General features: G+C 33.7%; 1 protein-coding gene across 4 annotated transcripts; it reads left to right on the forward strand.

Moving 5' to 3' along the window:
• The first annotated feature begins 2,705 nt into the window (after positions 1–2,705).
• Positions 2,706–29,797, forward strand: LOC145671402 (uncharacterized). Of its 4 annotated transcripts, none has more exons than XM_081740547.1 (3): positions 2,706–2,802; positions 12,417–12,862; positions 27,898–29,797. In XM_081740547.1, exons 2-3 carry the CDS (start codon positions 12,486–12,488, stop codon positions 29,303–29,305), a joined length of 1,785 nt encoding a protein of 594 aa, XP_081596673.1. In that variant the 5' UTR covers positions 2,706–2,802; positions 12,417–12,485; the 3' UTR covers positions 29,306–29,797. The 4 variants fall into 4 exon arrangements, with proteins under 4 accessions (XP_081596673.1, XP_081596670.1, XP_081596671.1 ...); XM_081740544.1 differs by lacking the exon at positions 2,706–2,802 and adding an exon at positions 3,229–3,560; XM_081740545.1 differs by lacking the exon at positions 2,706–2,802 and adding an exon at positions 3,229–3,478.
• The last annotated feature ends 42,292 nt before the right edge of the window (positions 29,798–72,089 follow it).

Here is a 72,089-nt window from a genome sequence, read left to right on the forward strand (position 1 = left end):
AAAGAAAAATTAGTACTGAAATAATGATATAAGTATTTAGTACTTAAAAATATACACATTGTATCAATTACATCATGTTATTATTATGTATGTACTGATATGTATGATTGAAAAGAATATCAAACAGCATCATGGGTGGGGGCATTGCCACCAACTTTTTGACAAAAATAAAAATGCCATCTATAAGATGACTACTACGAAGACCTGTCAAAATTTGCGAGACTGTACGGTAGGTCTGCCCCCCAGGAAATAATTCCTAAATCCGTCCATGAACAGCATTTATTGAACACGACTAATGGTGAAATGATAAGTGCTATATTGTAAACTGTTCTGTTATATCAATAACATCAGGAGTCATCTACCATATATACGACTATCTTTTCTAATAACGTGAAAAACCAATAAATACATTTCACATATGTTGAATGTGCTTTACGTAGCGGGAGGATGGATTCAAAGGAAGTCGCTGAATGTTTTTTCCTTTCTTCGTAGTGACGCTAAGTAGTCAAAGAATTGTAAATTTTTTTAACCTCCAAATTCTTTAAAACCTAGAAGTAAATCATAATATATTAAAATAATGTAATTAGTCATACGGTTCTTATAATTTGGAAGATAAAGTAAAGAAATGGAAATAAATTCCTTCCCGGGAATCTATAGGCCAGGGAAAAAACCGGGAATATTCCCGTTGTTTAAATTCCTTCCAGGGCTGTCAACCGTACCATAATTATGGTACACATACCATAATTTCAAGTCCTGTACCATGTACCATAATACTTTCATTATGGTACGCAAAAGTACCATAATCCAGGAGATGGTACAGACTGTCTTTTTCCTTCACTTAAATATTGCAAAATCGGACGAATATTTTTTTTTTTGTATTTTTTTCACACACAATATAAAGTTATAAATATGACACTGGTTTCACCTCTCTTGTATTCTCTGTCTCCACCTTCTGAAGTACGGTACCATAAACATATACTATCCCTGAATGTTTTTATTGCCCTGTTTTCCAAAAGAACAACTTTGTTGCAGTTTAGAACTGACTGGGGTGGTTTTCTTTTCGGAAAACAGTTATTGTCAGATGAGGATTCTGTCTATTCTTTAATACTTCCCTCTGCGCCGCATCAGAAACTAAGAAGAGAAGAACAATGCAATTGCAAGGGGACCACTGCATTGGATTGGGTTTTTGAAAAATAACTTTTCTCATGTATTATAGACTTCCATAGTAATACGGAGAAGATTTTAGGAAACTTCTTTAGAATGTAATTTTTGTAGTGTAGATTTATCGATGTGAATATAGATTTATTTATACATTCAAGTTCTGAACATTACTAGCATGTAAGGCCTTAAGCCCATCATGTATTAGAGTTGAGTTGAGTTGATTTTGAGTTTAACGTCCCGTACAGCAGCGAGGCTATATGAGACCTGGACCTACTGATTAACGTGGAATCCGAACCACATGAGTTCCCACCGGGAAGCGAACCCGTGTCTCTCATGCCATAGGCGCGTACGATAACTGCTTGCCCATGAAGGAGCTCTCATAATGTATTAGAGATAACCAATCTCGGCGATCACACTATTCGGGCATAGGGAAGAAAGAAAGCGACCTGAGACCTATATGTTAAGTGCCATCTCGGCATTCGTGAGTTTGAATTAGGAGAAACCAGGAAAAACCTTACTCAGGACAATTGTTATGCATCCTTTGGACCGAGTGTCCCACCCAGAAATCGAATGCGGACTGCTCACACCAAAGGCGAAGACTTTAGCAATTACGTTACAAGGAACTACGTAGTGCATACATATAGAGCCATTCCATTTTGTGCGTGTTAATCTTCACCAGTCAATGTTTTTTTTTTTTTAAAGTATAGTACATGCTTGTCTCATTGCACTTTCATTCCTTATAGTACAGAGAGACGTAATGTTGAATCTGAGCAAGGTTTGGGGCTATCCCGTCTCTAAAGGTGTAGTGAAAAAAATGTCTCGTCTAGAAGAAACAATGCTGATTTATTGGAAGAGTTCTGTTCATCTTGTAATTCATCACGAAAATTCTGTCTTCCCTTGTCTCCTGAGCAATAGTAGGGACATAAACTGAATCGGGCCCCGAACAACACGAAATCCCATCGGAAATCAGATCGAGCATCTAAGGTAGTAACAGGGATCCTCTTGAAACATTGCATATATATATCACCAAGCGAGCGTAGGTAAGTGATAAGTGTGGGCTTTGCAATCGGGAGATCCTGGGTTCAAATCGCGAGGCTGACCATCGTGACAGGTTTTCCGTTGTTTCTTCACTAACCACGTGAATGCTGGAATGGTACCTTTAAATATATAGGTCCTGGCTGACTTGCTTCCAAATTTTCCTTCCCTAGTTATTGATAGTGTTTGAGTGTAAAATATTCCTTCAGTTGCTACCTATGAAACCTTGTTAATAAATAAATATTAAATGGAAGAACTATCCTAAATGAGAGACGTAAGTTTGACCAAGACGACTATGTTATTCTGTGCATGAAACAAGAACTTGAAGCGCTGAAATACATTACAAATAAAGTTGAACAAGTTTTAAATTTTACGCGAAGTTAACGTTTCAGTGCAGCCACAAAAATTCTGTGTGTACTGTAGCGTTTTCCTTTTAGCTTCCTCATAATGTAGCATGATAAAACAGATACAGTTTTGTATGTAATGAATCTAGTGTTTCTTCTTTACAAGGCGGTGCAACACTATAACTGAAACTTAGCTACAAATTTTCTTCCTTGCATTTGAACCTCGAATAAAGTGATTTGAACTATATATCGAGTTCTGTCAGTGAGTATTTTAATTATTCTAATTTTACTGCACAATGTAGTCTAGTGCGTCATAAGCATGAGATAATTTATTTCGTTCAGATGTTATTGTACCAATACGTAAAAGAAATTATTTTCATGCTACTGTCACATAATAATAATAATAATAATAATAATAATAATAATAATAATAATAATAATAATAATAATAATAATAATAATAATAATAATAATAGAGGTCGAAATAAGTAGGTTTTCCATTGACAAATAAACAAATGGGGGGGGGCAAAAATTACTGTATATCAAGCTTGATTTTTGGAGCGTACCATAATATCCTAGAAAATACCATAATTTTGATCATCATGCACAATAATTGCCAGCTACTTAGTTGGCAGCCCTGATTCCTTCCCACCGGGAATATTCCCACTGCCCATCACTAGTACAGAATGACGCCTTTTCCCCTTCCAATGCAACAAAAAGTTATAGATGTACTATTTCCAGTTTTAGTACTTTAAATGCACATAGATTGGAAGTGTAACTTAGTGTCACACTTCGGAACTTGCCCCCCCCTTTTTTTTTTTTTTTTTTTTTTAATTAAATGTTATTCTAATCTACGTTCTTTGTATTTATTTGGACAACCCTACCGGGATATCGTCGCTCGCTTGCAGTGCAGTGGAGTTGTTATATTGTGGGCAAGGGTAAATATTTTTCACGATTCTGGGTTTTCAAGCTGGTATTTCATTTTGTGGAATTACTCCTTCAAAAAGTGTCAAACAGAAGGTAATGATGCAGACAATAGTATAAATCTACTAGTTGTATACTTAATAATGGTTTAGATACGAGTTCCCGGTGCTATCGTCACTGTTAGACAATCCCGTTTTAATTAGGTATCTTAATAATATTCTCCGTTAATTCCACTTTAATAGTGCACACTGGATAATTTCCTTTTTACATTAATACTTCCCTCACATCTTCAAAGTCCACGTAAATAATTATTCGATATTATTTTTTGAAAGTAGGTTAATAAATTTTGCTCATAAATTTTTAAAATGCTTGTCACACTATGTTTCTTCCCTTGTTACTTTTGACTTTATTCTTTTATTATGGTATTTTCTTGGTGCAGTTTTACTATACGGATCCATTGATTGTAAAATGCACGGGAAAATGTGGGGAAGTCTTTAATTTCCCCATGTTATGTCGCGAACACAACCCAACGAACCCTTGCGGGGCTTCTAACTCGTTCCTACTCCTACTGCTTCCCCTACTCCTACCCCTACTTCTACTACTACTTATACTATGGATCCATATAGTAAAACTACGATTTTCTTTTGCATAATATCGCTAGCACTTTTTAAAATTTTTATCTCCTGGATACCAATTGCGGAAGTTAATCGCTTGTCATTATACTGCTTCATAAATGTAGGGCATATATATTTAACAAATAACTTCTTGCTGGAGCGTGCACTTTTAGATACATTTGGGTGGTTTGATATATTTTGGGTAAAAGAAAAAAAACTTTACAGTACACGTTGCAGTTTGTGTTCGAGCGAATCAAAAGTTTTTTTTTTTTTTTTTGATAATGTTAAATTTCGGAAATTCAGGCGCTCTCATTTGTTTTCGTACGTTGGTTAGTTATTTTGTGTTCTTGACATTAGATGGTGCTATTGTATCTTCCGTTAGATTGTTATAATATGATGACGTATAAATTCATTGTGTGATGGATGTGATATAAATTTGCATGCTTTCGTCGTATTTTTATAATAATAAGATGGAATCGCGGTAGTTTCTGGAGAGGCATATTGTAATCATATTGCAGATAGATTGCCTTAAATGTTGGTCAACTGTGAAATTCTCTGGTGCAGTTTTACTATATGGATGCAAAGATTGTAAAGTATGCAGAAAAATGTGGGCAAGCCTATAATATGCTCATTTTATGTCGAGAACAGAATGCAACCAAACCTCTGCAGGGCTTCTAACTCGTTCGTATTACTACTACTATTGCTATTCCTCCTACTACTACAGAAGTGGAGCTAGAATTTTTTTCAGTGGGGGCCAATGAAGGACCCAAGAAAATTTTGAAGGGGCTATCTTCAATGAATGGAAAATTTTATTGACACAAACAAATACACGTGTGTGTGTGTGTGTGTACAAGGTGAATGTTTTTATCTTTGTGCATGATTTTACTCTTTTACAGTGGAAATGTAAGGATTTACTACCTCAAACAACTAGGATACATTAATACAATTAATTTCTAATATAAGTAAGTAGTTATTTAATCACTGCGTTTAAAATATGTGTGGCTGATTGATTTAAGTGGAAACAGAGAAATACACTTTTTCAAGTAAAGAAAATAACTTATAATTTCATGCTTCTACTTAAAAGAAGATCTTTCTATTTTTGCGGGCAGCAGCAAACTTAACAACTTCAAGATCTAACGATTTAGCAATTTTCTTCAATAAAAGATAATCCTAAGTTTTTCAACCTGTCATCAGTCATTGAATTATATATCTTTAATCTTTTCAAATATGAGAATGGTCTTTCACATGTAGTCAGATTTGATATCTAGCTTGTAGGTTTCTAGGAATGCGTTTTTGTAGACACAAAAGTGTCAATGAAATTCATGAAGAAATCAACTTTGGTTTTCTCTCGTCTTCACATTACTTAATTATGTTTGGGAGAATTTTGTGTTCACATTTGAATATTTCCAGGTCACTTCCATAATACTGGGCCATAGGTTCCTCAATGTTGTAATTTAGAAAGTTTTCACTTTCTGGGTGTAAAGTGGTAATTACTCTAATGATTTTGTTACATGATCCAAATCGTGTTTCCGTCTCGGTGATTACCTTATCAATAGTAGGCAGATAAATGTCTCTCAGTATATTATCTTTTGAAAATTTGTTTTCTATTTCCAATGAAGAAAGAGATTGATCCAAAATGAATTTGTGATATTTCGATGGCGAATGTCTAGTTTATTTCCACGAGGAGTCCTCTATATCTGTTTCTGGCTCTAGAATTTCAAGACCATTTTCTTTGCACATCTCCAAACATTCTTGTTAAATTTGTTCGAATGTTGTTCGTTGAGAGTTACATTCTCCTGACCTCATCTTCGATAGTGTTTGAACTAGTGAATCTACAAGAATCAAACCTTCCGACATGTCAGCATCTACTTGAGATAACTCGAAGCTCAAGGTTATAGCATGGTAGCAGTTATGTCAAATTTTAGGAGTCCGAAAACATTCCCTCTTGTACAGATCGCAGTAACTGGCCGGAAGTAAATAAATATCACAAGTTCCAAATTTGGTTTAATACCGCATAATATTATAAACAGTTGTTCGGTAGATAAACTATTTTATTATTATTAATAATAATAAAGTAAAAAGTGATAGACAAGGGTAATTGTTCTTAAGGGACAGGCATCGCACAGAAACAGGAACTGTGATTTGCCGTCCAGCTCACTATAAATTTTAAGTCTTGTTCTTGAAGCTTAAGTTTCACTTGCTAATAATTATCATGTATTCTTAGTATTTTAGAAAAATGTCCCGATTTTACGCTCTAAAGATATGCTAGCCTAATCAGTGACGAAACTAAATATTTAGTGCCCAGGGCAAATTTTGTAATTAGCACCCCCTTCATCTACATGTACACCAATAAAAGCACAGGTTAGTTTGCTGGCGGCAGGGGCAACTGCCCTGTTTGTAGCATCTCTTTTTGATCTGGCCGAAGTTCAATTATTTTTTGTTACTTTTAGCTTTAAGCTCTAAAACTGAGTAATGAATTTGCCTTTACTTCATTAAAATGATGAAGTGAATACTCTTTGAAGCAAAAAGGGGAAATGTATGTTTCTTTCCCTAATATCAAACAGTGTTAGAACAGACATTTTAATCGTGACTCGTTACAGAAAAAGTAGTACTTGGCCTTTTGCTTTCTTTCATTTGTTTACCTTTTCTGGTTTTTAGAATTTGACATAGATTCCAATACACAAACACTTCATACCCACACCGAATAGCCAAAGCTCAGTGGTGTATCGGGTTCAGATTTGGAAGATGGTGTGATCCATCCCTCGTGGATAAATATTTCGACTGAGGAGTTTTCCAAGATTATTGCTTGGAGTCACTAGGGAAATTTTTATGGTCCTATTGATTCATTTCCCTCATTTCTATCTTCCGAGCCTCGAATGTTTCAGAACCTTAAAATAACTTCAAGTAGTTCAAGTAACTTAAGCTACTATCTTGTAGTCGATGCTAAATTAATATTGTTAGTTTTGAGATAAGATTTGAAGGAGGGGTACTAATTAGTATATCCTGTTGAAAATTCATGTCACCACTGATTATCTCTTCTGCATAATTCCTACAATGTAGTTTTCTCGGAAATGCATATTTTGACGAAGGATAAATATAAATCTGTGATAAAATTCGGTATTCACTGACTAAACTTACTGAATGGAATATCTGGGGACTTATCCCACAAACTCCTGATATATCTCTGATTACTAAACATCAGATAACGAGATGATTCAAACTGGTGACGGGACTATCGCTTTTACACAAAATAAAATTACTTCCACGACCAAGTTGTATCATCTCGGTATCTTACCTGATTTTTAGTAATCAGGAGATTGTAGCACTGGCTTTGTGATAACCTTCGGAATTTCTCTGGTAGTAGTAGTTTTGAGATTAAGCTACAATTTAAATCGTTTAAAGAAAATACTTCTGACCGATTTACTTATAAAGAATCACTGATTTTTCTTAGCCTCATTTCCCCAGGCTTTTGTTAGTAGTATAGGTCTACCAGGCGCTGACTCAATTTTCCTTGAAGATTGCTTGAAAACACCACAGCAGAAAGTTTCTACAGAGTTGCCAACGGCCGATAGCGTTAGGAAACTAGACATACTAGAGAGAACACCAGAAAGAAGTCGAGAAGAAGTACCAGTATCAGTAGCAAATAATAAGTGTTGGTAGTGTTCAGTATCTTAATTTTCTCGAACGAGTGGGATACGAACAACAGAGAAAATGACAAAAACAATAAAAAATTCTGCTCTTTTCTTTTACTGTACTTTAAACAAGACGGCTCGAAACCAAATTATTTAATAGAGGCTATGCATTTGTTCTATGTTGTCATAATCAATGAATATTAATTACTTATTGTACGAAGACTTCTTTTGTTCAACACAAGTGTAATGTTTTACTGCAGTACATGATATTTGTAAGTATGCATCTCTTATTTTAGTATGACTTTCAAAATCAAAGCGAATGAGAATGCTGACTGATTTTGCTTTTTTTCTTCCTCTGTCGAAAACAAAGAAGATAACCAGATAAGGGACAGAGGTTAAAGAAATGTTCTGGTAGGGAGGTCAATGCATGCACCATACAGATTTCGATGATTTAGATCTTGCTGTAGTATAAACAAAAACGAGCCTGGTGTTTTTTGCTTGGAACCAGACTACTGCAACATACGGTATTCTGCAGTTGGTAACTCTGTTGTCGAGAGATGTTTCGGTAGTAGTTTCACTTGTGGCCACTATCAACTCACCGTTTTCCGTCTATAGCAGTATCACTCTGTGTGGGGGGACCACTAAGCGGGCCAAAAATTTGAGGAAGAGGGCCTGGCCCCCAGGCCCTCCCTTGTCTTCGCTACTGTAGTTCTACTACGTATACTATGGGTCTGTATAATAAAACTGCACGAATTATCGAAAAATAGGGGACATTGTTCCTTTGTAATCATCAACGGCACTTTTCCCGTGTGCGACATCATAAATAGAAGCAAAAGCATGTGGATGGTGATGGTTTACTAGTTCATATTCATTTGATGAGAGTTATGATAGAAGAAGAAGAAAATATTTGAGTAATAAATGTGTTGTTCTTTTATTTTTGCGAAACTTAATGTCTGTGTGTTAAATAATGCTTTAATTTTTTTATTCGTTCAATGGTGGATACTTAAATACATATATATTTTTTTATCGTGTGCGCTATCGTTAAGTATGGATCACTTTGAAACTTAGTTGCAAATTGAAATTTGTAGGAGCACACACACGATCATTCGAGATACCGAACTATAGAGATCTGTCATTGTCTGAATTGTGTTAAGTCTGTATCAGGCAGGAAATTAGGGCACAACATTCTGATTGTGTAAAATGCTACCATTTAAAATGTGTTAAGTTTGTAGAATCTGATCCTAAAGCGTTAAAATCCAATGAAGAATCTTGGCGTTTTATTAAATGTGTTTAGTGATGTAGGAATAGCGGGTAATTAATTGGAGTCAAATGTTCAATCAGAATCGCCAAGACTCGTGTATATATTAAGTTTAGCCGAAGAATTATAAGAAAATGTTAAGGAAATTGCAGACAGAAGTTGAACCTGAATTGGAAAAATCTCTTGACAATTGTTTCACTCTAAATTAGGTGAAGGTTTTTATAGGAAGGTTTTGATTAAAACGAATGTTGTGTGATAATTGAAAATGACGTACTGAGGTTGAATGAATCGATATCTAATGCCTTGGCAGATTAATTCGAAAGTGTTTGTCCTTTCTTGCGTTCTACATATACAAAAATTAATACTTTAGATATGGTAGTTTCTCAATCTCTTTAATTATGTCTAATCACTCAGAATAAAATGTGACTGTTAGAACATTAAAATCCTAATCCAGCGAATGTGACGTGTTACAGTGTACATTATTAAAAGGTGTTGTTCAGTGTTAGAAGCTTCTTTATGTAATATTTAAAATATAACTTGAGAAGCAAATATTCGCAAGTGTTGGAAGATCTCCTTTGTTCAATTCACAAATCTGAGGATCTGATGGAGATAAAAAGAAATGACCGACCTGTTTCTATTATCTCTTGTCCTTGAAAAATATTTGAGTATACATTATAAAAAAAAGGGATAGTAACGTTAAAACATATGTATTCATTAACTAACACGGCCTATGTCCAGAAAAAGAATTTGTTGTAAGAAATTAGATTAATTTTGTCCATATGTTTAATTTTATTTCAATAATAGATATTCGATCGATGCAATTTACCTAGACATTTCAAAAGCTTTTAACACCCTGAATCCTTCTATTCTGCTCTATACGTATTGTAAATTTGGTCTTTCAAATACTTCCTTTGAATTGTTTTTTATTTCATATTTGGGACTGAATCGGCAACAGTTTGTAACATATAGACATACAGATTCGTATAGGTATACAGCAAATTCAGCGTGTCTCAGAGTTCGAATATTTACCTTTATTATTTTATTATTCATTAATAAATTGCCAAATCTTATCAAATATTCCAAGTGTCTATATGCAGATACACTAAAGTATATAGGAAAAAACTATCACTGACTGCAATGAAGTAAGTTCGGATCAACAAGGCACACAAATTGAATTTGGACAACAGATTGTTATTTAATGATAATAAATGCCATATTGTATCTTTCTCTAGGAAAAATAATACTGTACTATAATTACAAATTAAGCAGAAATATTTTAAAAGGATGTGAAGTAGTGAAAAGACTTAATGGGTTATTGGACAGGAAATTAACCTTTCAAGTCATGTTGCTGTTAACTTATGCAACAGTGTTATTTGAAGCAAGCTAAAATATACTAGCTTGATATTGTTTCCCAATAGCATAAGTAATACTAATAAAATTGATCAAGTGCAAAATAAATTTGTACGTTATTCTTACTATAGGAAGTATATGCAACACAAATTTTTGTAGCTTTGCGTAATTTCTACTTTTTCCACATTTACAAGAAAAAAACACATTTTTTAAAAAATGTGTTTCTCATTAAAATGAGCATCGACACAATATAACTTTTACTGTATGACCAACGCTTTCTCTGTCTTCAGCATCATGAACGACTGCATTCCGTTGGCTTTTTATTTCTATTTTTTATTCGATGTGGTACTTTTTTTGCTCCTTGATGCGTTAGAAGCTTTGACATTATTATCGAATTGCTACTTTTATTAGGAATTCTTCAACAGTAGTTATATAGTTTTTGTGTGGGCCTTCTTATTTAATATACTATCTTTTTCATAATTATTTTTTACCTTTGAGTACAATTTTCTTTTAAAGGTATATACAGGTATGTTCTAAGCATAGTAGTAATTTATTTTTGTCTTTCTCAAATATATTGGTTCTTCCGTTTGATTCACAATTTTGGAGATCAGGCGGACAGAAGTCGTTCCGAATTTTTATATTCGCAAATTTTCTTATCATTTCTAACCAAAATTTATATTTTGTCATCACAATCATAGTCGTACTTATGGAGACAAATGATAGGTAAAATTGATGTATATGGAAGAACGGGTAGAAAAGGAATTTGAAAAGAAGTTTGTGATACTAAAAAGGAAAAGAAAGAAAGATACATACAAAACTTTTTCTTCTTGCACTGGAAATGGAAATTTAGCATTCATATCAATAGTTCTATATCCATTATATGAGCTTTATTATTGACAAACCTAATTTCTTAAAATTTACATTAAGATAAAATTATTTGTTCTTTTTATATATTTACATTTTCGACCACTGAAATAAACAGAATTACTAATATTGTCACTTGTAGATCAATCTGGACAATTTGGACCCTTTCTCTAAAGATCAAATTAGCAAAATTTTTATTATTGTGAAAAATTTCTTTGTATAACTTTGTAACACACTTCGTTTGATCCTGTCTAGTTAAAATAGCCGTTTTAGCTACATGTCGTTTTTGTTTTTGTCACTTATACAAAATTAATATATTTCATTAGTCACATATCGTCACAAAAACAAAACAAAAAATGAAAAAAAAAATAGTTGACGAAGTATAAATAAGCTTAATGAAACTGCTAGCATTTAATCTGTTTTGTAAGATTTGCAAAGTACGCCTAGACTGTTGTGACGAACGATGCGATAAAGCACGTAATTTTCCATTGTTGTCCTAGTTTCGATAAACGTAACTGGTAAAGTGGCGAGCAGCTAGTGCTATAATTCTGTTCAAAAAGGCCATGTATGTTCCATCCACGTATTTCCTTTTTCACTGCGAACGCGCTGACGACACTTGAAGGGAAAAGGTCTGAGACACTCAGCAGGAGATCGAGAACGATTGTAAGTATTCAGAGTTGTACATTATACGAAAGCATTGAAAAGAGTGGAGAAATTTTAGGTATGAACGAAGGTACGCTATTGGATGTTGAGCAGTTAATTCGACCTACAACTGCAGATAAATAAAGAATGCCGTAACTTTTTATAGTTTCCTTATAAACAACTTACTCCGCTCTTCCCTTTCAGTCTAATTCTACCTTTTTTACAGTTCAAATAATGTAAAATGAGATCTGTTTCTGCGGTTGCAAATCTTGTCATGGATATTTATTTTTTAAAAAGAAAATTAATAAAGATAATGGAATAACGCGAGTATATTTGGAATGAATCGGCTGAGTACGATTAATCGTAAACTATCTTTCTTTACATATGTTTCATCATTGTATGAGTTGTCTCTATATTTTGAATTCAACAATCCATTTAAGAATCGAAGCAAAATGATATGTCAATAATGTCACACCCTAAATGTAGCAGAAGATATTTTTAAACGGTTTAGTAGTTTTGCATGAAGTTGTTAGGGGTTTCTTCTTTCAGTGCAATAGACAATGACGATTTTTTTTTATTTTTTTATTTTCAGGATTGGTCACATCTCTCAAAAATATAATAGTGAGGCTTCCCAGGTTCATAGTAAACGCTTGCTAAGTAAATGGCTTTCGATTGTTTGAATACTACTTCGATTGACCTTGAAATGAAAACAGAAACAGAGACTGTTGAAGGCGACAATTCTGAACTACATAATAGTAATCACAGTGAGTTGGAATATAAAGATGTTCTTCAAACATGTTCTTTCTCTTATTTTCAATGCATGGAACAAGCAGACGTAAGGGAGGAAGAGAATAATGACTTTAAGCTGCCCATAGAAGAAACTTCGGTGCCTGATTTAACACTATCTCTAGAAGTTGAAGATAATAATACAGTAGGAGAGTCAATCAGTAAGTTGTCCAGCATTATTAAGAATCAGACGGAAGAAGATGTTCAAGAAACTGATTTTCCTGAAATTGACAGAAATTCTCAGGAACTCAGGTATTTGTACATTATTTTTCAGCACACTCAATTCTTTGTAACTGTTTCTACACTTTCTTTAAATTAGATTAACGATATTAAAAATGGTTTGATAAAACGAACACATAACCTGATACTTTCCTTTAGGAGTTATACTGCATACTTTATGATGGCTCGTTAAACCAATGTTCAAATTTCGATAACAGCTTTTCAAATTAATCAGTGAAATGACAGGCGAATAAGAAATTTGGCAACAAATATGCTATTGAAACGTTCATTGATCTATTAATATGTTTCGAATACATAGAAGTGCTTAATTTTCAGGCCTAACGAGCATGATCGTATAAATTCATATGTTTCCCGCGGTCTATTATGATTTTATAAATTAATGATGTAATTTAACCGGAAATTTTTGTCAAGCAGACCGTGAACAAATGTGTACAGAAGATGTCCGGCAAAATACGTGCGGTACAGGACAATAAATTGGTGATATAGTTGTACCGATAATATCGAATTTATTATATCATATGAAAATCTTTGGCGAAAGAACAAAATTAAAAGGTAAAACATTTAGATTATATTTATATGTATTACATGTATTATTATATACATTTAATGCTCATGTGAGTAGCAAAAACTAGTTTGCAACTTTTCCAAGCTCTACTCAAGTTCGTACGAGAAGATCCATGAAAGAATTGAATCATCTCGCTCAGTCCAGTAGCTTCATTGTGCTTTAAATAGAAATTTCCACCGGGAGAAAGTTCAATCATATCCCAGCTTTTTGCTGTAGAGCCTGGGAATTGGTTTGGATATATTGAACTCGTTCCGTAGCGGTTTACTTCAACACAACGCTAATATTGCTTTACAGATTTTGCGATATTCGACATAGCCAGTTACTTGTCTCATTATTTGCGTTATGTTGTGAAGTCTCTTCAGACTGAAGTTCCTTCGTTGCCTAATCGTCTCTTTCAGCTTGTTCTATTACTTGCAAAACTTCCATTTACCCTATTCAAAGTAAAACGTAGGAACACTTCATACAGCAAATGAAGTTAGAAATGTACAATCGTTCTTCCGTAATAATTAATAAGTCTTAATGAAGAACAAATCATATTTATAGACTTGATAAAACGAAAATATATTGTAGAGTTTTCTCTCATTTAAAGCGTTGTATTAGCAATACTTTCATGTGAACTTCCTATCAATGTCAATAACAATTCAATACAAATCTAATTCAATTTAAAACATATATACACTTAAGACTCTACCGGATCATGGTCGTCATTGTTATTGACTGTTCGATTTTCAGTTTTAATATTCTAATTTGATTATGATATAGATATCTTTCTTTTACTATTATCTCTTGTTCTTTTATAGCGTTTATTTTCTTTCTAACAGTATATCTCTTAATTCTGCAAGTAGTTTAAAATTTTCATGAGTTACTTTTAGTTGATCATGCATTAAATCACAATGTCTTCCCATACTTATATTTTAGAAAAATCTTTCATGGTTTTTATAGAATCAAGTATAAAACCATCTATTGCATCCGTATTGAGTTTGCCTTCTTTTATTATTGCTACTGCTTTCTTCACTTTTCTTTCCCGGTAGCTTGAAAACTGCTATCAAAATTGTTTCGGTTAAAGAGAAGGCAGCAACTTCAATAGGGATACCGGTCTTCAAATAAGCCAATCTGGCTTTCTCTTATTGGAAGAAAACAGACACAAAACAATAATCAGGGTCTCCTAACCAACCTAGTCAACGAGTCGGGCACAATTGTCTTCACAGACTTACTCTCATTGAACATCGCCATTGACCAATCAAACTCCGCTCTTTCCTGGCAGCTCCTGTATAGTATAAGCTGCTGTTTTTGGTCTCTCGTACTTTATCCTAAAGATAAGAACACTGTTGACAGTTCTCAAAACTTTGGACGACGTGGAATTCACCTGACTCATTGCCCGAGAAGAACTTACCCTTCTGCTCACAACAGTTTGGACATCACTTTTGATTTGCTGTGGAACGGATTTTCCATATCCTTCCCACTCCCCTCATGACTCCAGAAGCCTACATACGGGGTAATCTGAAGGAAGCAATTTTCCGAACAGATAACTTCCTACCACTATACCGGAGTTAAGAGAAAAGATTCGGTCATTGGCTTTGTCATTCCAACTAACAGGTTCATCGATCTACAGGACCGCTATAAAGAATATGTGCGACATAATGTTCAACATTTTGAACACATGATGTACAGGAATGATTTCTTGTAAATTTACAATATGTGTTGAGTAACATTTAGTTGACATCCATTTGACAACCTTTCTTATGTTTCGTTATGTTGTACAACAAATAAATAAATGTCAACGATGTGATTTCAGTACTGTTTGTTTTGCCGCATACTGTAGTTTGAGATAGTATTTTAACCGCTTGAATAAGATTCTCTTGGGTAACCAAAATTCACTCTTTAGTCATTATAAATTTTCACTGTTACGAAGAGAGATGATTATGCTGCAAAGAAATGGGAGTTTTAGAGTCATTTACAAGAGACGCAGAGTTCAGGCCTAAATTTGTATATTAATCTTTTTTTGTTCTGTATTTTTTCTTCGAACAAGAGGCAATATTAATGAAATTGAAATAAAAAGTAACAAATGATTATTATAATTTCATTGTTTTTCGTGGAATAACTAGAACTATGCAGTTCTAGACAAAGATTTTCCACAGTATATAATGAATGGATTGGATTGAAAATCTTCAGTTATGAATTTTAAAGTTTTTTTACCTAACAGACGAACATCTAACAACTTGATTGAGCCAAGAAAAACAGAATATGATATATGTTATCGATCTGTTTGTCCATCCTCATGATGTAGATAGTTATATGAGATTTGAAATTTTAATAGTACAGGCCGAAGGAACATCTGGTGCAAATCATACGGTGAAATTTATGGATACTTTCTTTCAATTATTCGTAGAGATATAAACTAAAAAGTGTGGAAGTGTTATACATAAAATTGAATTGCCTGAATTGACTTTAATTGGAACTTGAAAATTTTCTAAATCTGTAGCTTTATATTCAAAATAACCTGATCTCAAAGTGAAAAAATGATTCGTTTGATACCCGCCATTTTAAACGATCATAAAAATCTAATGTGAAAAGGAGGATTGTGAAAACATACACTAGGGCAAATAAGAGTGATGATGTGTGTAAATGGATCAGAATAAAAACCGTGCAACTCTACTTTTTGGTGCGAAAATAACAGCTAGCAATACGGAAATAAGAATATGAGTAGTTGAATTCACACCTAATTATGAGGGGAAGTCAGAAATATTTAAAAAAAAAAATAAGTCACGTGTTCATTTAATATAACAATAAATTCAGAAAACAGTAAGAGGCTCATTCTTTGAGTTTGATGTAAATACAAAATTTAACTCAAGACAATTGGAGATGACTGGTTTTGTTATTGAAACTTTGCAAACTGATAAATGTGCAGATAAGACTAAAGGTGTAGTAAATTTGACAGTTAGAAATTGAAGAACATTTATTTGAAAAATAGTGGGAATGAGGTGTTTCCCAAAGTGAAAATTTAGACATTCCATATAATGATCGTTTTAAGATGTATGAAGTAGAAAAAGCGTATCTACAAGTGAAGGAATAAATATAAAAACTTGATTTTATCTACGCCATAGTTGATAAGACAATTTTGTTATGTCTCAAAGAACTGGAAATTTATTGAAGAATTTTAATTATGAAATTTGTGGTATGTATTGACTTTTATGATTGTATTTCATAAGTCATAAATGAAAATTCTCTACATAATAAATAATAGCATGACATTGTTTTTGTAAATAAGATAGGAAATATTGAAGAAAAACCAGTTATTTATTTTAAAAATTTGGAAATAAATAATGAATATTGAATTCAAAAGATGGAGAGTAAAAACACCAATTTCAGGAATAGCATTTTAGTTGAATGTGATAAACTGAGATGTTCCTTGTATTCCATTAACTAAATATATGAGATAAAATAAAGATGAATACTAAAGATGTGTTGTCTGTATAATATACTGAATTCCAAGATGATGATCCAATTTAAAGTTTAGTAGTAATAAAAATTAATATTTTAAAATATTTCTCAATATAATGAGCAAGTAATGATGATTAAACTAGAAAAACTATATTAAAATTTTAATAGTAGTCAATTTACAAGATACAGAGAAAGGCAAATCACATGAGATGCAAATTAATTGAAACAAAATCTGGTCAGATATTATTTGTGCATTTATAAAACTACAAAACCCTGCTACTGCAAAGCTATAGTGAACATACTGACTAATTGTTAAAACACATAAAGTCAAAGAAACTTAATACATTTTGACGGTTTAAAGGAAGTTTCTGATAGATATTGTGGGCTTCAACTCTCTTAAAGGGGAACGTATAAAAATGATTTTTTTAAACCCCCAAGAAGGAAAGCCAGTTGTTAGTATAAAATCTCAACGGATATTTATTCTTACTAATAGTTTCAATATTATTCCGAACAATGTTCAAGACAACTTACGATTAGTATTATAAATTAATTGATGTTTGTTCGCATTAAACTATAATGAATGAACTCAGTTTAAAAAAAACATGTTTGCAGTGGAGACCGAAGTTAGTAGAGGATTATGCTATCGATATAGTCATTTATATTTATCGTGTAATTAATCACGTAAAAATTTTTTATGATTTTAAAATACAAATAAACTTAAATAATTGATTTTTAATTTTATCTTTGGGCTTATGCATCCCTCATAACACTTAGTATATTGCGGTCTTAATTTTCTATATTGCTTATTTTTTAAAATTCAGTCTATAAATAGCGGAGATAAGCGAAACATTTCGAGAATTTTTTACAGAATTGACTTTGACTTTCGAAAAGATGTTATTCATTATAAAAGTATTTTTATTTTATGAACGTTATGCGAGTATTTTATTTTAGAAATTCCGTTATGAATTACAAAAATATTTGTTTCGTGATTTTATCTTTAGAGGTAGACCATCATTTGTACATTAATTAAATTGTGTGTTTAATAAGGTTTCAAAATTCGTGTTAGTGTCTGAAATACGGCATTAAATTTTCAAAATAATATGGTTGATATAATTTTAGATTTCTATGCACAATACTGCCAAAGCCTTATTTTTATTAGAGCATTACCATAATATTTATTTTTAGAGATATCACTTGAAACTTATGGAGGTAAAAATTACCATCCTAAAAACATTAGGAGTAAATATGATAAGTTTTATTGAGTGCTCTTGTAATAGTGAATACCTTAGTGTAACAGCAGCACGTAGTGACGTTTTTCATAAATGTAGTTTTACAAGGGTAAAGGAGCCTATGATATCCTACGCAAATACGAGTGAAAAAGCTGTGAGTGATTTGAGTTCGTTCTTTTTGCTAAGCAAAAGGCTTTGAATCAAAAATTTCTGCTCAGATGGTAATGTGACAGAATGGAAGGAACGAGTGTGATTTGACGGCGTGTCGAAAAATCGTTTTTCCTTTTCTTGTTTGTTCGATGTATGGAATTTATTAATCGTCAAAAAATCTCTTCCTCGTTTTTACAGTTCATACAGACAATTTATAACCTTGCCAAGAGCAACTTTTCCTTTTTTCATTTATTAGACGAAGACAGCTCTTATTCACTATCTCCCTGACAATGTATAGTAAATCTGTTTGTACGTGTGTGTGTGTATGTATTAGCTCACGCGGACGAGCATATACACGTGTAGTTTTTTTTGGGCTCTGAAAAGCTACACGCTGCTAGATATTTACATTTGATAAAAAATAATCAGAAAATCTTACGATCATTGATAGTTTAATTTGCGTCGATAATGGAAAATTTGATGTATTTTTTTCGGAAAATATGTGCATGTAATTTTCATATATAACTACTTAAAATTGGGAGTGTGCTGAAAATGGTTTTATTTGTTTTACCGATAGGAGAAAAAATAATATTCCATAAGTGTAATATTCATTTAGATGAATGTTAGGCTTAGCCCATTGAATTCCGTGAAGGATTGTTAAATTTGTTTTTGGTATTTTTGTTATTCATATGTTTGAAAAGCTTCTTCAATTATTTTATTTGCGTTACCTCAACTTTCACTGGTAAGAGCAGGGACCCACATTAAGTTCATCGTATTTTTTTGAACATTTGAAAAGATTGTATGTCAGAAAATGTGATATAGGTCCAGAACCTAGCATATAACTTTGACGGAGGTGTCTTAAATATTTATCGAACTTCTAGCATGAGCGTTTCGCTTTCAATTTGACACTTCTTATGCTTTTTGTTTTGACATGAGGTGGTGGATCATTACATTGGTGTGGTGAATATTGTGTTAGTCTAGTGCTACATATTATTTCTTATAGCGGTGCCTCTGTTGTCATCATGGCATCTAACATTTCTATGAACGGGCTTTCTGTCAGATCGCCCAATCGGAAGGTTGTCTAACTTTCTGAACGTTCACACCGTCCACAAATCCGGCTAAAAAGTCCAAGATACTGTACAAACCTCTAAATATTTAGACGGTCGGAGAAACGGCAGTATCTCGCCGTTATTTATACATGTATATATGTGGTAAAAAAGAGGTATATTTGAGAATAGAACGAAAAATACACCATCGATAGATATTCGTTTTCATACTAAAGTTGGGGGAACTTCGTCTTACAGAAATAACAAAGTTTATTTTTTAATTACGAACATGACATATCGTTACAAGTATCAATTAGGACTAAATAAAATACTTGATTTTACACAAATTGTTGTTATTAGCAAATAGCCGCAGATTGAGATCGATTCTCTGATCGATCGAGGTTCGTTTAAACTCATAATTACACGAAGCACAAGAGCTGTTACAGATTTCACTCCACATCGTTAATATTTCATTTTCCATGGTAACACAAGGATGTGCAAACATGCTTTTACAGCAGACTGACTTCTGGCCTAATGCAAGAATGATACTGTCGATGGCTGTGTTGAGATTGGTTTTAAAAAACATGCTGGAAAAAGGAAAGGTTATTAGAGAGAGTTTTATGTATTTGTTGGATTTGATTTTAGTTTAGAGTTGCTTTCAGTAACGAGACTATATGAGACGTGCACTTACTGATTTACGTGGAATCCGGAACACGTGAGCTTCTGCCAGGAATTTAACCGGTCCTCCTACGCCAAACGCACGTAAGCTAAACGCATAATCACGAGGGAGCTAAGAAAATATTGTTTAATATGTAGCCGAATGGTTAATCATCATATAACTCAAAAGTGAAGTCGATTGTACCCTTAAAATCAACAAAATGGTTTGATGAGTGTTCATTCGGTACATGTATTATTTCCTTTGAAATGCGGAACGTTTGATGTTTCGTTCGTTGTAGACAGAGAAGTAGTTTTCTCAGTAATAGGCTCTGCGCCAAATTGGATCAAGTTATAGGCATACTAAAGAACGCGAATGGTCTTTCATTGATATAAAATGAGATATTTTTACAAACAATTTTACAAATCAGATGTATACACCTTAATACTCAACGTTTTTATGGATATTAGTGTTAAATAAGGTGTTCCTTCAGAAGCAAATGAAAGGAATATTTATAGGTAATAATTAGAGACGCAGCCCTCAGTTAGTGGAACGAAGAATTTAAATATTCACACTGTATACACTTACTAAATGCTTAGTACGTGTATATGAACCTGCTTTATTTGTTTTCTCTGTTATTCCAAAGAGCTTGTGTCATGTTCTTAATTTAAATAAAGAAAATGTTATCCTAAAGAATATCCAAGCCAATGGAAACAAAGATCAAATAGCAACTCCTCGTAGTAATCTACAGGACAGTACAAACTTATGGGCTAGGAATCATAGCGCTGAATTGCCTAAATTTAATAAGATCACATATGGGTTGTTGAGCTGATTTTGAGGTTAACGTCTCGTTCAGCAGCGAGGCTATATGAGACGTGGACTTACTGTTTAACGTGGAATCCGAACCACATGAGCTCCCGCCGGAAAATGAACCCGGGTCCACCACGCCGCAGGCGCGTACGCTAACCACTTAGCCACGAAAGTGCTCTAAGACCACATATGAATGTTTAATAGAAAACCGTTTTTCAAGTAACTTTGAATAATCAATTAAAAAAGTACAGTCAAGATAATAAAAGATAGGAAACAGTTTCGGTTAAATAATGGTAACAAGGAGGGCTGGTTCAAGGATACAGCACAAAGGCACAATGTAAGCTGGCCGTGGAGAGCTTTTAGCTAATTAAATGATCTCATATATTAAAATTAATATTGTTAATAGACTTGTGAATGTGTTAGCCATGTTAGAATTGTTAGTATGGTGTCAATGTTTGCCTGTGAGTCAGAAACCAGAGTTGCCAATTTTTTAAAGATAATTAGGTACACAAAAAAATTTTTCCCAATATTATGTTAAGTAACTTCGTACACAACGCCGTTTCTTTTAGTATTGTCTCGATCCCGAAAAGGGTAATGTACACTCATGTCCAAAATGATTGTCGCATATTCATATCTGTCTTCTTGTAAGAATATAATTTGATAATGATTTTGCAGGATACTTTTGATGCTGATACTATGTGTATAATCGAAAAATGTATATTTGTGTTAAATTTCATAGGAAAAGAATTATAAATACGAAAATTCAAAGCAGTAAAACAAAATGTTGCTAAATGAACAAGAAAGTTTTATTTTCGTTTTATTGTTCTTATTTACTGCTCTTTTGATATGAAATTTGCCACATACATGTCTTTGCCGATTATGCATATACTAACATTATAAGAAATAGCGGGCGAATTCGTTATGAAATTATATTCCTACAACATATTTATAGACATGCGGCAATAATTTTGGACATGAGGGTACATTGTAGTTTTCGTACCTATATCTATGTTTTACTGTAAATTCCCTGTTCGTATAACTATATATTCTCATTATTTTAGTAGATTTTATATCCATTTTTTGTAAAATAGGCAACGTTAATGTTTATTTTTTGTATTAGGAGTAATATGTATCTTCATATTTGAATCTCATTTCCGTTGTATCAATTTGTAAATACAATATAGGTTTTATTTCAAATTAAATGTATGCTTTCAGATAAATGCACCTCGCATATAATTTGTAGTAGTTTTACCTTTTCAGCTTTAAGGTCGATACTACCGACTTTTTTGCAGATATTTTCATCCTTCGGTAACAAATCAGCATAAAAAGAACGGATTTTGATTGTACATTTCTCCACAGATTTATATTCTAGTGATTTTGCATATGCGAAAAGTTCGAGATTCACTAAAATTTTGATCTCTTTACATTCATTCACACGCAAAATTGATAGTATTCTGAACACTTAGTGTTAAATTTAGTGACAAGTATCAAGAAAATATTAGTATGTAATATTAGACAGTAAGAAATTGTATATTAACTCTTGAATATACAAATATTAAGGAATTGCAAGTGATCAAACAGTCTTTTAGAATAAGTTACTTTTAAATAGTGAATACGCTACATTTCACCAGATAAGTAAATCACTTAGTGGCCAATAAGAACTGTCTCGTAACCATTAATTGTTTAGTGATCGGATACAATACTAATTACGTAAGCGTTGAAATAGTTATAATTGGGTTGTTCCTAAATACTGTACTTTCAAAAAACGCATTGCATGAATGATTTGAACTCATAAGAACTTACAATAAAATTTCTCTCTTTGGTGGGATTTTTGTAAATTTTTGACGGTGGGTGAAAGTGATCTGTTAAGTGAATGCACAAAATTAGAATTGTTACTAACGGATTAAAGGATAAAGATATTTCGGATCTTCAGCATTAATATCTTAGATATGCTTATTTCATTCACTGTATGCAATCGCTTATTTAAATTTGCTACAAAAAGATGTCTTTTATTTGTAGCACTGCGAATATTTGTAACCCGTCCTCTCTCAGTAGCGAATGTAGAGTAACAATTTTAATTAAAAGATACGATGTCGTATTTGCGAATTAAAATGAATCTCAACAGTTTAGACGGTTCACCAATAGGTTGCATTAAGCACAACATATTAAATAAATTGTCATGGCAGATTTTATCGATACATTTGCTAAGATAATGCGGGGATTACTTACATTTCTGCAATTGATCTTCCTTTCACGTGTAGTGTATAATTATAATGTAATTGTGATATGAATCAATAAAGGAGAAAAATATGTTTGTTTAGTCCTCAAGTTTTAGGGCGATAAATGAAGAATTGGTCTAAAAGGGTTGTACGTTTTTGGGGCGTCACTGGTAATAGTATAGTAGTACGACATTTACGGTGGATAAAAGATTCTATAATTACCTCGACTCTAAACACAAGGACGAATAATAGATCGAGAGTAGCTTATCCACCTGGACTGGAAGCTAGTTAAGTTGGAACTAATGACGGTAGTATAAAAAGACTAAATGTATTAAAAGATTAAATGTATTAAAGGAATCAGCTAATATATGATCGTATTAAAGCCAGCAAATTCGTTTGTAAAGATAAATGTTGTAAAATAGGTAACTCCTTTGTGTAATTTTAAATAATGCAGTTTAGAAGAGTAAATATCATATATACTTTGGTCACAGAGTATTTTGTTAAACGTTAGAAAGTGTGCAATAATCGAGTATTATATAGAAGAGTTAAAATTACTCAGCAGTGTAATAGTAGTTCAACTAATACACAAAATTTGAAGATTCTGTGAAATAGTTGGTATCCCCAGTAAAATTTAGTTTTTAGATTATTTTCACCCAATATTTTAGTTGTTAGAATAAAATGAGAAGTCGGACAGAAATATATGCACACCTCAGTATTCAAGCGAGTATTCTTTGTTATTTCTGCCGATTTCGACAAGAATAATTTCTACATTTCAGAATAGTTTATATATAAGAACGACAAATAATGGAATGAATCTCATTACTTGTCTATGCAACATTCGAAGTACTATATGTTGCACTAGTGTTAGAGGAAAGTCAGAAAAGAGTCATATGCATATTAGAAAAACCGTCGTGCAAGATGGCGAGCCCTCAGAAATTTCATTGCAGAAATTAGCGAGTACATTTAATATCGTTACACATCGTTATTAGCTAGTGTATATTTCTCATAATCACAAATAATGTCACTGACGAAATTACTTTTTAACCAGTACTTAAGAGTATGTTTTAGGAATGAATTAACCTACGTATATTAATTCTTTGCATGTTCTAACCTGACTTAACTCAACAGAGAAAAAAGTTTCAAAATTTCCATTTGCCCACGAACCTATGGTTGAGGAGAGAAAGAAGAACACATATGCTAGTATTAATAAAGAGCTACGTAGTCACATTTGAGGCTACCTGTCCATCAGTTTGTGAGAGATTATCCAATGAAGCAATATGTAACACGAACTATTTTAAGGCATATGCACAATTTATGTACACTACTATACTAACTTAAAAATCATGTAAATTTTGTCCCAGTGAGTTTGTCTGCTTACTCCCTTCCTTTAAGAAGCAATTGATGTAATTTTTGTGCCTGAGCTATGATGTAAGGTCACGGTAACTGTGACAATAAGTTTTATTTTATGACTCCGCACATTTTGTGAAGATTTTTTGTTGTATCCCGTTGTACTGTGATAGATTTATATCACACACGATTTGATTGTTTTTTCCTAATATTTCTTTCTCAGTGTCAGTTTTTTCCTACCTCAAGAAACTTTTTAAGATACGGAATAATATTCTTAGTTATTAATGCACGTAACTCAAACTATAATGATCTTTTTCTCTCTAATTAAGCCTTGCTGAAAGGAAAGAAATATCTTAGCATCGAATGTTAATGGATTTGTCGAGCTTAGAATAAAAACTACTAAATTCTTTGTAAGTTTGATTAGTTAATTGCACAATTGATGTATAAAATAGTTTTTCCATCTCCAATTAGCCTCCCAAGAGAGCAGTAGGCGCTTACTATTATTCTTTTGCTGAGTGATTTTTCTTTGAATACTGGCAAGATTTTTTCCTCAGCGCGTATAAGAATAAAGTAAGGGACATTAATTGCATAGTGTACACTGATGCCATGTCGGAGTCTTAAGCAACATTGAGAAAGTGCTTTTCGTTTTTGATTTTTCGGAAATTATCATTAAAACTTTTTGTAGCAATAAAAAAAAAAAAAAAAAAAACCGAAAGTTTTCATAAATAGCGTTTCAAAACAACTCAGTGAATATAAATATTGGTTTGCGAAGTAACACTTTCAGCAGATAAATTTTTCCTAAACGTTTTTCTGTTTAGTTTCTTAAGAAGACTTCGTTATTTAAAATTGTTTTGTTGAGAAATATTCTTGTTTCTCAGTATATGTAAAAATGTTTACAACTACTAAACAGGTTGTAGTAGTAAATTCACTATTTTCAAAATATTTACATATTTTTACACATGTAAGCGTACAAGGTAACAATAGCAGTTACTAACGTTATGCAGATAAGTAAACCATTTTCTTCAACACCTTTTGTTTGTGCTTCTATTTAGAAAAAAGTTTCTTCCTGATAAAGTTCATGTAGAAAATATGGGATGTAAAAATTTTTACCTGCAACACAATGGCGATTAAACATTTCATCCCATTTTAGTAAATTTATTGTATGATTATTAGATTTTTTATTTAATGTATTTTTCTGGACTTAATTTTAACTACTTAAAGCAGTTATATTCTGTAAGTAGTCTAAAACGTATTGAACATTTGGAAGTCAACATGAAGAATGCATCTACCCATTTTGATCGAAGATCTTCTGCCATGTTTCTCACAATACCGTGATCCCGTGGCATACAACGTTTGTTTTTTCTGGTTTAAAAAAGAGTGACACATGGTTTTCACAGGTTTCTATTGAAACAAACTTAACAGGGATCAGGGAGTTCTGGAGATAGTATGATGGTTCCAGTTTTACTGCAGTTCAGATTGCATTGAAACCTCTGGGCCAAGATTTTGTAATTTCTAACGGGGTGTGAAAATTTATTCGATGTGGCGTTTTCAGCCTCGAAAACGAAACCCTTGTTAACCAGTTCCGGCCGATATTTCGAAATTCCAACGTGCAAGTACACACGCGCTAATTGGCGGTGTACATGTTTGACTATTGTTTTGCCCGCGGCAGGAGCTCGTGATACACATTGACCTTCCAATTCCAGTCTTGCAAAGTATAATCCTACTGGACCTTAGTGTGGAGATTGACACGGATTCTTGAGTGCCTTTTCGAGTTGAACATGATCTTTTCGCACTTTATTCCCGTAAGTTACTAAATTTCGTCATTTGTGGTCAATTGTTTCAGAAGTGGCTCATATTCGGCACGCTTTACTGGAGGTTCGTAAATGGATATTGAGTGAATGTTTTCAATTGAAATTATGATATTCCATGTAATCTTAATCTTTCTTTTACCAGTATCTATGTAAGATCCGCAAGTACATCGTTGTTCAAGGAATCATATTTGTGTGAAAGTAACTCACGTCTCTTGGAATCTATTATCTATATTTTTTCTGGGATTGGATCCCAATTCAATCCACGATATGTTCATGAGATATCAGATATTTCATTTTTGATCCAGGCACAGCTAGCTGTACACTCGCACTGTAATTGTGTGGTAATATAAACGTTCTGTTACATTAACCGTGCTACACCTTTAAAATTTCAATAAACGATCGATCCCTATTACCATTAAATTTGTAACTCGAAGAAAGAGTTAAATTTTCCTAGATTTTAAAAGCACATAATGTTTTATTGATATAAATTTATGAAAAATCTTTTTCCTTGTCTGTGTTTTAAGTTAAGAAGTAGTGATTGGATATGGTGAAGAAGGCCTTCCGTATTTATAAAGTTTAAATTTTAGCTCAGTGTTCGCGTTGTCTTCTGTAGTCAAACTACGGTGTTACTTCTTTCCGCGGACTCGAACTTTTGTGTGTACAAAAATTAGTACTTTTTGCGAATAATACATAAAAAATAATCTAGGAAAAATGAATTATTATTATATCTAATTAACATGGTACTTCGAATCTATTCATGTATATAGGATATATTATTAAGAATACTTTACTATTCTTTTCTCATGTCAGTCGGTCACTAGTCATATTTGCTCATAACTTATATTAACAGCGATCAGTGCTGCTCCTAGTTTCACTGTGTAACCAGTGAGTAAGAGAAAGGAAATATTTTTACGAAGATTTGTATGGCATAAACTTTAAATCATAAAACATAAATGGTATTCGGAATATTAATATTTTTAGGTTGTGTTGCTTAATTAAAAAAGCTATTTGAATCTATGAAAACTTTACATCAAAATTTCATAAAAAATTCACATTGGGTTGAGCTGAGTATCAAAGTTCTCATTGTGACACAATGAAGTTCAGAATCATGGAACTATATGTGTAAGCAAAATTGCTGTGTACAATAATTAATAGCATAAAAATATATATTTTCACTTAGATTGTTTTGTGACTTTCACTTCTCAGAATAAGAAACCTATTCCATTTCGTTACACAAATATTTAAATTTTCATTTGAATTGATAACTATGTTAATATAAAATAAATCACACTGTGTGTTTTTTTCCGGAAGAACAAAAGAAATCTATCGATAGTGTTCGGTTTAGTGTATATCTGCAGAGATTTTAGCTTCAGCCGAAGATGAAATGCACATTGTACAATCCGCGGCAAAAAACCTGCAACATGAGGATGTATGTTTATTGTGAAACTACGCCTAACAGCACAGGGAATGAACATAACGTCTAAGTGGAACGAATCACGCCAGGATAAACCTCGGCCTCCTCCCGTGCACACTTATTTTGGAGCAAAGTACTTCGTCATTTCACAATAAACTTATATGCTCATGTTGCAGGTTTTTTGCCGCGGATTGTACAATTGACACTTCTAGTGTTCAATTATAATTGTATTCCCAAATGAGCCCCTTTTTCTGTGTTAGAATGTATTGGATAGAAGCGATTACATTTCTATTTTCGGTGTGGTTTATTTTACTTTGTTTTTTAAAAACTTTTGTTAAAATGCTACCAATATATTATTTTCAGAGAAAATAATGAGGTTTTGCTGGAAATGGAAACATTTTCACATCTACTTGAGAAACCTCATGCTTCCAGGAATTTAAATTCGGATGTGGAAAAATATGTCGTATCACACTCAAGTGATAAACGTTTTATGTGTATGGAGTGTGGAAAAACATTTACTCGAAATTCGAAATTGGCAATACACATGGTTGTACATTCTGGTGAAAAGCCTTATATATGTCCGGATTGTGGCAATTGGTTTACACAGAAATCAAGTTTGAGCAGGCATATATTATCACATACAGGTCAGAAACTTCATACGTGTCAGCTGTGCGGAAGGGGTTTTAGTCGAAACTCAAATTTAGTAAAACACTTGCTAATACATACAGGTCAGAAACCTCATGCTTGTGGGCAGTGTGGTATTCGATTTACCTTAAAATCATCTTTAAGAAAGCACATGTTGGTACATACAAATGATCGACCACATACATGTCAGGTATGTGAAAAGGGATTTTCTGTGAGATCACATTTATCAACACACATGATGAGGCATACTAATGAAAGACCTCTCACTTGTCAGACATGTGGAAAGGGATTTATTAGTAAATCTTATTTAAAAGAGCACCTGTTAACACATACAGGTGAGAAGCCACATATATGCCAATTTTGTGAAAAAAGATTTAGCTCGAAATCAAATTTGAGAGCGCATATGAAAATACATAGGGATGAGAAACCTCACAAATGTCCACATTGTCAGTATGGATTTAGACAAAAAGCACATTTAAGAAGGCATTTGTTAACTCACTCAGAGGTTGAGAAAGATCATAAATGCCACGTGTGTGGAAAGGCATTTATTGTAAATAGATCTCTTTTAAGACACATGTTAGCCCACACGAATGAGAAGCCTCATACTTGTGTTGAGTGTGGAAAGGGTTTCAGTGATAAATCTTACTTAAAAGATCATATGCTGATACATTCAGGTGAGAAACGTTATAAGTGTGATGTGTGTGAGAAAGGATTTATTCAAAAAAGCAGTTTGAAAGACCACATGTTAACACACACAGGTGAAAAACTACATCAATGTCAGGAGTGTGATATGAGATTTAGTACGAAGAGGCATGTGAGGTTACACATGGTAACACATGGATATCCAAAACCTCATACATGTCATTTATGTGGGAAAGGATTTATTAGTAAACCTCATTTGAAAGAGCATATGTTAACACATACAGGTGAGAAACCGCATATTTGCCATTTTTGTGAAAAGAGGTTTAGTTTGAAATCAAATTTGAGAGCCCACATTATTATACATAAAGGTGAGAAGCCTCACGAATGTCCACATTGTCAAAATGGATTTAGACAAAAAGCACATTTACAAAGACATCTGTTAACTCACACAAAGGTTGAAAACATTGATAAGTGCCACGTATGAGGGAAGGAATTGTAAAAATCTTTTGGGACACATGTTAGCTAATACGCTTAAAAAACTTCACTTTTTTCTTGAGTGGAAAGGAGTCAATGCTAGATCCTATTTATCTGAGCAAACGGGACATTGCAGGCCCAGTGGCTTTTTTTTTTTGAATTTCTCAATCATATATATTTCGCTGACAAAATTCTGTATTCTTGTATCCTTAGGCGAAATTAGAATCAGTAATATATCGAGTTGGCAAAGCTTATGGAATATTTTTTTTAATAGAATTGAAAATCTTTTCTTGACGTAATCTGGCAGCCAGGGCCTAAGAAGTCTCGTATAACTTTAATGCTATTCCTGTGAAATATAAGATCAAATTTCATATAATTATATATTGAATACGCGGGTTTGTTACGTATCAGCATATTTTGGTATTATTATTATTATCTTGTTTACTCAGTTGGGAATGTTTCGAACAAGTAAGCAGAAATAATAAACCAATATCTTTTCCTATTTGTTCTAATCACAGCTCCGTTCGGTGAGGGGAAGAGCGGGGCGAGGAGTCTGGGCGCCGAAGTAAGGGGGCTAAAATATCTCTGATATAATGTTACCTTAGAAAAATGAATGTTCATATATATAAAATGGAAGAAAAAGTAATAAGAATGCTCAAAATCAAGGAAAAGCAGTTTTTTTTTTTAAAGTTTTCTTACGCTTTGCGTTAACTATTTTGGTACGTCGCGGCTGGTATGCCGACGTTACTGATATGTACTGGGGCGCTGTCGTATACTCTCTCTCCGGACGCTGTTTTTCCACGTCACGGCACTGGTTAACAATGAATGTATAACTACCATTGTTGAAAGGAATCACAATCAGGCAAATAAAGCTGTTGTTTTTCTATCTACAATGCACCATGATAAAACTGTTGAGGAGGAAAAGGATAATTAACCAGAGTTAGTTTTGCAGTACAACAAAACCAAGGGAGTTGTGGATTCCTTGGACCAGCTTGTATATGCATATATGTAAAAAAAAAAAAAAAAAAAAAAAATCGAACTGATCCATGGCCTTTTTTCATTTTTTGAATTTATTAGATGTCTTTGGCGTTGCTGCTTAAGTTGTGTGGACAAATGCTAACTCCGAGTTGAATGTTGGTGCTCGTAATATAAGAACACGGCTCTTGGTTGATGTAGCAGAAAGCCCTGTGCTAAATCATATCCAAAGAAGATCTAAGGGTCTGGAAAATACAATCCTTACAACTGTAAAGCAATCTTACCTGAAATACAACCATCATCATAAACAAAGGCGTGTACTAAGAAGAGGAATAGATGCCACCTTTGTCCGTGCACTGAAAACCGCAATCAAAAGCAAATTTGTGACGTTTGCAGTAAACCCGTGTGCTACTAACACTGCAAGACAACCATAACTTGTAAAAAATATAAAAGAACTAAGACATTCCTCCATCTGGTTAAAATACACACATGTGAATACGGACACTTGAAAGTTGATATGAAAAACAAATAAAAAATACAAACTGTTGGAAACAAGAAAAGTTATTATGTACATATATAACTTTATATCTATGTACATGACAATAGGCATTGAATTTTGCGAGTTCTGTACTTAAAATATGTACCGGGCCTGACAGACCCCGGTTGCCCGTCTACGTTACAAAATAGTCTTGCCTGGAGAAGGGATTAAGGGAGCAGATGTTGGTACATACAGATGAGAAACGTTATACATGTGATGTAATCTCTGGGGAATGGATAAACTGCTATTTTTTCCTGGAAGAGGAAAACTTTCCTCTACCCCTGTGGCTTAGCAACAGCAAACCTCACTGGGATTCGTGAAGGCAGGAATGCAGCGAGATTTCTAAACTGAAGTAACGAAGGTTTCATTTTCGTTAGATCCTCTTTCCCTCAGATTGAAAAAAAAAAAAAAAAAAAAAAAAAAAAAAAAACGTAGACTGTAAATGCCTCCAAAACGAAATATTTATTCTTAATTCCTGCAAGAATCACTTGTTACAAAATACAGCTTAAGGCAGGTAATAGGATTATTTTCCTCCTGAGTTTTATAGTTTTTCCGGATTTTACAAACCATAATAGAATGAATCACATTCTTGTAAATTTAAACGTGATTTTTTAAAAATTTATATATAAAGGGAAAAAAAAAAGAAAGTTTGACTTAGGTCTTCTTGACCCATGAATGAGCAGTAATATATATAAAGAAGTTAAAACAGTTTTTTTCTACTGTTTTGAAAATTAAAGAATAGAATAGAATGGAGGAATAAAATGTTTTCTCAATAAACTTTGTTCCTTATAGATAGATTTAATTTTTTGTTTATAGCCAACCATAGTTCACTGGCGCAAATCCATGAGGTATGTGGGGGACATGTCCTTCAATCTTGGAACTGGAGAAACTGTCCCAATAATTCGATGTGAATTTTTTTTTTTTTTTTGAGAAACGTGATGATTATTAAAGACATCCGAGACTAACTATAATTTTCCTTATTCCATCAGAACATTACGTTGTCTGTTACATAGTATAAGATTTTCGTATAATTCACTGTTAAGAAAAAGCGCGGAATGCTAGTCCAATGAAGTCATTACTAAGACACCGTTATCTCAAAGAAATTAAAGCTTACCTTTCCGCGGGATACTGTGACGTATACGTAGACGATACTTGGTACGATAGCAACACGTGCCAAATCAAAAATTGGTCCTACGTCTGTTGACAATTGCACAGTTGCAACTTCGGACAAAAAAGGGGAAAGGATCGTTTTTATGCACGTTATGGCCGATTTGCTTTTGTGGATAGTTCTTTATTTATAACTTACAAGAAAATGTCCGACGCTCCTCCTATCGATTATCATGGGACAATAAACGCAGAAATTTTTCGAGCATTGGTTTGAAAACTCCATACTAAAACGCTTAGAGGAGGTATCTTCTATATATTTGTATAATGAATGCCCCTTCCCATAGTTGTATAATTAATCCGGAGCCTAATACTTCGTGTAGGAAAGAAACTATTCTTAATTATATGCGAATCTACAATGGTGTCATATCTAGTCTGGTCCCGATAATACCTGTTCTCCAAATTATTGATGAACAACTGCCTGCGAACGGAAAGAAAAAGGCACGCAATTAGACGAACTGCCAGCATCATATGGGCATGTTGTTTTAAGATTACCTCCATATCATTGCGTACTTAACCCAATTGAAATGATGTGGTCGCAATTAAAACGGACGGCAGCATCCCAAAAGATGAAAGGTGAATCCCTACCAAAACTTGTGTCTTTGTTAAGTAGTGCATTCAACAGAATTAGAGTTGACAATTGGAGAAATTACATAAGACACGTGGAGGATATTGAAGACAGTTACAGAAATCTTCAGTCAACTCAGAGTTTTAGTGAAAATAACAGGTTCGTCAACAGACGATTCTGACTTAGATCAGGAGTAGCACTTTTCCAGGGAAGACAGTACTTCATAGTTTTTAATATTCTCTTATTTTGTTGGATCATGCACATTATAAAATTTGTGGTTGGTTAATGTTCAATTAAATTTTTTTCTTTTTAAAATATTTGTATTCACGAATGGGCGAGCATATAATTGCATGTTTTTACAGAATTTCCTATTTTAAAAAGTTCTCTATTTATTTTTGCGTTAATTAAAATATTGATATATTTTATTGCAAGTTTTTCTTCTGTAATATGATAACGCCTGCTTTTATAGAAGTCACATACAGTTAGAGTAATACGAGGCACTTTTATTTTATTACCAGTGGTAATACAATATATTTCTGTTATCCTCTACGATTCATAACCCGATATCGAAAATAACATAGAATCAATGTTATCTGATATACAACCGACAAAGAAGTGAAAATTTCAGGAGGGCTAAAAGTAGTCGAAGATTAATTAACCCTAGCTACAGATCTGATTTCGATATGAACATTGGGTTAAGAAACACGTCACGTCTTGAGTGTAACTTATGCTATAAAACATCAATACAAGAAAACAATGTAAAATACTACAATCGTAAGATATAAGTTTAAATGTTTTGTTACACTGAAAAGAAATTCTGATAAATTTTGCGATTATCTGGACAATTGTTCTATGGAATACTACATGTTTTCATATATACTTAAGTTATTCTAAAGGCTGTAAGTGATGGAATATCTACGATTTATTCAAATAATTTAGTAGCAATTAAGATATTAAGAGAGTTACATGTAGATCGTCATATATACCCGAAGTGAGTACAAAATTCCAAGCAAAAATTGTTTTTTCAACCTACCTCATACCTTAAACAAGACAGAAACTTAATTTTACCATTAATATTTACTTTGTACGCTTGTCGTGAATATTACAACTCTAAAATGATAACAACAAATTACAGATTTTTCAGACTATATATCATCTTGGAATTGTTTTATATAACCTCTATTGAGAAGGAGCGTGAAAACAAACCAAGGATGAATTTCAAAGTTTCTGTATATATGGCAGAATTGTTTTTCAGAATATATTGTGCAAGGCCCATATTCTCTAATAATTTGAAAAGAGTGGCTGGAATAATGAGATGTGTTATATGATAGTCCTAATGTTACACATTTATCTTATGAATTGAATAGCTATCAATGTAAAACCTTGGGTAGTAATAAACAGGTAACCGTTATGAGTAACAACCTACACCCTTTCTAAGTAGGCCAAAAGGTGATAACTCCCCCGTTGGGGATCTTTTGCCACTTCATTAGAAATGTTCCTTAGGGTCCTTACGACTGAAAATTAGTTGTTGGTCAACATATAAGTGCAACACCTCGGTCCTGAAGCCCTGAGCTTCTTTAGCACCTGTGTATATTTATAGAGATTTCTTTAAATGACTGTAGATCAGACCGTTAGTGCAACACGAAACAAGTTATAACTCGATCGATTTTTAAGACTGTAGGCTTTCAGTTTACATAATGAACGGGGGAGATGTCAGTTTACATTGACACTGATTTCTGAGTAATATTTTAGCAGATTTCACTTAAAAACGTGGCTTCTCGCGATTCTTTTATTTATTACATGACAACACTGCAAATTAGGTAAATAGTAAAACATATTTGTGTGTTCTGTTTTATGTTCAATTTAAATTGGAAATTTCATCTTCATCCTTTAAATAGCAGCACAGGAAATATGTATTTTATAGTCTTCACAGGGCGATAAAAGCTCGCAGTAACAATAAATCTGTTTCAATATCTAAAGCCCTTACTGACATACCTGCACAGAGTGCGCCTTATATTAATTTATTTTTAGGTATGTTTCTTTCAGAAACAGTTTCAGCTTGACGACCTGTTACAAGTTGTGGTACCTCGTTTCGGCTGATATGAAATCCACTTCTTTAATCAGTAACATTGATGATTCACCTTCCTGTCGAGTAGGTGATCCTTTAATGGCACGTTCAATTGTTCTAGAGTCACATGTCACCAGACTTTCCCATGAAACATCCTTTCTCTTTTTTCTTGATCCCATTAGCTCTATTTTTGGAAAAATACGCAATGCTAATCCTTAAACAGGATGTCTGCTACATACTGTTGTATAGCTGTAGGCTCCAAATATTGTGATTTATCCACTAAGAGTGTACGATTTTCTGCCATACTTGATTCAGCAGACTGACTTAGCAATCGTGATAATTTTGTGAAACTATGGTAGTCCCAGCGATAGACCGTGTTTGTTTTGTCGTGTTCTGTAGGAATTTGGATGAAAATTGATGTTAAGCGGTGAAGTTTGGAATGTCATTCTTGATCCAGTTCTTTAACATGAAAGTTTATATGGAAGCTTTTTTCGATGAAATTTGTCGTCCTCATATCAGTTTCGTTTTATGCGTAGTGTATTACACAGAATTTTCGATTTTTCACAACAGCAATCCCTTTTCTTCTTGCAATTGTCGTCTGTTTGACTGGCTTCTTTTTGTTTGCCATTCTTCTTCAGAATAACTGAGAACACGTGAATTTCAGGGCGAATGTGCTACTATTTTCTACTTACAGACAGACAAGATCACAAAGAATATAAATTGTTCAATATTACGGCAGTTAAAAAACTATGTATTACATACTACATTAGGTGCGATTATCTACGTGTTCGTGTAATAAGAATACATGCCCTACGCAGTAACTTCTAGAGTATTTTGATATTTCTCATACTAGCAGATGTGTTTGGAAGTTGTGTTCATTGTAAAATACCAGAACAACAAGTATTTTGAAAATAACAATGTAACCACAAAACAGTAAAATTATTGCTTTAAAAATAATTTCTATTATACCATGGACCAACAAACCATAAACCTTTCCTGGGGAATTTCTCGGTACTGGGAATCTATCATAATATAACGAATGAGAAAATCAACTAGATTCATTTGTATCGCTTGTTTCCTATAGAAAAAAAGGAAACATTGACACGACGTGATATTCCTACTTCCATGAAAATCAATCATTGTGAACACTGTAAAGACTGTAAATTACATATTTCCTATGCTGCTATTTGATGGATCAAGACGATATTTTCAGTTTAAGTTGAACATAAAACCGAACACATAAATACTTTTATTATTCCCCTAGTTTGCATTGTTGCCACTAACTAAAAGAATCGCGAGAAGGGACTTTTCTAGGGAAATGTTCTTTAATATTTCTCTATTATTTTTCTTTTGAATGCAGAAATGTCCCATTCATTACGAAAACTAAAAGCCTACAATGTTACAAATGGATCGAGGTATACCTTGTTCCAGTATTGCACTAACGGTCTGATCTACAGTCATTTAAAGATATCCCATCGATGTCTGTAAATATACACAGGTGCTAAAGGGTTAAGGCCCTCCAGGACCCAGGTGTTTCACTTACATGTTTACCAGCAACTATTTTTGATTCTTAGGACCATAAGGGACATTTCTAATATAGTGGCAAAAGTTCCCCAAGAGGAGAAGTTATCGCCCCTCGGCTCTTGTTCTAAAGGTGAAATAATAGTCAACAAACATGTAAAAAAATTCTAGTTAGATCTTTCTTCCAGGTTATGACTAGTATTAAGTTTTCTTGGGTTACGAGGTAGTTGAAAGTATAGTCTTCGATTGTTCGGAATGTGGACATGTCATTAAGCTTCAGATATTGTTAAGAAGAGACCAGGATATATATAGGAACTATGTAGAGACATAGATATGGATTTTATCTTCCGATTGAGTAAATTATAGACTCTTATTCGCTGTTGTGTTTACGGAAAGAATCTTTGTTAAGTAGATTTGTTTTGTTCTTAAACAGCCAGAACGAATATGGCTGAGATGAAACGCTTTGTGTCTATTGAGATTGTAGCTTTCATGTGAGATTACTGTAGTTTTCTTTACTATTCTCATTTTTCTTCTACGGTTTTAACTAGACGGTTTGTACTTATGTTGATGTTTAAACGTGATGAGTTTAAGATGTGAATCATCATTTTAAATAAATTGAATAATGCTGTTCATCTGGCTTTTATAGTAGTATTTGTGAAATTGTCCCTATATGTCAAGTCTAGACAATGCTGTCATATTGTTGAATTTTCGGAGGCATGACACCAGTCAATATGCAGCATTTTCTTTACCCGATCAAAGAACCCCATTCATAGCTTTTTCTATAGGACTCCACTATAAATATATGCCTATGTATCTCTGGTCTCATAATTTCTAAGGTGAAGACTGTGTCTGTATACGAAAGGATGTGAGCCGATATTTTCACGTAGTTGATAGTTTAAGAATAATGACTCGGACCATGTCGACTGGAAAGGTTGAACTCTTTCTTGACCAATATGTTAATTCATTGGTGTACACTACAATGAAACCTAATTTCCCGATTCCATCATTATTCTTCAGGTGTTCCATACATGCAGGGCCAAATAACAGTTACTCATACAAATAATTAAATAAATTGAGGAAAACCTAAGTACACTAGAAACATGCTGTAGTCAAAATTAACTTTCGAGTATTCACTTTTGGTTAACTGACACACAATCATAGTCATACGTCTTGCAAATAAAATCAGAAAAATAAACACACTGCTGAACAAGACTAACACATTTACATGTGACGGTTCGATCTTCTAGCCAAGATCCTTATCAGACGTACACTGAGTGATACAAAAAAACTACTCAAGTATATATACACAATTCATCTCCCTATCTGCTTTCTTATTGACCCGTTCACACAGCCAATCAGAAGCGTGGAAATCTATCTGAACTGACCAATGGGAAAACATAACATTCTACCAGAAAGAAACAAGAAGGAGCAAACAACCATTAAATACATTAATTCACATATATTTTTCTGTATTTATCAATAATATTTCTCCATTCTTTATTAATGCTGATATTTTGGTCCATTTCAGGTCCATAGGAATAATTATTTGGAACCGCTAGAAAGTGAATTGAAAACCAGTGTTAGAGTGGGTGAGAGACAGACAAGAGACTTTGGCAGTTAAAGATATAGAGAAGTAATAAACTACACCTTACTTTAGAGAAGTAATGCTAAAATTAATAATGATTGTATTTTTGTTAGTTTAGATGTTAAAGCCATGTTCCCTAGTCTAAAGAGAAGTGCTATACTTTATACGATTAAGAAAGTTATGGGTGGAGAATGTGTTAAAGGCTGGAAATGGGAGAAAGTTAGAAAAGCCCTCAACTTAATATGGGAGTTTGATTTCTGTAAAGTTAAGAATGACATATATAGGATTAAGGATGGTTTAAGTATAACATCTAAGATAAGTACGGTATTGTCTGGTATCATTATGAATGTGTGGGAGAAGGGTGTGGTAGAAAAGGGGAAAGAAAAGATTCGATTTTTATGTAGATACCTTGATGATTGTTTTGGGATATGGGAGGGATCAAAAGAAGAGTTGATAGAATTCGTTGGTAGTATTGAAGATAAGGAGAAGGGAATATAATTAGAACTAGAGACAGAGCAGGGAGGTGCATTATGTTATCTTGACATTTTAATGAGTAAGGAAGGGAAGAGCATTAAGACCCAATGGTATCAAAAAGAATGTAATGCTGGTTTTTATTGTAATAAGAAAACTAATGTAGATAGAAGCACAAAAGTTAATTTCATAAGAAATATGTTGGAAAGAATTACCAAAATTTGTAACAAGAATGTAGAAGAGAATGTGGAAATCTTTAAAGAACAGCTGTATGAGAATGGTTGTAGTAAAAGGAATATCGTTAAAGCATCTGTGGTCTCTGGGAAAGGTAAAAGTGAGGAGGAAAATGAGGGAGTATGGAAAGGCATTGTAGGGCTAGGAGAAGATACTGAGATTTTAAAAAAGATGTTAAGAAAGCAAAGGGTCAAAGTGTATAGAAAAGGTAGCAGAACGTTGGTGGACATGGTCAAAAGCAAAGAGAGGAGAAAAGAAAAAAAAGAGATCAGAAAGGTGTTACTTATTGTATAAATTGTAAGGATTGCGATATGAAATATATTAGGGAGACGGGGAAATTATTGAAAGAAAGAATTAAACAACATAAAAGTAATGTGAAATATGGCAGAGAAACTAACGTAATCTTTAAACACGTAAAAGAAAAAGGACATGATGTGAACTGAAAAGAAGTTGTGCTGGAAAGGAAAAAAAGGTGGGTGAGAAAATGGAAAGAGGCTTGGTGGATAGAAAAGGAAGGGGATGTAAACTTAATGAATTAGACCAAAGGTATCAGCATTAATAAAGAATGGAGAAATATTTTTGATAAATACAGAAAAATGTATGTGAATTATGTATTTAATGGTTGTTTCCTCCTTCTTGTTTCTTTCTGGTAGAATGTTATGTTTTTTCATTGGTCAGTTCAGATAGATTTCACGCTTCTGATTGGCTGTGTGAACGGGTCAATGAGAAAGCAGATAGGGAGATGAATTGTGTATATATACTTGAGTAGTTTTTTGTATTACTCAGTGTACGTCTGATAAGGATCTTGGCTAGAAGATCGAAACGTCACGTGTAAATGTATTTTTATATTAAATAAGTGCAGTCTTGTTCAGCAGTATGTTTATTTTTCTGAGTTTTGGTTACTAACACAAAATTTTAATAGTGTATCCTACTAGATGTATTTGGGACCACAAACCGAACAAAGTTAACTAATAGTCCTTTCCACTCGGTAGAGTTATTCTTTACTCATTTGCATGGCGGAGTTAGGAACTGTCTCCTGGAGGGTAGACCTTTTGGCTCTTGGGGGCACGGTAAATACAAATGAGAATTGAAGCAGGTGCGTTATTTCAGACTTTGCTTGAGGGGGCAAGAGCACCACCGACATAAGACTTTCACGTTTTGTATTAGTATATTAGAGTAGTAGAAAATGGATCGATCGGGAACATATAAGGACAACCTAGGCCAACTCACGAGCCCCTGGGAAATTGAGCACCGTACACCGTGAGCCCACGGTCTTTTACGACCTCCATTTTAGGGGTGAATTTATTCCCTTTTATGAGCACTTTTTAGGGGGTGTATTCGTTCTCTTTTACGAGCACATTTTAGGGGGTGAACTCGTTCCCTTTTATGAGCATATTTTCCAACCCCTACGAACACATAGCAGAACATAACAGAAGATCAGATAACAGATAAGAATATGAAACACACAGCAGAACAGATAACACATAAGAGTACGTAACATAACAAGGGTGTACTCGTTCTCTTTTATGAGCATACTTTTCAACCCCTATTTTAACATAGCAGATAACACATAAAATTATGAACAGATAGCAAAGCATATAACACACAAGACTACGTAACACACAGCAGAGCAGATAACACACAAGAGTACGTAACATAACAAGGGTGTATTCATTCCCTTTTATGAGAATATTTTTCAACCCTTATTTTAACATAGCAGAAATTACACTGAGACTATGAACACACAGCAGAACAGATAATACATAGCACAGCTAATAAAAGAGCATGGCTTATTTTCCAACCCTTATTTTAACATAGCAGAAATTACACTGAGACTATGAACACACAGCATTTTAGGGGTGGACTCGTTCTCTTTTATGAGCATATTATCCAACCCCTATTTTAACATAGCATAAGACTACGAACACACAGCAGAGGCGTATTCGTTTTCAACCCCTTAAGATAAGAGTATGTAACATAGCAGTTACGAACACATAGCAGAGCAGATAATAAACACAACAACCTCCACTTTAGGGGTGAATTTATTCCCTTTTATGAGCATATTTTCCAACCCCTTATTATAACATAGCACAGATTACATAGCAGATCTACTACGGCTTATTTTCCAACCCTTATTTTACCATAACAGAGACTACGAAACATAGCGGACATAGCACAGGGGGTGTATTCATTTTCTCCACCCCTAATTGAACATAGCAGAAATTACACAGACTACGAACACACAGCAGACCAGAGAATACATAAAATTCATTCGCTTTTATGAGTACATTTTAAGAGGTGTACTCGTTCTCTTTTTATAATTACTTTTGCAACCCCTATTTTACCATAGCAGGAATTACATAATATTTTTTTCAACCCCTATTTTAAGACAATGAATACCTATGTAACATAGTGATTCGATACGCTCTTTGAACCGATTTGGATGAAACTCGGCATATGGGGGTTTTCGACCATGCTGAGTACGAATATCATACCTATTTTTACCTGGGTCCTATAGTTTATGTGGCATACGCCCTTTCTATGACAATTTTAACCAATTTGGGTGAAACTCGGTATATGGGGGTTTTCGGACATGCTGATTACGAATATCATACCTATTTTTACCTGGGTCTTATAGTTTATGTTGGATACGCCCTTTCTATGACAATTTTAACCTATTTGGATGAAACTCGGTATATGGGGGTTTTCGAACATGCTGATTACGAATATCATACCTATTTTTACCTGGGTCTTATAGTTTATGTTGGATACGCCCTTTGTATGACACTTAAAACCCAATCACTCGTAAACGAAGCAACATATTGAGGTGCTGTTTCCACATTTAGTAATTGGTCTTCAACTACTACAAGTTCCAAAAATAATGACCATCGAGGTCGAAGGTCAACATACTTAAAACCTAATAGCCCGGAAACGAAGTCAAATATTGAGGTGGTGTTTCCACATTTAGTAATAGTTCATCAATCACTGCAACTTTCAAAATAATGACCATCGAGGTCGAGGTCAAAATACCTAAACCTAATAACTCGAAAACAGAGCCAAGTATTGAAGTGGTGTTTCCACATTTAGTAATTGGTCATCAACCACTGCAAGTTCCAAAATAATGAACTTCGAGGTCAAAGGTCAAAGTACTTAAAACCTAATAACTCGAAAATGGATCCACATATTGAGGTGCCCTTTCCACATTTAGTAATTGGTCATTAACTACTACAAGTTCCAAAATAATGACCATCGAGGTCAAAGGTCAATATATTTAAAACCTAATAACTCGAAAACGGAGTCAAATATTGAAGTGTTGTTTCCACATTTAGTAATTGGTCATCAACCACTGCAAGTTCCAAAATAATGACCATCGAGGTCAAAGGTCAAAAACTCGAAAACGGAGCCAAATATTGAGGTGCTGTTTCCACAATTAGCAAGAGGTCATCAACTAGTACAAGTTCCAAAATAATGACCATCGAGGTCAAAGGTCAAAATACTTAAAACCTAATAGTTTGTAAACGGAGCCACATATTGAGATGCTCTTTCCACATTTAGTAATTGGTCATTAACTACTACAAGTTCCAAAATAATGACCATCGAGGTCAAAGGTCAATATATTTAAAACCTAATAACTCGAAAACGGAGTCAAATACTGAAGTGGTGTTTCCACATTTAGTAATTGGTCATCAACCACTGCAAGTTCCAAAATAATGACCATCGAGGTCAAAGGTCAAAAACTCGAAAACGGAGCCAAATATTGAGGTGCTGTTTCCACAATTAATAAGAGGTCATCAACTAGTACAAGTTCCAAAATAATGACCATCGAGGTCAAAGGTCAAAAACTCGAAAACGGAGCCAAATATTGAGGTGCTGTTTCCACAATTAGCAAGAGGTCATCAACTAGTAAGAGTTCCAAAAATAATGGTCATCGAGGTCAAAGGTCAATCTCATAAATGAAACCACATATTGAGATAACGTTTCCTCATTTAGTAAATTTGTGTGATCTATTCAATTTTGTACAAAGCAGAAAAAAAGTGAAGAAGGAATAAATTTGAGTGGCTTATTTACTTTTGTATTAACAAGAAAGAAAGCAAAGATATGCCATTTTAACTAGCTGAGAATTATAGGTCTTCTTTTACTAATTAAATAAACGAAGGAATATTGTACCAATGAGAAATGTTATTTTTCTAGACCATGTTCTAATATTTAAACAAACGAAGGGGTGAATTTGAGTGACCTATTCAATTTTGCACCAACGAGAAATAACTGCGTATTTTAAATCATTTTGTACTATTTAAAGAAACAAACAATCGGATAAATTTAACCGGCTCAGAAGTTCAATACTATTTTGTACTCTTGAGTGAGCTTTCCAATTTTGTAGCAAGAAGGACAATTTTTTAAACTAACTCAGAATTTCATTTCATTTTTGTAATACTCAAATTTGGATGGAGTGTTTGGTTTTGTACGAACCAGAAAAATTTGATTGGATTATTTCCTTAGGTACCAACTGGAAAAAGTGAAGGGCCATTATTCAAATAAACAAAGGAATAGAGTATTTAGTTTTGTACCAACTAGAAAAAAAGAAGTGAAGTATAAATAAAATTTAGGTGGACTAGTTTCTTTTGTACCAACTGGAAAAGAGAAGAAGAGCTACTTTAACTAGCTCATTATGTACTGTTTAAAGAAACGAAAATTGACCATTATGTAACTTTTGAACTACTGAAATGTTCTATTTTTGTATCAATCAGAAAAAACGAAGAAGGACCATTTTAACAAGTTCATAATTTCTGTAACGAAAGAATAATTTCGATGTTCTACTTTTTATACCAACGAGAAAAAATGAACTAGCTGAATATTTAAATATACGAAAGAATAAATTTAAGTGACCTATTCAATTTTGTACCAATGAGAAATGGCTCAGCAAAAGGCGAAGAAGGACTATTTTATATAATTTTACTACTCAAATAAACAATGGAGTATTTAGTTTTGTACCACCAAGAAAAAAAGAAATTGCACCATTTTGGAGTATTCAAATAAACAAAGGAATAAATTTGAGTGACTTATAATTTGTGTCAACTCTAAAATCAATTAAACGAAGTAATGCATTTGAGTGAGCTATTTAATTTGAAAAACCGAAGTTGAGTATTTTATACCATTTTGTATTATTTCAACAAACAAAGGAATAAGCAAAAAAGGATCATTTTATATCATTTTAAACTAGTCTAATAAACGAAGGCGTAAATATGAGTGAGCTATTTAATTTTGTAGCTGAGTATTTTCAAGAAAGAACAAAATTGTACTAATCAGAAAGAGCGAAGAAGATCCATTTTAACTAACTGAGAATTTCTTTACTTTTTGTACTATTTAAACAAACGATGGGATAAATATGAGTGACCTGTTTTTTGTACTAACCAGAAAAATCGAAGAAGGTCCAATTTAGCTAACTCAGAATTTATATACCTTTATACTAGCTCAATGAACGAAAGAACAAATTTGGGTGTTCTACTTTTTTATACCAAACAAGGAAGAACCATTTTAACTTGCTGAGTATTTTATACCATTTGGGATTACTCAAATAAACAAAAGAAAAAGCGAAAAAAGACCTTTTTAACTAGCGCAGAATTTCTGTAACGCAAAAATTAATTTGGATGGAGTAACAAGAAAGAAAGCAAAGATATGTCATATTAAATATTTAAAAAAACGAGGGGATAAATTTAAGTGATCTATTCCATTTTGTATCAAGGAAAAATGCCATTTATATCTAGCTTAGAATTTCTAGTGCATGTTGTATTATTTAAACAAAACGAAGGGCTATATTTGTGAAAGTGAACATGAACCATTTTACTCAAATTGGATGGAGTATTTAGCTTTGTATGAACCAGAAAAAAAGTGAAGAAGGACCATTTTAACTAGTTCAATATTTCTGTACAATTTTGTACTACCCAAATAAACGAAATTTTATTTTTGTACCAATCAGAAGAAAATCAAAGAAGGGTCATTTTAAATAGCCAAGCAGAATAAAGGAAAGAATTAACACTTTGTACTAATCAAGTAAACGAAGGTATAAATTTGTACTAACGAGAAAAGGAGAAGGATCAGCATTCTATACTTTTTGTGCCATTTATTGGGGTGTCCTATTTCCTTTTGTACCAACGAGAACCATTTTTAACTGGCTTAGAATTTTATGCCTTTTTGTAAAATTTGTATTAAACCGAAAAAAGCAAGGAAATACCATTTTAAATAGCTCAGCATGTTATAACTTTTTGTGTTTTTGGTCTACCCAATTTCTTGACCATGTTGTACTATTTAAACAAATAAAGGAATAAATTGGAATAAAGGAATAATTGTAATATTTAATTCTGTAAATGAACACTGAGACACTGTAGCATATGCATTTGATTGTGTATGAATAGAAGAACTTGAACTGTTAAATGAATCAATTTGTAGTATTGTAGTATTGGACTAGCACATGTAAATACTGAATTACCGGCAACTGAATTGTCAGTGAGAGTCAATTTAAATTGTTCTCTGGATGACACAAAAATAATACAAAATGTAGCACCATCTTCCCTTTTTTTCGTGCTTTTTCTGTTTGCTATAAAAGTGAATAGGTCAAACAAATTTGTTTTTCTATGGTTGGTACAGAAAGTAGACCTTCTCCGCTTTTTTAATTGCAAACAAAATTTATTCATTCTTCAATAGGTCACTCAAATTTAATAGCACAAAAAGGCTAGTTACCATTGGCCTTCTTTGCTTAAGCCACTCAAATTTATTCCTTCGCTTATTTGATTAGTACAAAATGTTAGTTCTCTCCTTTTTCTGCTTGTAACAAAAGTGAAAATGTCACACCAATTTATTCCTTTGTTTGTTTAAATAGTACAATATGGTCAAGAAATTGGGTAGAACAAAAACACAAAAAGTTATATGCTGAGCTATTTAAAATGGTATTTCCTTGCTTTTTTCGGTTTGATACAAATTTTACAAAAAGGCATAAAATTCTAAGCCAGTTAAAATGGTTCTCGTTGGTACAAAAGGAAATAGGACACCCCAATAAATGGCACAAAAAGTATAGAATGCTGATCCTTCTTATCCTTTTCTGGTTAGTACAAATTTATACCTTCGTTTACTTGATTAGTACAAAGTGTTAATTCTTTCCTTTTTTCTGCTTGGCTATTTAAAATGACCCTTCTTTGATTTTCTTCTGATTGGTACAAAAATAAAATTTTGTTTATTTGGGTAGTACAAAATTGTACAGAAATACTGAACTAGTTAAAATGGTCCTTCTTCACTTTTTCTCTGGTTCATACAAAGCTAAATACTCCATCCAATTTGAGTAAAATGGTTCATGTTCACTTTCTCAAATTTAGCCCTTCGTTTTGTTTAAATAATACAACATGCACTAGAAATTCTAAGCTAGATAAAAATGGCATTTTTCCTTGGTACAAAATGGAATAGATCACTTAAATTTATCCCCTCGTTTTTTTAAATATTTAATATGACATATCTTTGCTTTCTTTCTTGTTACTCCATCCAAATTAATTTTTGCGTTACAGAAATTCTGCGCTAGTTAAAAAGGTCTTTTTTCGCTTTTTCTTTCGTTTATTTGAGTAGTACAAAATGGTATAAAATACTCAGCAAAATAAAATGGTTCTTCCTTGTTTGGTATAAAAAAGTAGAACACCCAAATTTGTTCTTTCGTTCATTGAGCTAGTATAAAATTATATAAATTCTGAGTTAGCTAAATTGGACCTTCTTCGACTTTTCTGGTTAGTACAAAAAACAGGTCACTCAAATTTATCCCATCGTTTGTTTAAATAGTACAAAAAGGTAAAGAAATTCTCAGTTAGTTAAAATGGATCTTCTTCGCTCTTTCTGATTAGTACAATTTTGTTCTTTCGTGAAAATACTCAGCTACAAAATTAAATAGCTCACTCATATTTACGCCTTCGTTTATTAGACTAGTTTAAAATGATATAAAATGATCCTTTTTTGCTTATTCCTTTGTTTGTTGAAATAATACAAAATGGTATAAAATACTCAACTTCGGTTTTTCAAATTAAATAGCTCACTCAAATGCATTACTTCGTTTAATTGATTTTAGAGTTGACACAAATTATAAGTCACTCAAATTTATTCCTTTGTTTATTTGAATACTCCAAAATGGTGCAATTTCTTTTTTCTTGGTGGTACAAAACTAAATACTCCATTGTTTATTTGAGTAGTAAAATTATATAAAATAGTCCTTCTTCGCCTTTTGCTGAGCCATTTCTCATTGGTACAAAATTAAATAGGTCACTTAAATTTATTCTTTCGTATATTTAAATATTCAGCTAGTTCATTTTTTCTCGTTGGTATAAAAAGTAGAACATCGAAATTATTCTTTCGTTACAGAAATTATGAACTTGTTAAAATGGTCCTTCTTCGTTTTTTCTGATTGATACAAAAATAGAACATTTCAGTAGTTCAAAAGTTACATAATGGTCAATTTTCGTTTCTTTAAACAGTACATAATGAGCTAGTTAAAGTAGCTCTTCTTCTCTTTTCCAGTTGGTACAAAAGAAACTAGTCCACCTAAATTTTATTTATACTTCACTTCTTTTTTTCTAGTTGGTACAAAACTAAATACTCTATTCCTTTGTTTATTTGAATAATGGCCCTTCACTTTTTCCAGTTGGTACCTAAGGAAATAATCCAATCAAATTTTTCTGGTTCGTACAAAACCAAACACTCCATCCAAATTTGAGTATTACAAAAATGAAATGAAATTCTGAGTTAGTTTAAAAAATTGTCCTTCTTGCTACAAAATTGGAAAGCTCACTCAAGAGTACAAAATAGTATTGAACTTCTGAGCCGGTTAAATTTATCCGATTGTTTGTTTCTTTAAATAGTACAAAATGATTTAAAATACGCAGTTATTTCTCGTTGGTGCAAAATTGAATAGGTCACTCAAATTCACCCCTTCGTTTGTTTAAATATTAGAACATGGTCTAGAAAAATGACATTTCTCATTGGTACAATATACCTTCGTTTATTTAATTAGTACAAGAAGACCTATAATTCTCAGCTAGTTAAAATGGCATATCTTTGCTTTCTTTCTTGTTAATACAAAAGTAAATAAGCCACTCAAATTTATTCCTTCTTCACTTTTTTTCTGCTTTGTACAAAATTGAATAGATCACACAAATTTACTAAATGAGGAAACGTTATCTCAATATGTGGTTTCATTTATGAGATTGACCTTTGACCTCGATGACCATTATTTTTGGAACTCTTACTAGTTGATGACCTCTTGCTAATTGTGGAAACAGCACCTCAATATTTGGCTCCGTTTTCGAGTTTTTGACCTTTGACCTCGATGGTCATTATTTTGGAACTTGTACTAGTTGATGACCTCTTGCTAATTGTGGAAACAGCACCTCAATATTTGGCTTCGTTTTCGAGTTATTAGGTTTTAAGTACTTTGACCTTTGACCTCGATGGTCATTATTTTGGAACTTGCAGTGGTTGATGACCAATTACTAAATGTGGAAACACCACTTCAATATTTGGCTCCGTTTTCGAGTTATTAGGTTTTAGAGGAAAAGGTCTAAATATGGGCTACCACTTTTATTTTCGTTCTCATTTTCAAACAATGTATATAACTGAAAGTTTTAATATTTAATAATATATTTCAAAGATTACTCTTTACTATAAATATTATAAAGTAAATAAAAAGTACATATTTCTTTGGAAAAAGACTAATTTTTTTAGGAGTTCCAAAATTTAAGTTTCTAAAAACTGGTCTAAATATGGGCCCCACTTTTAAAAAATCGAAAATAAATACTTAGACCTTAAAAGAATACAAATCAAACAGTAAGATTAATCCAAATGCAAATGAACGTTCTACTTGCAAAAATCACATATCTATATGTCAGCATCTGCACCCACACATTCAGTGTGTGCCCACATCAAACACATTTGGCACATAGCCCACAATTCGTTAGGACGGTCCTCTGAAAATTTCATATCACACAACGTGCAGTTTGCATCGTTCTCTTCTGGAATTCTCTGTCATATCAGGAGTTTAATATCCCTTTCCCCGCTGTCAATTAATTTAATACTAAAACAATCTTCATCTTCTGAATCACTACACTCCTGGTTTTTATATTTCTTCTTTCCCACTTCTGATTTTTTTCTACTCTTCTCCGTTTCGATCCATTTTCCCCCTCTGCTTTCCTGGAACAACCTTGTTTTCTCAAATTTTCAATGCCCTCTTTTATGTTTTCCTTAGAGTTTTCAAAATCCAAATGCCTTTTTTCCTGTTTTCTTTTCGTTGCTGACTTTGCCATCGAGGCGGACAAAGCACCGTTATATGGAGAACCTGTTATGCAGGAGGCGCCCGCAGCCTTCGGACCTCGATTACTAACCTTCTTCTTAATTGCAGGAAGTGGTGAAATGTCGAAATGTGTCACAAGACCCTAGCCCATATTTAGACCAGCCATTGTAGCCCATATTTAAAGAAAGACGCCAATTTGTTTTGAAATGTTTTGATGATGTATCCTTATAAATACTTACGATTTAAACATGCAAATTATAAACGCTATGTAGTAGGAATACAGTTCATATGAGGCAATTGGTTTAAAGCATGTGTGGAAACAAGAAACGTGAAGTATATACATACCTACAAAACATTTAGCACGACGAAATTGTCTTCTGCTCACTGAACAGCCAACAAACACAAGTACACATGCTTCGATCTCGCCTCCAACTGGTGCCTCGTCTTTTGTGTATATAAGTAACGAGCTCTTACAGTTTTCGCCTCAGTGCAGCACTGTGGAGTGCAGATATTGCTGGTAGCCCATTTTTAAACCCTAGCCCATATTTAAACCTTTTCCTCTAAATATATTGACCTTTGACCTCGATGGTCATTATTTTGGAACTTGTAGTAGTTAATGACCAATTACTAAATGTGGAAAGAGCATCTCAATATGTGGCTCCGTTTACAAACTATTAGGTTTTAAGTATTTTGACCTTTGACCTCGATGGTCATTATTTTGGAACTTGTAGTAGTTGATGAACTATTACTAAATGTGGAAACAGCACCTCAATACGTTGCTTCGTTTTCGAGTTATTAGGTTTAAGTATTTTGACCTTTGACCTCGATGGTCATTATTTTGCAACTTGTACTAGTTGATGACCTCTTGCTAAATGTGGAAACAGCACCTCAATATGTGGATCCATTTTCGAGTTATTAGGTTTTAAGTACTTTGACCTTTGACCTCGATGGTCATTATTTTGGAACTTGCAGTGGTTGATGACCAATTACTAAATGTGGAAACACCACTTCAATACTTGGCTCCGTTTTCGTTATTAGGTTTAAGTATTTTGACCTTTGACCTCGATGGTCATTATTTTGAATCTTGCAGTGATTGATGAACTATTACTAAATGTGGAAACACCACCTCAATATTTGACTTCGTTTCCGGGCTATTAGGTTTTAAGTATGTTGACCTTCGACCTCGATGGTCATTATTTTTGGAACTTGTAGTAGTTGATGACCAATTACTAAATGTGGAAACAGCACCTCAATATGTTGCTTCGTTTACGAGTGATTGGGTTTTAAGTGTCATACAAAGGGCGTATCCAACATAAACTATAAGACCCAGGTAAAAATAGGTATGATATTCGTAATCAGCATGTTCGAAAACCCCCATATACCGAGTTTCATCCAAATAGGTTAAAATTGTCATAGAAAGGGCGTATCCAACATAAACTATAAGACCCAGGTAAAAATAGGTATGATATTCGTAATCAGCATGTCCGAAAACCCCCATATACCGAGTTTCACCCAAATTGGTTAAAATTGTCATAGAAAGGTCGTATGCCACATAAACTATAGGACCCAGGTAAAAATAGGCATGATATTCGTACTCAGCATGGTCGAAAACCCCCATATGCCGAGTTTCATCCAAATCGGTTCAAAGAGCGTATCGAATCACTATGTTACATAGGTATTCATTGTCTTAAAATAGGGGTTGAAAAAAATATTATGTAATTCCTGCTATGGTAAAATAGGGGTTGCAAAAGTAATTATAAAAAGAGAACGAGTACACCTCTTAAAATGTACTCATAAAAGGGAATGAATTTTATGTATTCTCTGGCAGTGTTGGGAAGTAACGTAACGCAAGTAACGTTTCCTAGTAACGCGTTACATTTTTTCCAAAGTAACTGTAACGGTAACGAGTTAGAAATTTTTAAGTAACGTACCTAGTTTGCGTTACTTTTTTCGCGTTACATTTCGGATGAGTAAGTACAATATATGTATATTTGTTCTTTTTTTTTTCGGAAACAAATGTTTCTTTCCTGTAAGTGAATTTCTCAGAATGAAACAATCGAGCATGAACTACGTATGTCAGTGACCGACAGTCACAGACACACAGAGAAACAGATAAATTTGTAGTGTCACTTGCTGTTTTTTGAAGATGAGGACAGCCTTTGGGAAATCACGTGTTCTGATTGCAAGCATCTGGAAGATTTTGTCGTAGATTTCGACAGCTCCAATCAATACATTCAATGGGTGAACTAGGAGTGCAATGATACCGGTAGTCTATTTTACTTTAATTGCTGTTTTTTAAAGATGGAGAACGAAAATATTTTACTGTTCAAACATTTGAAAGAATACTTTTCTCTTAAGAGCTGAGGATGATGGTGGACAGAATTTAAAAGTAAAGTGTCTGAAGTGCCCCGGCGGAAAATATTTATCAACAACTAGGGTGCCATAATTAACGATTTACAGTAAGGGGTTAATATGAATAAACTGTTTTGATGAGCACACCTACTTTATTACTAGAAAATAATTTGCTGATGATATGTGATATGGGAGTTCTTTCAGATCAGTTTGCTTATCCTCGAGTCCCGTTGATTATAGAGTAGGGTAATGTTACTCTATATTGTTTATTTTTAATTTTACATAACAACATTGTTATTATTATATAATTAGCTTAGCAGAGTAATTATAAGTAACCATTTTTTCTAACGCATAGGGATGAGCACGAGTCAAGCTAAAATTCGACTCGACTCGAATTCAAGTCGAGTTTCAAATCAAGTCAAGGGTAATATCCTCGAGTTGAATTCCGAGCCGATTCAGTTTTTTGCGTCGAGTTTCGAGTCCAGTCGAGTTTGATAAATGGCTCGTTCGTTTTACGTCGTCTTGAAATCATGGCCTGATTACACAGGAAAACTAAACAGAAATGTAAGCTAAACAGTAATATGGAATACTTTTAGTGTTGCTCAGGAGATGGGACACTACTTGCATCTCGCCTCGTCCCAATAAAGAAAGAAGAGATTTTTTTTATAACAAGCTCAGCTCGGCTCGGCTCAACTGAGAAGATGGCTTGAGCTGGCTCGGCTTGGTAAGGATGAGCCATTTGCTCGGTTCAGCTCAATGAGCCGAGTCGGTTGGGTGAGCTGTTGGCTCGGCTTACTTCTCTGTTCTGGTCGATAATGAATGAGCTGTGAGCCGAGCTGCTCGAGTCATTGACAATTCTAAACCCGAGCCGAGCAGTTTTTAAGATATTTGGCCAGTGCCCTATAACTTTTAACAATGTTCGACTCGAGTTCAAATACTCAATCTAGACCCTCAACCCAAATTCAGAAGCTCGTGAACAATGTACTTGACTCCTAGACTTCAGGACTTCTGAGGTTGGCAATCAACTATCTTTTTAGTTTTAAAATACAAACCGCCTACCTTGCTTTTTATATACAGTGTTATAATAATAATAATAATAATAATAATAATAATAATAATAGCGGTAGTAATAGTAGTACGGAAAATTGAAGTCATAATTTTTTCCCACATTTTTAAAGTTTCGGACCTAAAAGTAACGCGTTAGTAACGCGTTACTTTCGAAGTAAAGTAACAGTTACTTTTTGGGGGCAAGTAACGCGTTACTAACGCGTTACATTTTAAGAGAAAGTAAAGTAACTTGTAACGCGTTACATTTTTACCAGTAACTTACCCAACACTGTTCTCTGGTCTGCTGTGTGTTCGTAGTCTCAGTGTAATTTCTGCTATGTTCAATTAGGGGTGGAGAAAATGAATACACCCCCTGTGCTATGTCCGCTATGTTTCGTAGTCTCTGTTATGGTAAAATAAGGGTTGGAAAATAAGCCGTAGTAGATCTGCTATGTAATCTGTGCTATGTTATAATAAGGGGCTGGAAAATATGCTCATAAAAGGGAATAAATTCACCCCTAAAATGAAGGTTGTTGTGTTTATTATCTGCTCTGCTATGTGTTCGTAACTGCTATGTTACATACTCTTATCTTAAGGGGTTGAAAACGAATAAACCTCTGCTATGTGTTCGTAGTCTTATGCTATGTTAAAATAAGGGTTGGAAAATATGCTCATAAAAGAGAACGAGTCCACCCCTAAAATGCTGTGTGTTCGTAGTCTCAGTGTAATTTCTGCTATGTTAAAATAAGGGTTGGAAAATAAGCCATGCTCTTTTATTAGCTGTGCTATGTATTATCTGTTCTGCTGTGTGTTCATAGTCTCAGTGTAATTTCTGCTATGTTAAAATAAGGGTTGAAAAATATTCTCATAAAAGGGAATGAATACACCCTTGTTATGTTACGTACTCTTATGTGTTATCTGCTCTGCTGTGTGTTACGTAGTCTTGTGTGTTATATGCTTTGCTATCTGTTCGTAATTTTATGTGTTATCTGCTATGTTAAAATAGGGGTTGAAAAATATGCTCATAAAAGAGAACGAGTACACCCTTGTTATGTTACGTACTCTTATGTGTTATCTGTTCTGCTGTGTGTTTCATATTCTTATCTGTTATCTGATCTTCTGTTATGTTCTGCTATGTGTTCGTAGGGGTTGGAAAATATGCTCATAAAAGGGAACGAGTTCACCCCCTAAAATGTGCTCGTAAAAGAGAACGAATACACCCCCTAAAAAGTGCTCATAAAAGGGAATAAATTCATCCCTAAAATGGAGGTCCTAAAAGACCGTGGGCTCACGGTGTACGGTGCTCAATTTCCCAGGGGCTCGTGAGTTGGCCTAGGTTGTCCTCATATGTTCCAGATTGATCCATTTTCTACTACTTATTAGTAGATAATTTACTAATGTATTCCTCAAACTTTTGGGGGGAATTGCCCCCTCCTGACTCCCTAAATGACGCCCTGAATTGAAGGACCTTATGTGTGGCATTCTTATTTGTTTTCAAAACGTTGGGGGCAATGCCCATATATCCCCCATAGCTCCGTCTATGCTAACTTGTTGTACAGTTCGCGGCATAAAATTTGTTACAAAAATTCTAAGTCCAAATCTATAACAAACTCTTGCCCAGTTTTCTTATGCATTCCCGCAATACATGTATCAATCGATTAGTTGCTTCTAGTATTTATTCCAACTCCTCCCCGTCCTCCACCTCTCCTTGTCTAAAGCAGTGTGTGTGACGTAGTACACTCTTTCCATTCAGCTGAAAAAGAAACAGGAATCAAGTTTACAACGTTATAGATTTAAAACAGTCTTTTCCATTCGTTTGTTCTGAGATATTTTTAAGAGCCTAAATTAAAGGAAAGTCACACAATCTTCCCAGAGCTTCATAAATATCTTTAGTTTCATTCTTTTCTTTCTTTAAAGAGTGCAAGCTAGTAAGATGCTCCCTAAGAAATCTATGGAAATTGCCAAGAGCTCTAAAATATCTACGGACAGAAACGAGTTTTATTCAATGATTCATTTAATTTCTTTTCAGTAAGTGCAAGCAAATGTTTCACTGGCGTCATTTTGGCAGGACAGGAGGGTGTAATTCCCCCTCTCTTGAGCTTCATAAATACGTATTTTTTGATCAAATGTATAGTAATACACTAATAAAAAGTGAAAATCTTATGTCGCCGGAGAATCTCTTCCTCCCCCCCCCAATAAAGTCTAAAATACACTGGTTTTAACAACAAACCTATAGAGCTACGATAGCACATTGCTAAAGAGCTTACATTTGGTTTCAAAAGTCGAAGGTTTGATCTCAAGCCATATGACTTCCTGGGTGACATTGAGAGAGAGAGAGAGAGAGAGAGAGATAGAGAGAGGGATTCAAGTATGGAGACAGAGAGGGATGATTTGTATACACAGATTTAGAATTGGGGAAAAAATAATCGGACAGCAATCGTATTATGACGAAAATTCTGATTTTGTGAAATATAAGAAGGGAAGTTTTCGAAATGCGAGGATCACATTAGGCAGTTGTCGAATTAATGTGGAGAACTCTTTTTAGAGCATCAGATGATTACGAAAGGAGAGAAAGATTTTCAGAACTGAGGAATTAAGATTTTAAAAAATCTGGTTTCGGCGACGGGTTTCGAACCACGAACCTTGTGGTTATCGAACCATGACTCTATCCATTCTGCTACGGAGAATTCTATTACTGGTTCACATACGTTTCCGTTAGCTGCGTTGAAAGCTACCTTAAGAGGATATTCCAAAAGTTGACTCGGTGGATGCGCCGTTCAGATAGGACGTATAGCTCTTGTAACTTAGTTACAATGTGCAAAATGAACTTCATCTTCTTCAGGACACTTTTTAAAGCTTTAAAATTTGTTACTATTGTTTTAATTAAGTTACATTTGATAGCACCATCTGATAAAGTAGTGCCAAGCCCTGTGCGTCATTGTCTGTAAGGTGAGTGGTTAATGTAAGTTACTCCTACGTGGATGGTCCGAGCTTCCAATCAAGACCATTCTTATTGATTATTTTATTTGAGCTACGCTCATACTGTATATTCCACAAGTTCAATTTTGAAGTAATGTAGTCACAGCTAGTTTAATTCGAAATAATTTTCCAATATTATATTTGTTACTAAATTTACATGGCACTCCTCACTGTTTGTAGCCCTGCATAAATGCAAAATTGTTTTAAAAGTATATTTTACTTTCAAGTTTTATTGTTCTTTTTAATTGTCCTTCAAATTTATTTTATAATTATTTTCTATTTCTTAATTATAACATTTCCTTTTTATATTGTATTCTATGTTATACGTTTATTATTTATAATTTATGTCTTACCTTTGAAGAGGTGCTTTTGACGATTCAGAGTAGCAGGGACATACACAGGATGCAGGCCTTTGCAATCAAGAGATTTTGCCCCACGAAATCACTACTTTTTTTTTTTTTTTGTAAATTATATCTAATTTTAGAAATGATGATAGCAGGGCGGATTCAGGGGAGTGCGTTCGGGCGATCACATCTCCCAGAATAGGGAACTTTTTATACTTTTTATTTTAAAAATAAAACATATCCTAAGTATTTTTCATCTTTGTATTATAAACTTAAATTAAAACCTAAAGTAGATAGGCCTTACTTTCTTAAGAAAGTTAATTCTGCAGAAGAGCTACATCTCCTTTTCTAAATTTGTTTTTTTCTGTTCTTTTCTTTTTCTTTTTTCTTTTTTCTTTGCAATGCGCTCTTACCTTGATTTGACTTCGAACGACCGCCCCTCCCAAACAATCATCCTGGATCCGCCCCTGGATGATAGAGATTTTAGTAAAATATGCCCTCAATCGCTGAAATAAATTCCTGTCAAGCTTTCGATCGCTGAAATAAATTTCTGTCTACTGCCCTGCAAAACAGTGACGATTTTAGGGAGTGATCAGTTAGTAATGCCTCCCTGGAGCAACGACACTTCCCCAGAAGTCATATCTCCGATAATTTAGAATGTGATTTGTGCATTATCACTTTTCACTCTCAGTATCTTGAAACGCACCAAAAAGGAACTGTTCTGAAGTAATTACTGATTCTTCCTATGACCCCATTTCAATATGGCCAACCTTGGACATATACACATCTGAAATATTACCTTTTATGTCACTGATCCCGAAAATTATCCATTCGACACAAATATAGAATATTTTCGATTCTTTATTCCTGTCACCCTCCCATTGTCAACTCGAAGCCAACCAAGGCTTATTTTGAACTTACGTAGCATCCACAGTGTCACTTTTCATCTTTGCATATGAATTCGACACTAATTTCGTTCGTATTTGACTACTTTTACATGTCACTTTCACCTCTTGGTAGGGATTTTTTATGTATCTCGCCCCCACAACTATGGAGAAATTTCAACGAACTAAGTATAATTATAAATTATCATCTGAAACACAACAGTATGGGTGATCTTTTTCGCAGAGGAATCCGTTAACTACTGTTTAAATATCAATGTATTGGCTTTTTTTGCTCTGCATGCTGGAGATTGCCAAAGAGCTAAACTTCATTCTGTACTATTGTGCTATGAAGATAGTGGTTTAATTCACTGAATACTCGCTTAGATGATGCTCTCGTCACAGGAAAAGTGAGATACAGTTATAAAGAAAAACGAAACGAAATATTTAAGTTTTACGTCCCACGTTATGCCGACTACGCTAATGGAGACAATGATGGTGAGAAACGAATGAAATCGTTTAATGAAGAAAGTGGGAAGAAACGGGAGAAACCCGAGAAAACTCATGCACACGGTGTTTGTCCATAATAAAGTTCATTCAGCGCGAGCTGGGATCTAACCAACAACTCCATGCACCATAAGTAAAGTTATAAAAGAATAGGCGTCTAAACAAATACGGAACACTACTATCAATGAGAGTTGTATAAGATTAGATTTTTATTTATTTCATTCTAAGTTGAAATTTCAATCAATCTTGATCTTCATTACTTGATGAATGTGTGGGAGAAGGGTGTGGTAGAAAAGGGGAAAGAAAAGATTCGATTTTTATGTAGATACCTTGATGATTGTTTTGGGATATGGGAGGGATCAAAAGAAGAGTTGATAGAATTCGTTGGTAGTATTGAAGATAAGGAGAAGGGAATATAATTAGAACTAGAGACAGAGCAGGGAGGTGCATTATGTTATCTTGACATTTTAATAGTAAGGAAGGGAAGAGCATTAAGACCCAATGGTATCAAAAAGAATGTAATGCTGGTTTTTATTGTAATAAGAAAACTAATGTAGATAGAAGCACAAAAGTTAATTTCATAAGAAATATGTTAGAAAGAATTACCAAAATTTGTAACAAGAATGTAGAAGAGAATGTGGAAATCTTTAAAGAACAGCTGTATGAGAATAGTTGTAGTAAAAGGAATATCGTTAAAGCATCTGTGGTCTCTGGGAAAGGTAAAAGTGAGGAGGAAAATGAGGGAGTATGGAAAGGCATTGTAGGGCTAGGAGAAGATACTGAGATTTTAAAAAAGATGTTAAGAAAGCAAAGGGTCAAAGTGTATAGAAAAGGTAGCAGAACGTTGGTGGACATGGTCAAAAGCAAAGAGAGGAGAAAAGAAAAAAAGAGATCAGAAAGGTGTTACTTATTGTATAAATTGTAAGGATTGCGATATGAAATATATTAGGGAGACGGGGAAATTATTGAAAGAAAGAATTAAACAACATAAAAGTAATGTGAAATATGGCAGAGAAACTAACGTAATCTTTAAACACGTAAAAGAAAAAGGACATGATGTGAACTGAAAAGAAGTTATTGTGCTGGAAAGGAAAAAAAAGGTGGGTGCGAATATGGAAAGAGGCTTGGTGGATAGAAAAGGAAGGGGATGTAAACTTAATGAATTAGACCAAAGGTATCAGCATTAATAAAGAATGGAGAAATATTTTTGATAAATACAGAAAAATGTATGTGAATTATGTATTTAATGGTTGTTTCCTCCTTCTTGTTTCTTTCTGGTAGAATGTTATGTTTTTTCATTGGTCAGTTCAGATAGATTTCACGCTTCTGATTGGCTGTGTGAACGGGTCAATGAGAAAGCAGATAGGGAGATGAATTGTGTATATATACTTGAGTAGTTTTTTGTATTACTCAGTGTACGTCTGATAAGGATCTTGGCTAGAAGATCGAAACGTCACGTGTAAATGTATTTTTATATTAAATAAGTGCAGTCTTGTTCAGCAGTATGTTTATTTTTCTGAGTTTTGGTTACTAACACAAAATTTTAATAGTGTATCCTACTAGATGTATTTGGGACCTCAAACCGAACAAAGTTAACTAATAGTCCTTTCCACTCGGTAGAGTTATTCTTTACTCATTTGCATGGCGGAGTTAGGAATTGTCTCCTGGAGGGTAGACCTTTTGGCTCTTGGGGGCACGGTAAATACAAATGAGAATTGAAGCAGGTGCGTTATTTCAGACTTTGCTTGAGGGGGCAAGAGCACCACCGACATAAGACTTTCACGTTTTGTATTAGTATATTAGAGTAGTAGAAAATGGATCGATCGGGAACATATGAGGACAACCTAGGCCAACTCACGAGCCCCTGGGAAATTGAGCACCGTACACCGTGAGCCCACGGTCTTTTACGACCTCCATTTTAGGGGTGAATTTATTCCCTTTTATGAGCACTTTTTAGGGGGTGTATTCGTTCTCTTTTACGAGCACATTTTAGGGGGTGAACTCGTTCCCTTTTATGAGCATATTTTCCAACCCCTACGAACACATAGCAGAACATAACAGAAGATCAGATAACAGATAAGAATATGAAACACACAGCAGAACAGATAACACATAAGAGTACGTAACATAACAAGGGTGTACTCGTTCTCTTTTATGAGCATATTTTTCAACCCCCATTTTAACATAGCAGATAACACATAAAATTACGAACAGATAGCAAAGCATATAACACACAAGACTACGTAACACACAGCAGAGCAGATAACACACAAGAGTACGTAACATAACAAGGGTGTATTCATTCCCTTTTATGAGAATATTTTTCAACCCTTATTTTAACATAGCAGAAATTACACTGAGACTATGAACACACAGCAGAACAAATAATACATAGCACAGCTAATAAAAGAGCATGGCTTATTTTCCAACCCTTATTTTAACATAGCAGAAATTACACTGAGACTACGAACACACAGCATTTTAGGGGTGGACTCGTTCTCTTTTATGAGCATATTTTCCAACCCCTATTTTAACATAGCATAAGACTACGAACACATAGCAGAGGTTTATTCGTTTTCAACCCCTTAAGATAAGAGTATGTAACATAGCAGTTACGAACACATAGCAGAGCAGATAATAAACACAACAACCTTCATTTTAGGGGTGAATTTATTTCCTTTTATGAGCATATTTTCCAACCCCTTATTATAACATAGCACAGATTACATAGCAGATCTACTACGGCTTATTTTCCAACCCTTATTTTACCATAACAGAGACTACGAAACATAGCGGACATAGCACAGGGGGTGTATTCATTTTCTCCACCCCTAATTGAACATAGCAGAAATTACACTGAGACTACGAACACACAGCAGACCAGAGAATACATAAAATTCATTCCCTTTTATGAGTACATTTTAAGAGGTGTACTCGTTCTCTTTTTATAATTACTTTTGCAACCCCTATTTTACCATAGCAGGAATTACATAATATTTTTTTTTCAACCCCTATTTTAAGACAATGAATATCTATGTAACATAGTGATTCGATACGCTCTTTGAACCGATTTGGATGAAACTCGGCATATGGGGGTTTTCGACCATGGTGAGTACGAATATCATACCTATTTTTACCTGGATCCTATAGTTTATGTGGCATACGCCCTTTCTATGACAATTTTAACCAATTTGGGTGAAACTCGGTATATGGGGGCTTTCGGACATGCTGATTACGAATATCATACCTATTTTTACCTGGGTCTTATAGTTTATGTTGGATACGCCCTTTCTATGACAATTTTAACCTATTTGGATGAAACTCGGTATATGGGGGTTTTCGAACATGCTGATTACGAATATCATACCTATTTTTACCTGGGTCTTATAGTTTATGTTGGATACGCCCTTTGTATGACACTTAAAACCCAATCACTCGTAAACGAAGCAACATATTGAGGTGCTGTTTCCACATTTAGTAATTGGTCATCAACTACTACAAGTTCCAAAAATAATGACCATCGAGGTCGAAGGTCAACATACTTAAAACCTAATAGCCCGGAAACGGAGTCAAACATTGCGGTGGTGTTTCCACATTTAGTAATAGTTCATCAATCATTGCAAGTTTCAAAATAATGACCATCGAGGTCAAAGGTCAAAATACTTAAACCTAATAACTCGAAAACGGAGCCAAGTATTGAAGTGGTGTTTCCACATTTAGTAATTGGTCATAAACCACTGCAAGTTCCAAAATAATGACCATCGAGGTCAAAGGTCAAAGTACTTAAAACCTAATAACTCGAAAATGGATCCACATATTGAGGTGCTGTTTCCATATTTAGCAAGAGGTCATCAACTAGTACAAGTTGCAAAATAATGACCATCGAGGCCAAAGGTCAAAATACTTAAACCTAATAACTCGAAAACGAAGCAACGTATTGAGGTGCTGTTTCCACAGTTAGCAAGAGGTCATCAACTAGTACAAGTTCCAAAATAATGACCATCGAGGTCAAAGGTCAAAATACTTAAAACCTAATAGTTTGTAAACGGAGCCACATATTGAGATGCTCTTTCCACATTTAGTAATTGGTCATTAACTACTACAAGTTCCAAAATAATGACCATCGAGGTCAAAGGTCAATATATTTAAAACCTAATAACTCGAAAACGGAGTCAAATATTGAAGTGGTGTTTCCACATTTAGTAATTGGTCATCAACCACTGCAAGTTCCAAAATAATGACCATCGAGGTCAAAGGTCAAAAACTCGAAAACGGAGCCAAATATTGAGGTGCTGTTTCCACAATTAGCAAGAGGTCATCAACTAGTACAAGTTCCAAAATAATGACCATCGAGGTCAAAGGTCAAAAGCTCGAAAACGGAGCCAAATATTGAGGTGCTGTTTCCACAATTAGCAAGGTCATCAACTAGTACAAGTTCCAAAAATAATGATCATCGAGGTCAAAGTTCAATCTCATAAATGAAACCACATATTGAGATAACGTTTCCTCATTTAGTAAATTTGTGTGATCTATTCAATTTTGTACAAAGCAGAAAAAAAGTGAAGGAGGAATAAATTTGAATGGCTTATTTACTTTTGTATTAACAAGAAAGAAAGCAAAGATATGCCATTTTAACTAGCTGAGAATTATAGGTCTTCTTGTACTAATTAAATAAACGAAGGAATATTGTACCAATGAGAAATGTCATTTTTCTAGACCATGTTCTAATATTTAAACAAACGAAGGGGTGAATTTGAGTGACCTATTCAATTTTGCACCAACGAGAAATAACTGCGTATTTTAAATCATTTTGTACTATTTAAAGAAACAAACAATCGGATAAATTTAACCTGCTCAGAAGTCCAATACTATTTTGTACTCTTGAGTGAGCTTTCCAATTTTGTAGCAAGAATGACCATTTTTTAAACTAACTCAGAATTTCATTTCATTTTTTGTAATACTCAAATTTGGATGGAGTGTTTGGTTTTGTACGAACCAGAAAAATTTGATTGGATTATTTCCTTAGGTACCAACTGGAAAAAGTGAAGGGCCATTATTCAAATAAACAAAGGAATAGAGTATTTAGTTTTGTACCAACTAGAAAAAAAGAAGTGAAGGATAAATAAAATTTAGGTGGACTATTTTCTTTTGTACCAACTGGAAAAGAGAAGAAGAGCTACTTTAACTAGCTCATTATGTACTGTTTAAAGAAACGAAAATTGACCATTATGTAACTTTTGAACTACTGAAATGTTCTACTTTTTGTATCAATCAGAAAAAACGAAGAAGGACCATTTTAACAAGTTCATAATTTCTGTAACGAAAGAATAATTTCGATGTTCTACTTTTTATACCAACGAGAAAAAATGAACTAGCTGAATATTTAAATATACGAAAGAATAAATTTAAGTGACCTATTCAATTTTGTACCAATGAGAAATGGCTCAGCAAAAGGCGAAGAAGGACTATTTTATATAATTTTACTACTCAAATAAACAATGGAGTATTTAGTTTTGTACCACCAAGAAAAAAAGAAATTGCACCATATTGGAGTATTCAAATAAACAAAGGAATAAATTTGAGTGACTTATAATTTGTGTCAACTCTAAAATCAATTAAACGAAGTAATGCATTTGAGTGAGCTATTTAATTTGAAAAACCGAAGTTGAGTATTTTATACCATTTTGTATTATTTCAACAAACAAAGGAATAAGCAAAAAAGGATCATTTTATATCATTTTAAACTAGTCTAATAAACGAAGGCGTAAATATGAGTGAGCTATTTAATTTTGTAGCTGAGTATTTTCACGAAAGAACAAAATTGTACTAATCAGAAAAAGCGAAGAAGATCCATTTTAACTAACTGAGAATTTAAGTACCTTTTTGTACTATTTAAACAAACGATGGGATAAATTTGAGTGACCTGTTTTTTGTACTAACCAGAAAAATCGAAGAAGGTCCAATTTAGCTAACTCAGAATTTATATACCTTTATACTAGCTCAATGAACGAAAGAACAAATTTGGGTGTTCTACTTTTTTATACAAAACAAGGAAGAACCATTTTAACTTGCTGAGTATTTTATACCATTTTGTACTACTCAAATAAACAAAAGAAAAAACGGAAAAAGACCTTTTTAACTAGCGCAGAATTTCTGTAACGCAAAAATTAATTTGGATGGAGTAACAAGAAAGAAAGCAAAGATATGTCATATTAAATATTTAAAAAAACGAGGGGATAAATTTAAGTGATCTATTCCATTTTGTATCAAGGAAAAATACCATTTATATCTAGCTTAGAATTTCTAGTGCATGTTGTATTATTTAAACAAAACGAAGGGCTATATTTGTGAAAGTGAATATGAACCATTTTACTCAAATTGGATGGAGTATTTAGCTTTGTATGAACCAGAAAAAAGTGAAGAAGGACCATTTTAACTAGTTCAATATTTCTGTACAATTTTGTACTACCCAAATAAACGAAATTTTATTTTTGTACCAATCAGAAGAAAATCAAAGAAGGGTCATTTTAAATAGCCAAGCAGAAAAAAGGAAAGAATTAACACTTTGTACTAATCAAGTAAACGAAGGTATAAATTTGTACTAACGAGAAAAGGAGAAGGATCAGCATTCTATACTTTTTGTGCCATTTATTGGGGTGTCCTATTTCCTTTTGTACCAACGAGAACCATTTTTAACTGGCTTAGAATTTTATGCCTTTTTGTAAAATTTGTATCAAACCGAAAAAAGCAAGGAAATACCATTTTAAATAGCTCAGCATATAACTTTTTGTGTTTTTGGTCTACCCAATTTCTTGACCATATTGTACTATTTAAACAAATAAAGGAATAAATTGGAATAAAGGAATAATTGTAATATTTAATTCTGTAAATGAACACTGAGACACTGTAGCATATGCATTTGATTGTGTATGAATAGAAGAACTTGAACTGTTAAATGAATCAATTTGTAGTATTGTAGTATTGGACTAGCACATGTAAATACTGAATTACCGGCAACTGAATTGTCAGTGAGAGTCAATTTAAATTGTTCTCTGGATGACACAAAAATAATACAAAATGTAGCACCATCTTCCCTTTTTTTCGTGCTTTTTCTGTTTGCTATAAAAGTGAATAGGTCAAACAAATTTGTTTTTCTATGGTTGGTACAGAAAGTAGACCTTCTCCGCTTTTTTAATTGCAAACAAAATTTATTCATTCTTCAATAGGTCACTCAAATTTAATAGCACAAAAAGGCTAGTTACCATTGGCCTTCTTTGCTTAAGCCACTCAAATTTATTCCTTCGCTTATTTGATTAGTACAAAATGTTAGTTCTCTCCTTTTTCTGCTTGTAACAAAAGTGAAAATGTCACACCAATTTATTCCTTTGTTTGTTTAAATAGTACAATATGGTCAAGAAATTGGGTAGACCAAAAACACAAAAAGTTATATGCTGAGCTATTTAAAATGGTATTTCCTTGCTTTTTTCGGTTTGATACAAATTTTACAAAAAGGCATAAAATTCTAAGCCAGTTAAAATGGTTCTCGTTGGTACAAAAGGAAATAGGACACCCCAATAAATGGCACAAAAAGTATAGAATGCTGATCCTTCTTATCCTTTTCTGGTTAGTACAAATTTATACCTTCGTTTACTTGATTAGTACAAAGTGTTAATTCTTTCCTTTTTGTGCTTGGCTATTTAAAATGACCCTTCTTTGATTTTCTTCTGATTGGTACAAAAATAAAATTTTGTTTATTTGGGTAGTACAAAATTGTACAGAAATATTGAACTAGTTAAAATGGTCCTTCTTCACTTTTTCTCTGGTTCATACAAAGCTAAATACTCCATCCAATTTGAGTAAAATGGTTCATGTTCACTTTCTCAAATTTAGCCCTTCGTTTTGTTTAAATAATACAACATGCACTAGAAATTCTAAGCTAGATATAAATGGCATTTTTCCTTGATACAAAATGGAATAGATCACTTAAATTTATCCCCTCGTTTTTTTTAAATATTTAATATGACATATCTTTGCTTTCTTTCTTGTTACTCCATCCAAATTAATTTTTGCGTTACAGAAATTCTGCGCTAGTTAAAAAGGTCTTTTTTCGCTTTTTCTTTCGTTTATTTGAGTAGTACAAAATGGTATAAAATACTCAGCAAAATAAAATGGTTCTTCCTTGTTTGGTATAAAAAAGTAGAACACCCAAATTTGTTCTTTCGTTCATTGAGCTAGTATAAAGGTATATAAATTCTGAGTTAGCTAAATTGGACCTTCTTCGACTTTTCTGGTTAGTACAAAAAACAGGTCACTCAAATTTATCCCATCGTTTGTTTAAATAGTACAAAAAGGTAAAGAAATTCTCAGTTAGTTAAAATGGATCTTCTTCGCTTTTTCTGATTAGTACAATTTTGTTCTTTCGTGAAAATACTCAGCTACAAAATTAAATAGCTCACTCATATTTACGCCTTCGTTTATTAGACTAGTTTAAAATGATATAAAATGATCCTTTTTTGCTTATTCCTTTGTTTGTTGAAATAATACAAAATGGTATAAAATACTCAACTTCGGTTTTTCAAATTAAATAGCTCACTCAAATGCATTACTTCGTTTAATTGATTTTAGAGTTGACACAAATTATAAGTCACTCAAATTTATTCCTTTGTTTATTTGAATACTCCAAAATGGTGCAATTTCTTTTTTCTTGGTGGTACAAAACTAAATACTCCATTGTTTATTTGAGTAGTAAAATTATATAAAATAGTCCTTCTTCGCCTTTTGCTGAGCCATTTCTCATTGGTACAAAATTGAATAGGTCACTTAAATTTATTCTTTCGTATATTTAAATATTCAGCTAGTTCATTTTTTCTCGTTGGTATAAAAAGTAGAACATCGAAATTATTCTTTCGTTACAGAAATTATGAACTTGTTAAAATGGTCCTTCTTCGTTTTTTCTGATTGATACAAAAATAGAACATTTCAGTAGTTCAAAAATTACATAATGGTCAATTTTCGTTTCTTTAAACAGTACATAATGAGCTAGTTAAAGTAGCTCTTCTTCTCTTTTCCAGTTGGTACAAAAGAAAATAGTCCACCTAAATTTTATTTATACTTCACTTCTTTTTTTCTAGTTGGTACAAAACTAAATACTCTATTCCTTTGTTTATTTGAATAATGGCCCTTCACTTTTTCCAGTTGGTACCTAAGGAAATAATCCAATCAAATTTTTCTGGTTCGTACAAAACCAAACACTCCATCCAAATTTGAGTATTACAAAAATGAAATGAAATTCTGAGTTAGTTTAAAAAATTGTCCTTCTTGCTACAAAATTGGAAAGCTCACTCAAGAGTACAAAATAGTATTGAACTTCTGAGCCGGTTAAATTTATCCGATTGTTTGTTTCTTTAAATAGTACAAAATGATTTAAAATACGCAGTTATTTCTCGTTGGTGCAAAATTGAATAGGTCACTCAAATTCACCCCTTCGTTTGTTTAAATATTAGAACATGGTCTAGAAAAATGACATTTCTCATTGGTACAATATAACTTCGTTTATATAATTAGTACAAGAAGACCTATAATTCTCAGCTAGTTAAAATGGCATATCTTTGCTTTCTTTCTTGTTAATACAAAAGTAAATAAGCCACTCAAATTTATTCCTTCTTCACTTTTTTTCTGCTTTGTACAAAATTGAATAGATCACACAAATTTACTAAATGAGGAAACGTTATCTCAATATGTGGTTTCATTTATGAGATTGACCTTTGACCTCGATGACCATTATTTTTGGAACTCTTACTAGTTGATGACCTCTTGCTAATTGTGGAAACAGCACCTCAATATTTGGCTCCGTTTTCGAGTTTTTGACCTTTGACCTCGATGGTCATTATTTTGGAACTTGTACTAGTTGATGACCTCTTGCTAATTGTGGAAACAGCACCTCAATATTTGGCTTCGTTTTCGAGTTATTAGGTTTTAAGTACTTTGACCTTTGACCTCGATGGTCATTATTTTGGAACTTGCAGTGGTTGATGACCAATTACTAAATGTGGAAACACCACTTCAATATTTGGCTCCGTTTTCGAGTTATTAGGTTTTAGAGGAAAAGGTCTAAATATGGGCTACCACTTTTATTTTCGTTCTCATTTTCAAACAATGTATATAACTGAAAGTTTTAATGTTTAATAATATATTTCAAAGATTACTCTTTACTATAAATATTATAAAGTAAATAAAAAGTACATATTTCTTTGGAAAAAGACTAATTTTTTTAGGAGTTCCAAAATTTAAGTTTTTAAAAACTGGTCTAAATATGGGCCCCACTTTTAAAAAATCGAAAATAAATACTTAGACCTTAAAAGAATACAAATCAAACAGTAAGATTAATCCAAATGCAAATGAACGTTCTACTTGCAAAAATCACATATCTATATGTCAGCATCTGCACCCACACATTCAGTGTGTGCCCACATCAAACACATTTGGCACATAGCCCACAATTCGTTAGGACGGTCCTCTGAAAATTTCATATCACACAACGTGCAGTTTGCATCGTTCTCTTCTGGAATTCTCTGTCATATCAGGAGTTTAATATCCCTTTCCCCGCTGTCAATTAATTTAATACTAAAACAATCTTCATCTTCTGAATCACTACACTCCTGGTTTTTATATTTCTTCTTTCCCACTTCTGATTTTTTTCTACTCTTCTCCGTTTCGATCCATTTTCCCCCTCTGCTTTCCTGGAACAACCTTGTTTTCTCAAATTTTCAATGCCCTCTTTTATGTTTTCCTTAGAGTTTTCAAAATCCAAATGCCTTTTTTCCTGTTTTCTTTTCGTTGCTGACTTTGCCATCGAGGCGGACAAAGCACCGTTATATGGAGAACCTGTTATGCAGGAGGCGCCCGCAGCCTTCGGACCTCGATTACTAACCTTCTTCTTAATTGCAGGAAGTGGTGAAATGTCGAAATGTGTCACAAGACCCTAGCCCATATTTAGACCAGCCATTGTAGCCCATATTTAAAGAAAGACGCCAATTTGTTTTGAAATGTTTTGATGATGTATCCTTATAAATACTTACGATTTAAACATGCAAATTATAAACGCTATGTAGTAGGAATACAGTTCATATGAGGCAATTGGTTTAAAGCATGTGTGGAAACAAGAAACGTGAAGTATATACATACCTACAAAACATTTAGCACGACGAAATTGTCTTCTGCTCACTGAACAGCCAACAAACACAAGTACACATGCTTCGATCTCGCCTCCAACTGGTGCCTCGTCTTTTGTGTATATAAGTAACGAGCTCTTACAGTTTTCGCCTCAGTGCAGCACTGTGGAGTGCAGATATTGCTGGTAGCCCATTTTTAAACCCTAGCCCATATTTAAACCTTTTCCTCTAAATATATTGACCTTTGACCTCGATGGTCATTATTTTGGAACTTGTAGTAGTTAATGACCAATTACTAAATGTGGAAAGAGCATCTCAATATGTGGCTCCGTTTACAAACTATTAGGTTTTAAGTATTTTGACCTTTGACCTCGATGGTCATTATTTTGGAACTTGTAGTAGTTGATGAACTATTACTAAATGTGGAAACAGCACCTCAATACGTTGCTTCGTTTTCGAGTTATTAGGTTTAAGTATTTTGACCTTTGACCTCGATGGTCATTATTTTGCAACTTGTACTAGTTGATGACCTCTTGCTAAATGTGGAAACAGCACCTCAATATGTGGATCCATTTTCGAGTTATTAGGTTTTAAGTACTTTGACCTTTGACCTCGATGGTCATTATTTTGGAACTTGCAGTGGTTGATGACCAATTACTAAATGTGGAAACACCACTTCAATACTTGGCTCCGTTTTCGTTATTAGGTTTAAGTATTTTGACCTTTGACCTCGATGGTCATTATTTTGAATCTTGCAGTGATTGATGAACTATTACTAAATGTGGAAACACCACCTCAATATTTGACTTCGTTTCCGGGCTATTAGGTTTTAAGTATGTTGACCTTCGACCTCGATGGTCATTATTTTTGGAACTTGTAGTAGTTGATGACCAATTACTAAATGTGGAAACAGCACCTCAATATGTTGCTTCGTTTACGAGTGATTGGGTTTTAAGTGTCATACAAAGGGCGTATCCAACATAAACTATAAGACCCAGGTAAAAATAGGTATGATATTCGTAATCAGCATGTTCGAAAACCCCCATATACCGAGTTTCATCCAAATAGGTTAAAATTGTCATAGAAAGGGCGTATCCAACATAAACTATAAGACCCAGGTAAAAATAGGTATGATATTCGTAATCAGCATGTCCGAAAACCCCCATATACCGAGTTTCACCCAAATTGGTTAAAATTGTCATAGAAAGGTCGTATGCCACATAAACTATAGAACCCAGGTAAAAATAGGCATGATATTCGTACTCAGCATGGTCGAAAACCCCCATATGCCGAGTTTCATCCAAATCGGTTCAAAGAGCGTATCGAATCACTATGTTACATAGATATTCATTGTCTTAAAATAGGGGTTGAAAAAAATATTATGTAATTCCTGCTATGGTAAAATAGGGGTTGCAAAAGTAATTATAAAAAGAGAACGAGTACACCTCTTAAAATGTACTCATAAAAGGGAATGAATTTTATGTATTCTCTGGCAGTGTTGGGAAGTAACGTAACGCAAGTAACGTTTCCTAGTAACGCGTTACATTTTTTCCAAAGTAACTGTAACGGTAACGAGTTAGAAATTTTTAAGTAACGTACCTAGTTTGCGTTACTTTTTTCGCGTTACATTTCGGATGAGTAAGTACAATATATGTATATTTGTTCTTTTTTTTTTCGGAAACAAATGTTTCTTTCCTGTAAGTGAATTTCTCAGAATGAAACAATCGAGCATGAACTACGTATGTCAGTGACCGACAGTCACAGACACACAGAGAAACAGATAAATTTGTAGTGTCACTTGCTGTTTTTTGAAGATGAGGACAGCCTTTGGGAAATCACGTGTTCTGATTGCAAGCATCTGGAAGATTTTGTCGTAGATTTCGACAGCTCCAATCAATACATTCAATGGGTGAACTAGGAGTGCAATGATACCGGTAGTCTATTTTACTTTAATTGCTGTTTTTTAAAGATGGAGAACGAAAATATTTTACTGTTCAAACATTTGAAAGAATACTTTTCTCTTAAGAGCTGAGGATAATGGTGGACAGAATTTAAAAGTAAAGTGTCTGAAGTGCCCCGGCGGAAAATATTTATCAACAACTAGGGTGCCATAATTAACGATTTACAGTAAGGGGTTAATATGAATAAACTGTTTTGATGAGCACACCTACTTTATTACTAGAAAATAATTTGCTGATGATATGTGATATGGGAGTTCTTTCAGATCAGTTTGCTTATCCTCGAGTCCCGTTGATTATAGAGTAGGGTAATGTTACTCTATATTGTTTATTTTTAATTTTACATAACAACATTGTTATTATTATATAATTAGCTTAGCAGAGTAATTATAAGTAACCATTTTTTCTAACGCATAGGGATGAGCACGAGTCAAGCTAAAATTCGACTCGACTCGAATTCAAGTCGAGTTTCAAATCAAGTCAAGGGTAATATCCTCGAGTTGAATTCCGAGCCGATTCAGTTTTTTGCGTCGAGTTTCGAGTCCAGTCGAGTTTGATAAATGGCTCGTTCGTTTTACGTCGTCTTGAAATCATGGCCTGATTACACAGGAAAACTAAACAGAAATGTAAGCTAAACAGTAATATGGAATACTTTTAGTGTTGCTCAGGAGATGGGACACTACTTGCATCTCGCCTCGTCCCAATAAAGAAAGAAGAGATTTTTTTTATAACAAGCTCAGCTCGGCTCGGCTCAACTGAGAAGATGGCTTGAGCTGGCTCGGCTTGGTAAGGATGAGCCATTTGCTCGGTTCAGCTCAATGAGCCGAGTCGGTTGGGTGAGCTGTTGGCTCGGCTTACTTCTCTGTTCTGGTCGATAATGAATGAGCTGTGAGCCGAGCTGCTCGAGTAATTGACAATTCTAAACCCGAGCCGAGCAGTTTTTAAGATATTTGGCCAGTGCCCTATAACTTTTAACAATGTTCGACTCGAGTTCAAATACTCAATCTAGACCCTCAACCCAAATTCAGAAGCTCGTGAACAATGTACTTGACTCCTAGACTTCAGGACTTCTGAGGTTGGCAATCAACTATCTTTTTAGTTTTAAAATACAAACCGCCTACCTTGCTTTTTATATACAGTGTTATAATAATAATAATAATAATAATAATAATAATAATAATAATAGCGGTAGTAATAGTAGTACGGAAAATTGAAGTCATAATTTTTTCCCACATTTTTAAAGTTTCGGACCTAAAAGTAACGCGTTAGTAACGCGTTACTTTCGAAGTAAAGTAACAGTTACTTTTTGGGGGCAAGTAACGCGTTACTAACGCGTTACATTTTAAGAGAAAGTAAAGTAACTTGTAACGCGTTACATTTTTACCAGTAACTTACCCAACACTGTTCTCTGGTCTGCTGTGTGTTCGTAGTCTCAGTGTAATTTCTGCTATGTTCAATTAGGGGTGGAGAAAATGAATACACCCCCTGTGCTATGTCCGCTATGTTTCGTAGTCTCTGTTATGGTAAAATAAGGGTTGGAAAATAAGCCGTAGTAGATCTGCTATGTAATCTGTGCTATGTTATAATAAGGGGCTGGAAAATATGCTCATAAAAGGGAATAAATTCACCCCTAAAATGAAGGAAGTTGTGTTTATTATCTGCTCTGCTATGTGTTCGTAACTGCTATGTTACATACTCTTATCTTAAGGGGTTGAAAACGAATAAACCTCTGCTATGTGTTCGTAGTCTTATGCTATGTTAAAATAAGGGTTGGAAAATATGCTCATAAAAGAGAACGAGTCCACCCCTAAAATGCTGTGTGTTCATAGTCTCAGTGTAATTTCTGCTATGTTAAAATAAGGGTTGGAAAATAAGCCATGCTCTTTTATTAGCTGTGCTATGTATTATCTGTTCTGCTGTGTGTTCATAGTCTCAGTGTAATTTCTGCTATGTTAAAATAAGGGTTGAAAAATATTCTCATAAAAGGGAATGAATACACCCTTGTTATGTTACGTACTCTTATGTGTTATCTGCTCTGCTGTGTGTTACGTAGTCTTGTGTGTTATATGCTTTGCTATGTGTTCGTAATTTTATGTGTTATCTGCTATGTTAAAAT

The sequence above is a fragment of the Thermobia domestica genome, chromosome 15 (genome assembly GCF_964235325.1).
Source record: "Thermobia domestica chromosome 15, izTheDome1.hap1.1, whole genome shotgun sequence".
NCBI classification, from domain to species: domain Eukaryota; kingdom Metazoa; phylum Arthropoda; class Insecta; order Zygentoma; family Lepismatidae; genus Thermobia; species Thermobia domestica.

Excerpts from the sequence above, each read along its gene's own strand:
- LOC145671402 (XM_081740547.1), top strand. The coding sequence starts at position 12,486 with ATGGCTTTCGATTGTTTGAATACTACTTCGATTGACCTTGAAATGAAA. Across the intron at positions 12,863-27,897 it reads AGAAATTCTCAGGAACTCAG|AGAAAATAATGAGGTTTTGC; the intron begins GTATTTGTACAT and ends TATTATTTTCAG.